The 72089-nt window shown below is 41.4% G+C and overlaps 1 protein-coding gene and 1 pseudogene across 1 annotated transcript; one reads left to right on the forward strand and one right to left on the reverse strand.

Annotated features, from left to right (window-relative positions):
* Positions 1 to 28802: 28802 nt before the first annotated feature.
* On the reverse strand, positions 28803 to 31090 carry LOC117694013 (polyadenylate-binding protein 1-like 2). Its single transcript, XM_034484737.2, is given in 2 exon segments — positions 28803 to 30129; positions 30132 to 31090. Coding segments are annotated over 2 exon segments (687 nt in total). The 5' UTR covers positions 30772 to 31090; the 3' UTR covers positions 28803 to 30082.
* A 3735-nt stretch (positions 31091 to 34825) lies between these two features.
* On the forward strand, positions 34826 to 35968 carry LOC143435541 (tubulin alpha-4A chain pseudogene; annotated as a pseudogene).
* The last annotated feature ends 36121 nt before the right edge of the window (positions 35969 to 72089 follow it).

The raw sequence follows: 72089 nt of genomic DNA on the forward strand, positions 1-72089 counted from the left end.
AGCTAATCCTTCCTGTTCAAACAAAACCACTACTTTTCCCTAGAAAGACAGCCCAATATTAACCACCTTAGTCCCCAAGCCCAGGGAATAGGGGCACGGATTCTTCATTAACTTCTTCAAGTTGATTATGCGCATTGAGATATTAGAAGAGGGTTGGGGGGAAGAGTAAATTGATAAGCCTGTGATGCTGTGTCTTCACTCTATCCAGCTGGAATTCCAGGACATCAGAGATTTGAGCAGGTCTGCTCAGTTTGCCTGATGAGTAGATACACCAAGGCTGTGTATTCTGCAATATACAATTCTCAAAACAAATTTTAGTATCAAGATAATTTTTTGTTTGCTCTGGCTGCCTGCCTCTGTCATGTCTAATCCATATAGTTCTGGGAGTTTTTATGAGGGCGTGTTCCCACCATCCTCCCATTCCAGCCTTCCTGCTCTCGAATTCCTCAACACTAGGGAATCCAAACTTCCAGGCACCAAGGCTGTCCAAGTCTACTGATGCCTAACCCCTTACCCCATCCCCCCTCCTCCAATTACTATGAGGGTCTGCTCCCACCATCCGCCCATTCCTGCTCCCCTGCTCTCAAAATTCCCCAACACTAGGGAATCCAAATTTTTAGGCACTAAGGCTGTCCACTTCCACTGATGCCTGGCAAGACCACCCTCAACTACCTATACAGGTGGAGCTATGAGCACCCCCTTTGTGTTCTCAGGCTGGAGATTTTAGAATGGCTACTTCAGCTTGTTTCTTAGGACCATTTGCTTGGAAAATTGTTTTCCAGCCTTTGACTGTAAGGTAAAGTCTGTCTTTGTCACTGAGGTGGGTTTCCTGTATGCAGCAAAATGCTGGGTCCCATTTATGTATCCAGTCTATTAGCCTATGTCTTTTAATTGGGGAACTGAGTCCATTGATGATAAGAGATATTAAGAAACAGTGATTGCTGTCTCCTGTTATTTTTGTTATTAGAGGTAGAGTTATCTTTGTGTGGGTATCTTCTTTTGGATTTGTTGGAAGAAGATTACTTTCTTGCTCTTTCTGGGGTACACTTTCTCTCCTTGTATTGGAGCTTTCCCGCTATTATTCTTTGTAATGCTGGGTTTGTGGAAAGATATTGTGTAAATTTGGTTTTGTCGTGGAATACCTTGGTTTTTCCATCTTTGGTAACAGAGTTTTGCTGGGTATAGTAGCTTGGTGTGGCATTTGTGTACTCTTAGGGTCTGTATGACATCTGTCCAGCGTCTTCTAGCATTTTTAGTATCTGGTGAGAAGTCTGGTATAATTCTGATAGGTCTGCCTTTATATGTTACTTGGCCTTTTTACCTTACTGTATTTAATATTCTTCATTTGTTTTGTGCACTTGGTGTTTTTATTATTATGTGACAGGAGGTATTTCTTTTCTGGTCTAGTCTATTTGGTGTTCTATAGGCATCTTGTATGTTTATGGGCATCTTGTTCTTTAGGGAAGTTTTCTTCTATAATTTTGTTGAAGATATTTATTGGCCCTTTAAGTTGGGAATCTTCACTCTCATCTATACCTATTACCCTTAGGTTTGATCTTCTCATTTTGTCCTGGATTTCCTGGATGTTTTGTGTTAAGAACTTTTTGCATTTTGCGTTTTCTTTGAGAGTTGTGTCAATATTTTCTATGGTATCTTCTGCACCTGAGATTCTCTCTTCTATCTCTTGTATTCTGTTGGTGATGCTTGTGTCTATGACTCCTGATTTCTTTCCTAGGTTTTCTATCTCCAGGGTAGTCTCTTTTTGTGATTTCTTTATTGTTTCTACTTCCATTTTTATGTCCTGGATGGTTTTGTTCAATTCCTTCACCTGTTTGGTTTTGTTCTCTTGTAATTCTTTAAAGGATTTTTGTGTTTCCTCTTTAAGGGCTTCTACCTGTGTTCTCCTCAGATTCTGTAAGGAGTTATTTATGTCCTTCCTAAAATCCTCTATCATCATTAGAAGTGATTTTAAATCTGAATCTTGATTTTCTAGTGATGTGGGGAATTCAGGACTTTCGTGTGTGGGAGAACTAGGTTCTAATGATGCCAAGTATCCTGGGTTGCTGATGCTTATGTTCTTGTGCTTGCCTTTCACCATCTGGATTGCCTTACTGCTACCTGCCCTGTCTCTGACTGGAGCCTGTCTTTCCTATTATCTTGGTTGCATCAGAACTGTATGGGGTGAGTGTTACTACTGGGGTTAGAGCTGGGGCCCAAGATCTGCTCAGGCACAAACAGGAAGAAATCAGTGCTCCAGGCCAGGGGTGACTTCCTGGGTCCTAGTGGGTCCCACTTACTCCCTGTTTTAGGCAGGTATTACTGTCTCCTTACCTAAGATACTACCCAGGTTAGATCTCCTGGAAGACTTGCTTCCTCTTGGTTCTGTGAGATTGGGTGCAGAGCTGCTGCCCGGGATCTCCTCAGTGCTCAGGCCCAGATTGGAAGGAACCAGTGCTCTGTGCCAGGAGTGACATTCTGGGCCCTAGTGGGTCCCACTTACTCCCTGTGTGGGGCCGGTGTTGCTTTCTCCTTACCTAAGATACTGCCTGAGTTAGAGCCCCTGAAAGTCCCATTTCCTCTGGGATCTGTGAGATTCAGGGCAGAGCTGCTGCCCAGGGTCTGCTCAGTGCTCAGGCCCAGACTGGAAGCTGAACATTTTTTTAGGCACTTTCTAGGCCATTGAGATTCTTCTGTTGTGAATTCTCTGTTTAGTTCTCTGCCCCATTTTTTTTTGATTGGGTTGTTTGGTTTGGGGGTGGTTAGCTTCTTGAGTTCTTTATATATTTTAGATATTAGCCCTCTATCGGATGTGGGGTTAGTGAAGATTTTTTTCCTAACCTATAGGTTGATGATTTGTACTATTGTATTCCGGGCCTCTTCCGTGTCCCCTGAGTGTTCAGCAGTGTTCCATATCTTTTGGGGCCCTGGGATCTTGGGCCCGCATATCCATTTTTTTTTGAAAAATTTTCTTCCTTAATGGCTGAGGGATTTGGAGGGAGGATCTGACCTCTTATATCTCTAACAGAGTGGCAATCCCGAGCCAGATGATAGCCCTTTCCACACCTAGTGCACAGTTTTGATGGTATTTGATTATTTGGGCACTTTTTCTTCATATGTCCCGCCTTCCCACAGGCAAAGCATTGGGCCATATGTTTTGAAGGGAATTTTCCATGATTCTGACCCTTAAGGAGGACTGCAGTCATTTCTAAGTTTGCCGCTGCAAGTCCGGCATTAGTAAGGGGACCTCCTAAGCCGCTACAGACTCTTAACCAGTCTTGTAGCCCCTTGGCTCTCCGAGGAGCAATGGCTGCACGGCATTCAGCTGTGGCATTTTCAAAGATCATCTGTTCAATTAATGGCATTTCCTGCTCTGGTTCCCCAAAGATTCTGCCAGCAGCCTCAGTCATGCGGGCCACAAAGTCAGAGAAAGACTCATTAGATGTCTGAATTATCTTGGACAAATAAAGGTTACTGCCTTCCTTCCTAGGGAGGGACTTCCATGCCTTTATTGCAGCTGATGCTATCTGTACGTAGACCTGGCAGGGATGAGCGGTCTGGTCATTCGCGTGTACGCCAACTCCAGCCAGCATGTCAAAAGTCCATAATTGTTGTCCCTCAGTGTTTGCATTAATCCTGGCTTGTGCTTGTAACTGCTCATGCCAGAGTGCTTTCCATTCCAAATATTGGCCCATATTGGTAAGTACCGCCTTCACTGTGTCCTGCCAGTCTCCTGGCGTCATAGCAGCTGTACTTAATCTCTCCACTTGGGATACGGTAAAATTAGCCCCAATTCCATATGCACGTACTGCCTCAGCTAATTCTTTGACCTGCCTATACTCTACTGGGGCATGAACACGTGCTCCTTCTGCCACTTCAAAGACCAGAAATGCAAGCTGTAGCTGTCTCCGATCTCCTGGGCTGAGAAATGAATTAGAGGCACTGCCCGGGGCATAGGTCAGAGGCAAAGGCAGGGCCAAGGGACTCAAAGTCTTTCTTAGTCTTATCTCAGAACAGTTATTTTTTGCATAGGCGGCTGCTTCCTCCTCTAGGCTTCCTTCTTTAGAGCTGCTAAGGTCTATGAAGGCAGGCTCCTTAATGGGGTACAGGGGGGTCCCCCCGAACTCCACTCTCTCTTCACCGACCGGTGAAGGGTCCTTAACCTTAACAGGCCCTGCAGTGGCCCCTGTTCCTTTTGAGTACTCTTTTCTGTGACCAGGCTCCTTGGCCTGTCTCTGCTGCCCAGGCTTTTTTGCCTGCTTCTCCTTTCCAGGCTCCTTGGCCTGATCTTTTTTCCCCAGGCTCCTTGGCCTGATGCCGGCTAACACACTCTGTTTCTGATAGCCTGGTTTGGACCTCTCTTGAAACCTCTTGACTTGCCCTAATAGCTGTGCTGCGAGCTGGATCCTCACAACACACATAAGCTAAAAGCGAAAGCAACGCAAACAAGAGGCCAACTAGTGCAGCGGTGGCAATGAGTGAAAATCTGCTCGCAACCAAGGCTTCCACCCCAAACATACCTCTCAGAGATGTACCTCGATCCTGTAGTCTTTTAACCCGCCCCGAATCTCAGGGGGTTTCCCGCAGTGCCTTGAAATTCCCAGGTTTCGGCACCAAATTGTTCCGCGCCCCTTTTCGAGTCCCCTTCGCCCTCGAAAGAGACACGTGAGGCAGTGTTCGGGTAGTTACTACAGCGAGGCTTTATTCTTGTATCAACAGAAGCGGAAAGACCCAAAGCCCGGGAAATGCACTGCTATATGTACCCTAGAGTGGCGTGTTCACTTCTGATTGGCTGTTCACTCATCACCCCATATTACGCCCTGGGGATGGGCAGTGACTTTGGCGCGCTTTTGCCTTTTGCACCTGTGCAGTTAGTTGTTTACTTGTGGGAGCACAGGATGCCTGCGCCATCTTGTAATGGCGAATGCTGTCACGCTCACTGCAGCTCCTAACACTATTGACTATGTCCTTTGCTTTACAGAAACTTTCCAGTTTCATGAGGTCCCATTTATCAATTCTTGATCTTAGAGCATGAGCCATTGGAGTTCTGTTCAGGAAACTCCCCCCCCCCCCCCGTGACAATGAGTTCAAGGCTCTTCCCACTTTCTCTTCTATTAGATTCAGTGTATCTGGTTTTAAGTTGAAGTCCTTGATCCACTTAGACTTGAACTTTGTACAAGGTGACAAATATGGATCTAGTTTCATTTTTTTTACATACTTACTGCCAGTTAGACCAGCACCATTTATTGAAGATTCTTTCTTTTTTTTCCATTGTACATGTTTGACTTCTTTGTCAAAGATCAAGTGTCCATAAGTGTGTGGTTTTATTTCTGGGTCTTCAATTCTAGTCCAATGATCAACGTGTCTGTCTCTGTACCAATACCATGAAAGTTTTATCACTGTTGTTCTGTAGTAGACCTTGAGGTCAGGGATGGTGGTTCCCCCAGAAGTTCTTTTATTGTTGATAATTCTTTTTGATATTCTGATTTTTTGTTGTTGGTTTTACATATGAAATTGAGAATTGCTCTTTCCATGTCTTTGAAGAATTGTGTTGGAATTTTGATTGCGATTGCATTGAGTCTGTAGATTGCTTTTGATAGGATGGCCATTTTTCTATGCTAATCTTACCAATCCACGAGCATGGGAGATCTCTCCATTTTCTGAAGTCTTCTTTGCTTTCTTTATTATTGAGAGACTTGAAGTTTTTGTCATACAGATTTTTCACTTGTTTGGTTACAGTTACCCCAAGATATTTTATATTGTTTATGACTATTATGAAGGGTGTTTTTTCCATATTTTCTTTCTCGGGTCATTTATTATTTGCATAAAGGAAGGCTACCATTTTGGTTGAGTTAATTTTATATCTAGCCACTTTGCTGAAGTTGTTTATTAGCTGTAGAAGTTCTCTGGTAGAATTTTTGGTTTGCTTATGTATGCTATCAAATCATCTGCAAATAGTGATACCTTGATTTCTTTGCCAATTTGTATCCTATTGATCTCATTTTGTGGTCTTATTGCTCTAGTTAGAACTTTAAGTACTATATGGGGAACAGATATGGGGAGAGTAGGCAGCCTTGTCTTGTACCTGATTTTAGTGGGACTGCTTGAAGTATCTCTCCATTTAATTTGATATTGGCTGTTGGTTTGCTGCATATTGTTTTTATTATGTTTAGATATGGGCCTTGAATTCCTGATCTCTCCAATACTTTTTACATGAGGGAATGTATATTGTCAAATGATTTTTCAGTGTCTAATGAGATGATCATGTGATTTTTTTAACTTTGAGTTTATTTATATAGTGGATAACAAACATAAAACTCAAACATAAAAAACTCCTAACCCAAAACATCCAGGAAATCCAGGACACAATGAAAAGACCAAACCTAAGAATAATAGGAATAGAAGAGAGCAAAGATTCCCAGCTCAAAGGACTAGAAAATATCTTCATCAAAATCATAGAAGAAAATTTCCCCATCCTAAAGAAAGAGATGACCATAAGTGTACAAGAAGCCTACAAACACCAAATAGAGTGGACCAAAAAAGAAAATATGAGCATCACATCATAATCAGAACATGAAATGCACAGGAAAAAGAAGATTAAAAGTGGTAAGGCGGGGAGGCCAAGTAACATATAAAGGCAGACCTATCAGAATTACACCAGACATCTCAACAGAGACCTTAAAAGACAGAAGAGCATAGGCAGGGGTCATGCAGAAAGGGAACACAAATGCCAGCCCAGGCTACCATGCCTTGTAAAACTCTATATCATCATAGATGGAGAAACCAAAACCTTCCATGACAAAACCAAATTTAAACCTATCTACCAATCCAGCCCTACAGAGGCTTCTAGAAGGAAAACTCCAAGGAGGGCACCTATACCAAAAAAAAAACAAACAAACAAAAAAAAAACCCAAGAAATTAGTCAACTAACAAGAAAACCGAAAGGAAAGAATCACATACACATAATGCAACCTACAACAATAAACATAACAGTAACTAACAATCATCTGTCTTTACTGTCGCTCAATATCAATGGACTTACTTCTCCAATTTAAAAACAGATTGGAAAAAGCTCTTTACCAATCCTACATCTGATAGAGGGCTAATATCCAGTATATACAAAGAACTCAAGAAATTAGACTATAGACAACCAAATAACCCTATTAAAATGGGGTACAGAGCTAAGCAAAGAATTTTCATCTGAGGAACATTGAATGGCCGAGAAGCACCTAAAGAAATGTTTAGTATCTTTAGTCATCAGGGAAATGCAAATCAAAACAACCCTGAGATTCCACCTCACACCAGTCAGAATGGCTAAGATTAAAAACTCAGGTGACAGCAAATAATGGCAAGAATGTGGAGAAAGAGGAACACTCCTTCATTGTTGGTGGGATTGTAAAATTGGACATAGTATTACATGAATATCCAGGGATACCATTCCTGGGCATATACCTAAAACATATAACAAGGACATATATGCTCCCCTTTGTTCCTAGCAGCCTTATTTATAATATCCAGAAGCTGGAAAGAACCCAGATGTCCTTCAACAGAGGAATGAATACAGAAAATGTGGTACATTTACACAGTGGAATACTACTCAGCTACTGAAAACAATGAATTCATGAAATTCTTAGGTAAATCGATGGAACTAGAAAATATCATCTGGAGTGAGGTAACCCAATTACAAAAGAACACACATGATATGTACTCACTGATAATTGGATATTAGCCCAAAGCTCACAATACCCAAGATATAACTCACAGACCACATGAAGCTCAAGAAGAAGAAAGACCAAAGTGTGGGCACTTCAGTCCTTCTTAGGAGTATCAAAATACTCACAGGAGTAAATATGAGACAAAGTGTGAAGCAGAGACTGGAAGAGGAACCTTCCAGAGATTTCCCCACCTGGGGATCCATTCCAGGTGCAATCACCATATGCAAACAGTGTTGTGGATGTCTGGAAGTGCATGCCAAAAGGAGCCTGATATACCTGTCTCTAAGAAGCTCTGCCAGAACCTGTCATATACAGAGGCTGATGCTAGCAGCTAACCATTGAACTGATCACAAGGTCTCCAATGGAGGAGTTATAAAGAAGACTGAAGGAATTGAAGGGTCTTACAGCCCCATGGGGAGAGCAGCTATACCAACCAACTAGAGCTCCCAGTGTCTAAACAGCTAGCCTGGGAACACACATGGAGGGACCCATGGCTCCAGCTCTATGTGTAGTGGAGGATGGACTTGTCGGGCATGAGGGAGAGAGGAGGGCCTTGGTCCCATGAAGGCTGGATGCCCCAATGAGGAGGAATGTGAGGGCAGGGAGATGGGAGTGGGTTGATGGGTGTGAGCACAGTCTCGTAGAAATAAGAGGAGGGATGATGGGATAAGGGGTTTCTTATGGGGCAAGGAGAATAACATCTGAAATGTAGATAAATAAAGTATCCAATAATTTAAAAAAAAAATAAAAAAGAAAAGCAACCAACAACAACAAAAAAACAGATAATGGAACTGGCTATTGCAGTCGAGCATTTGAGACTTTTGGCAGCAATTTAATATTACCCATATTACTGGGATTCTTTATAAATGTCAAGGACAAGGAACTGTGAAAGGGGCTCATGGAACTTTCAAGCAATATCTTCATAAAATAAAAAAGGGGAAGGTATATCCCCATACACCACAAATTTATTTAAATCATGTTCTTTTTGTTTTAAGTTTTTTTTAAAAAAAATTAGATGCCAAGGAACTTTCTGCTGAGTGTCTATGGCACTTTATAAGCAGAGAGAGAAAGAAAGAAAGAAAGAGAAAGAGCAAGAGAGAGAGAGAGAGAGAGAGAGAGAGAGAGAGAGAGAGAGCTGATATAGGCTTTCAAAATTTCAAAGCTCATCCTCAGTGACACACTTCTCCAACAAGCCCACACCTCCTAATTCATCTAATCATTTCAAAGAACTCTACTCCCTGGTAAGTAAGGATTCAAATATATGAGCCTATGGGGGCCATTATTACTCAAACTGCCATAAAGATCCAAAGTAAAGAAAGTAGACCAAACAAGAAAAGAATCTGAAAGAAACTTATACACAAGAAAAGAATACACAGGAAAAGAATACACAGGAAATGTGAGACAACATGAGCTACAGAAGTAAACAGAGAATTCTCAAAAGAGAAATCCAAGTGGCTGGACAATCCAAGAACCTTTAAAGAAATGTTTAACATCCTTAGAATTAGTATTTCAAACACGGGACTCTACCCAGCTGTGAAACCTATGAACCACAGCAATGGCAAACTCTGTATGATACTCCTAAAGGTGCAATACTGGTACTCAATTCTTGGTGATAGCCAACAGTTTTTTTTAAACTGGAATTAAGGCCTTCTCAATAGAAGAGAAGTCATGGCCAGAACTGGAAATCAGTCAAATATCTAGGGCTAGTGTGGTTATAGATCTTAAATGTATACCTACTACTGTAGTAGGCCAGCATAATTTCTAACTGCATTCAAAAGTCTTATCCTTTTATCCATGGATAAGTATCTCTCCCTCATTATCAAAGAATCTTTGTTTTCATGAGAGACTATTACAGAAAGCCACTACTAGTCAAAATATAGAGAAAAACTGATCACAGGGTGCTCAACATCAATAGATGCATCTATAACACAACTCCTGAACTTCAGGCCCAAGGAACAGTCAAGATATGGCAAAAGATTTTAAAAGCCAGAGGACCAGTAACTCTGCTGTGAGACTGTGTCTTCTATAAATGACAGGGAAACTATACCCATGGTACTGCAACAATATTGCTGCCTAAACAAGACCTGAATATTGATAACACCAATAGACATGCTAACATGCAGGAGGAAATATGGAGACACACCCCTAGATAAAGATCCATAGGCAACTAAGTATTGTAACTGCAGGCTTTTCCACCCACACTCCAGTTCCCAAAATAATGACTCTGAGATTTATTATTATTTATGATTTATGATTATTTATGATTAAATAAGCTTAAGCTTGTTTCTCGACTAGCTCATAACTAAATCAGCTCATTTATTATATTCTGTGAATGCCACATGGCTGGTTACCTCTCCTCAGTTTCATGTGTCTGTCTCCTCCAAGTATAGAGAGAATCTCTTCCCACATGTGACTCTATTCCAGAGTTCCTCTCTTTATACTGGAACTCCCACTTCCTATTTCCCACCTCAGCTAATAGACTATCAGCTTTTATGGACAGGTGATGCTTCCATACAATACACAAGAGATTCTCTCTACATTTCCCCTTTTTAGTCTAACAAAAGTTTATTTCTCTTATAATAATAAACTATAAACTATAATAACAGGTAAATTTACATTTACAATGTCCAGTCCATATGTATTTGGGGAACTTGGAGAAAGTATTCTACTATCTAGCCTATCTTGGTGAGTTCGGAGTTCTGTACCTAAATCAATTTCTATTATAACTTGCATGACCAACCTAAAAACATCTTTTTAAACATTAAAAAACACTTTTCCTAAATCCTAAACAATTTAAGTTTAATTGTGAGACTGTAATTATCTAGTCTTCAATCCCAACATATACCTGAGAAGGAATATAAATATTACCTGAATATGCAGGAAGTACAGAGCAAACATCTTCTCAAACTATAGAAATGACAGATAGTTGAATGCCTGGACAATCCCTCAAAATTTCCCTGAGTTGTTAAGAGCTTCATCTTCAGCCTTCTGGCCCAGAATATGTAACAGACCATTATATGAAGCAGGGATTATGAAAGACTTGCCTACCTTGTCCCCGAAAAGCTTGACGGTCAACTTCCCTGAATCTTGTTTGTCCAGTTTGAACAGCATTCTGTCAGCAGTTGAAGCAAGGGCAGGTTTTTTTTTTTTTTTTTTTTTTTTTTTTTTTTGTCTAATGGCTAGCTTGCTACATATGAAGCAAACCCCATAAGGAGATTCTTCAATGCTCATCATCTTCTTTGAAGTAGAATGGGGGTGCTGCCAGGAGTGGACCTGTCTCATTGCCAAAAAAAGGCTTTTATTAATAAAGCACCCTTAAGACTGTAGCTGACCAACATGATTCCACCTGAGGTACTTGTGGTCTGGACCATGATCTTGCTCCTGGTAAGAAGGCCTGGACTAGCCCTCGAGGGTAACCCTCATGTTCTCCAAGAGCTAACATGGGAGGTCCTTTTACAAACTGGAGACATCGTTTGGTCCATTTCAAAGACAGCGGCCCCATATACCTGGTGGCCCCTACATTTTTAATTGCCTGGTTAAATTTGTTAAAGATCATGTTAATACCATACAAGTGCTTATGCTTAGACAACAATATCATGCTGTACACCAAGATGACAGCTTGTGATTCCAAGATTGGAATCAGCCACAAAGAAAAGGAGGGAATGTAAGAATTCGGTTAAACTTAATTTTTAGTTAATTTTTAACTGCCCCAGGACACAGCATAGGTGGAGCACATTCTTTAGTCCAAGGACACCTGCTGGATTATCCTGCTGGATTAACATTCAGAGGAAAGGAGGATTAACATTTCTCAGACCACAGGGGAGGGAACTCACCTGCCCAGAGCACAGTAGACACATTCCAAAGGAGGGACCAATGCTTGCCACTTACAGACAAGGGAGGTCCTTGCCACCTCATTCCCCAAAGACCAATCAGTTTAAAAGTCACAATATTCCACCAATCATATTGTGCCTAGTCACTGTTTCCCTAGTCCACCCTTTAAACTGTATAAAAACTGCTCTTAACCTCAACTTGGGGTTCTTCTTGCCTGCATGTGAAAGAACCCCAGTGCATTGGATTATTATTATCATTAAACCTCATGTTATTGCAGCAAAAAAACCCTTAAATATCATATTCTGTGAATCTTTGAGTTTTTTGAAGATGATCTATATGTCTATAATATATCTGAGTAGGTAAATGTTGCTTATTTTTAGCTATTTGTTATGTGTTCAACCTAAGAAGCATATTTCTGTAATTAACTAGACTAGTATCTATAGGGGTGATATTTAGAAAACAGTGCCCAGTCCAGCTTATTCCTGGGCAGCTGCCATGTTCCCCCTGCTCCTTGGCTCTGACCGGGTCTCCAACTAGCTAGATGCGCAGGCCCTGGCACCCACAAGATGCCAATGTGGGGGATGGCTCTGCCTATCCTCCACACTGCATCCACAAAACTCAGCTGAACCCAAGACAATATCTGCCATCCTCGCAGTACCTGGTAAAAATGAGACTCTTAAAGTTTAATGATTATCTAAAGGATTTATATATTTAGAAATGCTCAATTAACAAGATGCCCACACAATTAGAGTTGTTACTCAATATCTAACCGCTTGATAGAAGTTGCTATCCAGCACAGCTTTTGACCCATCCGTGGTTCTCCATGGCTGCTCCCTCTCCCCTCCCATTCTTCTCTTTCTCCCCTCCCCTTCCTCTCTTTCTCTCCGCGTTCCACCTCCTCTTCTACTACCTAATCATTGAGATCCATTGTGAATACAATGTAGCATAATAAATATTCTGCTACAAGTATCTAACATGACTGTAAGTTTGATTAACTACTAACTTGCATTTTAAAATTATCCTAAACAGTTTATAACAGCAGCCTTCAAAAGTACTAGAAGTAACACTGCATTTTTAAGAATTATATAGGTACAATACCTTATACAAGAGTTGAAACATATATACATAGTACATTGTAGCATAATATAATCCTAATCTGTATCAATATACAAAGTCTATAACAAATGTAAAATTGTCTTGTTTATGCTCTTTGGTTTAAAGTAGATTCAATATTCTACCCTTTTGTACTATTATGTCTATATCCCCCCTTTTCTTTTCATTCTTTCTCCCTTCTTTCCTCTCCTAACACTAGATAGGAGAGAAAGAAGGATAGAGGAAATAAAAAGAAAAAATAACCTTGAATATAACATTCCTTATTTTGTTTCCTCCCTGACCAAGGTCATTAAAAACTTGTGACAACCCTCCCTGTGACTAAACACCATCCACTATACTTTTTGGGAATGGGGCATCATTATCTTAATTTTTCTGCTAAGGCCCTCATTTTCCTTTGGGGGGGGGGCTAAGAAAATTGGGATATTTTTCAGTCTTAAAAAGCAATTTGTATATTTGCTGTCCAGTTTCTGCAAGCCGACTAAGTTTAGAATTTAAATGAAGTCTTGGCTGACACAGTCTGTGATGGTGGATGATCTAGCTAGCCATTTAGAAATTGTACCAGATGCAGATTTTTGAGGAAACAGCATTGAAGCAGTTGGAGGTAGGATCAAGCAGGATGCTGGAATAAATATGTCTCAGTGTCTCAGTGTCTCAATATCCTTTTCAGTGTCCTTGAGGATGAATCTTGTCAGGACCATTTTAATTTCATTAGTGTCTGTAAACATATAAACTTTTACAACAACATACATTTTTCAATAATATATGTATGTGTGCACAGATTGGTCAAAGATGATTCTCTGCTCTCTGAGTAAGGCATCTGTCTTTCTTTATAAATTAGTTGGACTGTGTAACTATACCAATATAAATTTTTATCTATGCCAATTAAAAGGATGCCATGATAAGTTCTAAGGATTCTTTAGCCAACAAGATTTATTGACTATGCATAGCTAAAGTTCAGTTTCAGACTTATTCCCATGTAGAGGTATCAGTATATAATTTTAACTTTTTTAGTTGGTCTTCTTGACTTCTTTAATGTCTGCACTCAGGAACTTTGGGAGATCTCCCCATGTCAAATCTGGTTTTTATCAATTTGGAAGGAATCCAGAGTTTTTCTTTTTCTCTGGAAACAAATACAAAACCTCTTCCCTACTGTAACACTTTTCTTTTCCTGTATTCTAAAGTTAGGATATCTTTAATATAAACAGACTGATTAGCTCAGCAGTTTTTTGTCCATGAACCAATGTCTCCCAGCAGCTGTTTTGTTGTTGTTCATTAGCTTTCAAAAAATGTAAAGTTAATAAAGCACTATGTATACATCTCTGCAAAATCCCATATCCTGATTCTGTTCTTTTACAATTGCTTGACCTGTAAGATTGGAGGATATATGTGTAGTATGTTTTACGTCATAATTTCTAAAAAAAAGTTATATTCTAATGGATACATCACATGTTGAAGCATCATCAGCATCAGTCTTCAAAGGCATTTCCAAGATACCTATCACCTCTAATAAATGTGCAAACTCAGAATAAGTCTTTTCAAATCTTAAGACAGAAACCCATTGGAATTCTGAATATGTATCGTGTATCAATCTTATGGTGTATCAACATGTGTACATATCTTAATTCTCCAAACTCTACAAAAATAAAACTTATAATGTATTGTATGACATTGTTCTAAGGTAGCACTAAACATAATTTGTACTCTTAATTCAATATATTGCATCTCTATGGGTTTCCATTGTAATTCCTCAAGCCTTTGTGGATATTTCTCATTTGGAATTACGTTTTTTACTGTTATTTTAAATTCTAGATTAGATTCTTCTGGAGGTCTTTTATTTTGATTTAAAGAATCCTCTAAACCTCTGTTCTATGGTTTTTAATCTAGCATTCCATCTTTCAGCCTCTCCTTATCTAAGTATTTAATTCTGATTTCTCTTAAAAATATATAAAGTATCTTTTTAATATAAAAATAAAATATATTATATTAGATTATATATAATCTGTTATATCTAATATAATATAAAAATATATGAAATTATAATTTTATTGAAAAACAATTATCTGTATGCTGATAGGCAGAAGAAAATCATAATGGGATATGCATTGTGTTATTGCAGTTTGCATTTTAACAAAGAAAAATGTTTTTATTTATAATCTCTAACTCTCTACTCTCTCCTTAAGGATTTCATTTTTAATTTTCAAGGCAAACATTTCTTCCTATGACTTTTTAATACCCAGTTTCTTTTCTCTCTTATTATTTTCAAATTTAATACCTTACTAGTTCATAAGTTTGAGGCTTCTCACTCCCACCACAGCTTGGGAAAATATGCCTTTTATCCTTCTATACATCTGTAGGCTCTTCAAGCCAACAGGTGTGCCTATGGTGGCTAACTCTACCTCTCAGTTTGGTGGAGCAGGCTGCCTTTGTCAGTTCATTAAGGCTCTGGCTGGAGAGAGACCATGATGGAGCTCCAACAGCTGAGTTAATTTATGGGCTTCCACTAGCCTCAGCAGCTGGCCATGCAGCACCATGGTAGATAAGTGACCTGCACTTGTGAAGTAAGCCTCGCCACAGTTTCCTGCTCTAAACCTGGATTCTAGGTCCACATTCAGTGTGCCATTTGTAACTTCAGGCTTTTAAACCATTCATGCCTCAGTTCCCAAAATAACAACTCTGAGACTTGTTATTTATGAATAAATGCCTAGGCCATAAGATTTATTATTTATGAATAAATGCCTAGGCCATAAGATTGGGCTTATTTCCCGACTAGCTTGTAACTTAACTACCTCATTTATTCTATTCTATGATTATCACATGGCTGGTTACTTCTCCTGAGTTTCATGCATCTTTCTCCTCAGAGTTCGTGATGAATCTCTTACCTGCACCCGACTCTATCCCAGAGTTGTTTCTCTCTCCCTACCAGAACTCCCAACTTCTATTTCCTGCCTCAGCTAATAGGCCATCAGTTTTTACTGACAGGTGTTGCTTCCATATAGTACACAAGAGATTCTCTCTACAAAATATTGTTGAGAAGGGATGAGTCCTCTCAGCAATTAACCTATAATGAATTGTCATCCCTGAAATCATGTACATACAACCAACACTAAATGGACTCAGCAGGTTGTATTTATATATTTATTGTATATATGTATTATTTTTATATAATAGTTTATATATTATATTTATATTATATAATGAATAGTTATATATGTATTGTGTACATATTATATATTTTATAAAATATATAATAACAATAATAATCATTGAAAATGAAGGCCATGAATTTAAGAGTTATTAAAGAAGGTGTATGGAGTGGTTCTGATGCTTTGATCTGGAATCTGCTGAAGGTCCTGTTCTTGATCGATCAATAAAGATGGTAGTGGCCAATGACTGGGTGGAAGATGTGGGACTTCCAGGTTTTTGCAGGCAGGCTGGAAGATGCAGGAGGAGAAAATAAAATTTGCCATGCTTTGGAGAGAGAGAGAGAGAGAGAGAGAGAGAGAGAGAGAGAGAGAGAGAGAGAGAGAAAGAGAGAGCCACCAGTCATGTGAGATCTCGGGTAAAGTGGCCATTGGCCACTTCCTTAACAGGGTCTGGGGTAGCAGGTGGGAGACTAGAAACATAACTAAGCTGTGGGAAGATTTAGGGTGTTGAGCAAGGAGAAGGTAACTAGACAACTGAGGGCAGATTTAAAGGTGCTGATCCGGGAGTGATCTGGCACATTAGTTATGGGAGGTTCAGAAGTGTCCGGCCATTGAGCTAAAAAAATAAAATAAAACATATTAAAAATACGCTAATGTGTGTGTGTGTGTGTGTGTGTGTGTGTGTGTGTGTGTGTGTGTGTGTGTGTATTTCATCCATGGATCCAAGGGAACCAGGGCAGTGGCTGGTAGCACAGTCTGCCCAGAGCTTAAAGCCAGGTAGTAGAAACTACATGCTACAAGAAGGCATGGTAGGGGTTAGAGTAGAAGGACACAAGAAAAAAATGTTAGAGGGAGGAAAGGGAAGGTGAAGATGATACAAATATATTTTAACTAAAATATTTTTAATACTTGAAATTTTTAAAATAAACCAATGAACTTCTAGATGTATATGAGCTTTGAAAGTTAAATCAAGATGAAACAAATAATTTAAAACAGATTTGAACAAGCAACAAGATTGAAACAGTAATTTAAAATCTCATGAATAATTGTTATTAATTATTTAATTAATAACAATTAAATAATAATTAATATATTAATTGAAAAATAATTAATTATTTTTCTGTGCCTGTGTCCTAGTTGATGGCTCTTATAACCATGAGCATTTTGGTGTCACTAATTAGACTTGATGGCTTATTATTTTTAAAAATAAGAAGACATGAAGTTAGGAGATGCATGTGGAAGGACTTGTGAGGAGTTGGAGGAAGATATAGGATGAGTATTATCTAAATACATTGTATATATGTATGAAATTATCAAAGAAAAAATTAAAAATGAAACCCCTGAACCAAAAAACGGCACATGTACTGATTGATACAGCACAGAATTCTACCAGACCTTCAAAGAAGAACAAACACCAATACTTCTCAACTTTTTCTGCAAAATAGAAAAGGAAGAAATGCTTCCAAACTCTTTTAATAAATCTAGTATTACCCTGATATCAAAACTAGGTAAAGAAGCAACAATCAAGAAGATTATAAACCCAATCTTCCTGATGAACACAGACAAAACATTTATTGATAAAATATTTGTAAATCAGTACAAATGAGTTTGCTCAGAAGGCAAAGGCATGTGTCTTCAAGCCCAAAAACCTTATTTCAATCCCTTTGATCAACATGGTGGAAGGAGAGAACCAACTTTTGCAAATTGTCCTTTGAGCTCCAAAAGACATGTACCTCCCCCATGCATAGACACACATAACAAATAAAGTAATTCAAAATGAAATAAAATACTGGCAAATGAAATTCAAAAGTACTTGAGAATGATCAAGATGGCATTACTACAGACATGTAGGAATGGCTAAATATATGTAAATTAATAAATATAATTCATCAAATTAATGACCTCAAGCATTAAAATCATATGACACAAAAAAGGTCTTTGACAAAATCTACCATAGTTTTCTGATAGGGATGAAATATGTCTTAACATAGTAAAGGCTATTTAAAAAAGAAACCCATAGAAATTAATCTATTAAAGTATTTGGATATTCACTACATGGAGGAATTTTGACAATCATAAAGCATTTATGTCCTATTTTTATTACCCATGAGTATTACAAAATCAAATAATATTGGTAAACTCTTTCTTCCAGAATGTGTTTTGAAAGGAAGTGATTATCAAAGTCTATATAACCAATGTTAAATTTCATAGCTTAATGAAACTTTTACGACTCCCTTAATACTGTTTTACATAAACAAGTACCATTTTCAGGTTTTATAAAACATTTAATACGCCCCCAAATATGTTCTCCTCCACCATCTAGCTAACATCTCTTATTGGGTTACTAGTTGCATGTCTGCCAAGACTGGATACATGAATATATAAATAATAAAAGACATACTCTTAGAGAGAAATTGTAAGTGAATAAGAAAAGAAGGCAAAATGAACCTTATTTTAAAGAACTATAATTAGAAATTTTGCTTTGTTTTGAGATGTTTCAATAAGTGGAAGCACAAATAGTTTTTATGGATGGGCTAGTATGGGTATGAATGCAGAAACATTTTCTCTCTATGTCCACTGAGAGCTTAGTTGCAATGAACATACCTAATAATCATTTCTTAGTTTCTAAATTCTACCCTCCAGTAAGACTGCTGCATCAAGCACAGGGACAGTGAGGGAATGAAAAAAACGACAAACACATATGGACATGTGGATATACGTACAGAAAGAAAAGCTGAGATTGGGTGATTGGGTTCTTTAACAGCACCCCGCCCCACACCACCAAGCTCATATTGTTTATTACATGCTGTTGAGAGAGGTAAGGTTATTACTTACAGCTAAATCAAAGAGGCAGGGCATTCAGCTGAGTCAATGGAAGAATTAAATGTTAAGGACAAGAAATAATTTTTATAGAAAAAATTTGTTAGTGTCTGTAACACTTCTCTCTTCAGGTAATGATCAGTTCTTTCCTTGAGTTTGGGCTGTTCTTAGCAACCTTCTTTTGAATAATAGAGTATGGAGGACAAAACTTGTGACTTTATTTAATAGAGTAATCTGGTGGCTACTCTCTGACTGGATGATAATGAACAACCTCACCAGTGAGGTTACACTGTTATCATTTAACTGGTGATATGCTATAATGAAGAAGGCATGTAACCTCTGTGGCATTTTTTAAAGCGAAGAAACCAGTCACACTCTAGGAATAATCAGGAATAATTACAAATGCAGAGGATTATTCCACATGATATGAGGACTATATTCCTTCAGACTTTCAAGATCATAAGAAATGAGGCAAGACTTAGAAGTTGTGAGAGATAAAAGGAAGTGAGTAGATATAGCAATTAAACATAATGTGAAACTCTGGGCTGAATTCTGAAATCTAAAACAATCATTAAAATGAGAAATCTAAGATTGAGTTTATTTATTTAATAGTAATGCATTATTCATGTTGGATTTTCAATTTTGATAAATATAACATGATGTGATGGACAGTGTTATTTGTCAACTTGACAGAATCCAGAATCATGTGGGGGATGGAACTCTGGGTGTATCTATAAGGGTTATATTGATTACATTAACTAAAGTGGGAGTCTCTGCATATAGTGGGTTCTGGCCTATATATGTGGAGCTATGATTTTTCCTCTTAGTACTGCTTTCATGGTGTCCCACAAATTTTGATATGATGTGTCCTCATTTTCATTTAAATCTAAGAAGTCTTTACTTTCTTTCTTAATTTCTTCCTTGACCAAGTTATCATTGAGTAGAGCATTGTTCAGTTTCCAAGTGTATGTGAGCTTTCTGTTGTTTTTGTCCATGTCAGAGACGAGTCTTAATCCATGGTGGTCTGATAAGGTACTAGGGATTATTTCAATCTTTTTGTATCTGTTGAGGCCTGTTTTGTGACCAATTATATGGTCTATTTTCGAGAAGGTACCACGAGGTGCTGAGAAAAGGGTATATTCTTTTGTTTTAGGATGAAATGTTCTATAGATGTCAGTTAAGTCCAATTGGTTCATAACTTCTGTTAGTTTCATTGTGTCTCGGTTTAGTTTCTGTTTCCATGATCTGTCCATAGCTGAGAGTGGGGTGTTGAAATCTCCCACTATTATTGTGTGAGGTGCAATGTATGCTTTAAGTTTTAGTAAAGTTTCTTTTATGTATGTGGGTGCCCTTGCATTTGGGGCATAGATGTTCAGAATTGGGAGTTCCTCTTGGTACATTTTTTCTTTGATGTATATGAAGTGTCCTTCTTTATCTTTTTTGATTATTTCTGGTTGAAAAATGATTTTATTTGATATTAGAATCGCTACTCCCGCTTGTTTCTTGGGGCCATTTGCTTGGAAGATTGTTTTCCAACCTTTTACTCTGAGGTAGTGTCTGTCTTTTCCACAAAGGTGCGTTTCCTGAATGCAGCAAAATTTTGGGTCCTGTTTATGTATCCAGTCTGATAGTCTATGTCTTTTTATTGGAAAATTGAGTCCATTGATATTAAGAGATATTAAGGAAAAATGAGTGTTGTTTCCTGTTATTTTTGTTATTGGCAGTGGAGATATGTTTGTGTAGCTACCTTCTTTTACGGTTTTTGGAAGATTACTTTCTTGCTTTTTCTAGGTTGTAGTTTCCCTCCTTGTGTTGGAGTTTTCCACCAATTATCCTTTGAAGTGCTGGATTTGTGTTGAGATACTGTGTAAATTTGGATTTGTCATGGAATATTTTGGTTTCTCCATCAATAATGATTGAGAGTTTTGCTGGGTATAGTAGTCTGGGCTGGCATTTGTGTTCTCTTAGGGTCTGTATGATATTGGTCCAGGATCTTCTGGCTTTTATGGTCTCTGGAAAGAAGTCTGGTGTAATTCTTATAGGTCTGCCTTTATATGTTACTTTGCCTTTTTTCCCTTACTGCTTTTTAGTATTTTTTTCTTTGTTTTGTACATTTGATGTTTTGACTATTATGTGGCAGGAAGTATTTCTTTTCTGGTCTAAACTATTTGGAGTTCTGTAGGCTTCTTGTATATTTATGGACATCTCTTTCTTTAGGTTAGGGAAGTTTTCCTCTATAATTTTGTTGAGGATATTTACTGGTCCTTTAAGTTGGGTGTCTTCCCCCTCATCTATACCTATTATCCTTAGATTTGGCCTTCTCGTTGTGTCTTGGATTTCTTGTATATTTTGGGTTAGTAGCTTTTTGTATTTTGCATTTTCTTTGACAGTTGTGTCAATGTTTTCCATGGTATCTTCTGCACATGAGATTCTCTCTTCCATCTCTTGTATTCTGTTGGTGATACTTGTGTCTATGACTCCTGATCTTTTTTTTTTTTAGGTTTTCTATCTCCAGGGTGGTCTCCCTTTGTGATTTCTTTATTGTTTCTACTTCCATTTTTAGATCCTGCATGGTTTTGTTTAATTCCTTCTCCCGTTTGGTTGCATTTTCTTGCAATTCCTTAAGGGATTTTTGTGTTTCCTCTTTAAGGGTTTCTGTCTACCAGTGTTCTCCTTAAGTTCTTTGAGAGTGTTATTTATGTCTTTCTTAAAGTCCTCTATCATCATCATGAGAAGTGATTTTAATTCTGAATCCTGCTTTTCTGGTGTGATGGGGGTGTTCAGGGCTTGCTATGATGGGGGAACTGGGTTCTGATGATGCCATGTAACTTTGGTTTTTGTTGCTTACATTCTTGCACTTGTCTTTTGCCATCTGGTTAACTCTAGTGCTGCCTGTACTTGCTGTCTCTGACTGAAGCCTGCCTTTCCAGTTATCTCGCTTGTGTCTGATCTTCTAGGGGTCCAGATGTCTCTGTGATCTTTTCCAGCTGCATTGATTACAGTGGTACCTCTAGGATGCCTCAGAATATGGTGCCTCCAAGGTAGCAGTCCAGCTAGGTGTCTGCTGATCTGGGTGCAGTGTCTCCTAGTGTCTGCTGATCTGGGTGCAGTGTCTCCTCTAGGATATCTCCAGATATGTTGTCTGACGCTCTGAGTTCAGTTGTTCCTCTGTGGCTCTGGGTTGAGTGGACCTTCCAGTATGTCTCAGGCGGAATCTGGGGTCCACACAACAGCAGACCAGGCAGAGGTCTGGTCCAGGCCTCAGATCCGGGAGAGGGGCAGAAGGGGTGTGCTAGTCTGCAGGGGCGGGGAGGGCGGTATCTGCTGGAATCTGAGCGCTCACAGCACCCAGCTATGGGCTCAGGGCAGTATGTGGGTCTTCCTACCTAAAGCTGGCTGTGGGATCCATGGAGCCTCCAGAATGTCTCGGGCGGGATCGGGGTCCACACAACAGCAGACCAGGCAGAGCTCTAAGTCACACCCTTAAGTCTCCACTCTAAATCACACCTTTAAGTCTCACACACCCAAGGGAAGATCCTGGGTATCAGGAATCCAGAGGGTTGCTGCAGCTTCCTCGATCCTGTCTATCTATCTTAGTCATTTCTATCAGCCTTAAGTTTGTGTTTTCTTTGGGCATCTTTCAGGCCTTTAGTCTTATGTTCTTTGTTCTTCGTTTCACTCAGCTTTTTCTTTGTTTCTTTAATTCCATGAACTCTTTGATGAAATCTATGTTATTCTTTTAAAATTCTGTTTCCTGCAATTCATTTAGGTAATTTTTACTGACAAACATTTCTACAAGACTGATAGGTTTTGGAGGGGAGGTGAAAGTTGTATATTTCATATTTCATTTTTGTGGTGAGGTTTTTGGCATGTAGGCTTCTTTTATTTATTCTGTCTTATATGGACAGTAGATTAGGGCAACAGAGAAGATATGTGGGCAGTCCTGTGTTTTACTGTGTCCTGCCTTTGTGCTGGGGGTGTCTGGGTGCTGTGGGTTTGCCACTGGTAGGTGACAAGGTAAAGACCAAAACGGGAGTCTAGTCTCCACTCTGGGTATTCAGGTGCCACCGGTATAATGCCAGGATAGGGAGGTCCGGAGTGGAAGCCAGGAACAGCAGGAGAGGGTGTTCCAAGGTGTACCTTTTCCCTTGGAGCGTCTGCACTCCAAGAGGAGAGGGGAAGGTGAGTCCCAGGATGAAGGGGAGAAAGCCTTCTGGGGAAAGGAATACCCAGAAAGAGAAGCTCATTAGCTGAAGGCTTAGGTCTATCTAGACACTCCATTAGCATGGACAAGAATGTGACTGACTGCCTGTGGTCCTTTCAGTGGGGTTGTCCTAGTTACACCTTCCAGAGCAGGTACAGAGAAAGCTAGGAAGCAGTTCCATGCGGGACAGTCTCAGACATCTGAGATTCCTGGTGTCTGAGTTCACTCAACCTTGGCCACTCTTATGCCTGTCTGGTAGGTAGCATGGTCCCATATACCCTATAGTTTGGGCCTGGAGGTTAGAAATGGCTTAAGTGAAATAAATTCAGGTTAACAAAGACTGGAGTGGTGTATATGATGCACATCCTAGCTTGAACATGGGAGTATATCTGCCTGGTTAAAAGGGTTGGATTTGGTATGGGAGGATCTGGTGGGTGAGGGCCAGGTAGGGTGGGTTTTATTGGAAACCTAGAGATTGGTGGTAGTGCAGGCAGGAGTGGCCAGACTAGGCAATAGCACTGAATGTGGGGCCAGGGCTACATCTGGAGATTTAGGGAAGGTATATGGAGGCAGACACTCTGGAGAAGGATGTTCAGGAGATGGCTGAGTGGAGCAGTTGGATCAAGAGAATTTACCTTAAAGGAATCTTGATCTCTTTTCTATTTAAGATACTATACTCATTCATTACATTGATGGCATTATGTTGATGGCATCTAACAACTCCCTTTGACTTAATAATAAAACAACTGCTGGAGACTGAGAAATGAATCTAACTAAAAGGTAGGGTCCTTTCTTTTTCTTTTTCTTTTCTTTTCTTTTCTTTTCGTTTGTTTTTCGAGACAGGGTTTCTCTGTGTAGCCCTGGCTGTCTGTAGACCAGGCTGGCCTCGAACTCAGAAATATGCCTGCCTCTGTCTCCCAAGTGCTGGGATTAAAGGCGTGTGCCACTGCCGCCCGGTGGTAGGGTCCTTTCTATTTTCAAAAACATTCAATGGTTTCAGGGATAATGGGGTGTGTTGGGATAAATTGTTATATCTGGCTCCTCCGATAACTAAGAAAGAGGTACAATGGCCAGTAGGACAATTTAAATATTCAAGGCAAAACATTATTTGCTTGAATGTGTTACTCTTGCCAATTCATTAATTGATCTAAAACTGCTAGTTTTCAGTAGAGCCCAGAACAGGAATATGTTGTGGTACATATCCAGGATGCTGTGTATGCTACTTTGCCACTTGTGCCATATGATACAGTGGATCTAGTGGTGCTTGAAGAGTCAGTGTTAGTCATTCCTTTTGAAGTCTTTGAGAGGTCCCTATGTAGTACAATTTTAATATTTTGCAGCAAAGTCATGCCATCATCTAAACTAACTACATTCCTTAGGAGATAGTTCTCGACCAACTATTAAACCTTAAATAATCACAAATTACCAAGTATCATGAAGTGAGTTATATCTGACCCATTGATTCATAAAGTTAGACTTGATAGAAATGTTCCACTACCAAATATAGCAGGCCCCGAAGGCACAAAATATACACTAAAAAATGGCCTGAATGACCATGGTTCCCTCTCTTGTTAGGCTGCCTTTGCTCCAACATTCTTATTCTCCAATTTACAGGCAGCAGGTTGTTGAACTTACTGCCCTCCACAATAACAGGAGTCAACTCTCAATGTAACTCTCATAAGCCATGTGCCCCTGCTGGTTTCTCTGCAAAACACTAATATACAGGTTCCTTTCTTTTTAAATTGTATGCATTTTTACATATAAAAGTGTGAAAAACATACAATTATGTTGATTATGCATTTTCTCAGTGCTAAGATTATCTTTATGTTGTATGGTTTTCACTCTAACAATACACTATTAATTTTCTGAGATTTGTCTACCAAATAAAAGAAAAAGGATTATTCTAAGTAAATTTTCTTTTTTTGTTTTTTTATTAGATATTTTATTTACACTTCAGATTCCATCCCCTTCCCCATTCTCCCCCTTAGAAAACCCCTATCCCATGCCCCCTTTTCCTTTTTGCATTTATACATTTTTTAAAAAATGTTAATCATAGGCTTTATAAGTTTGGAATTGTTCAATCAGAGGTGTAACCCACTGACTGACCTAGATATAACAACTATCTTTGACTGGTGGAGATACATGAACATCTGTCTCCCTGTCTCCCCCCTCTTTCTCTCTCTCTCATCACCTAGCTTCTCCTCTCCTTCTTCTCCTCCTCTTCTTACTCCTTCTCTTCCTCTCAGTACTCCTCCCACCTTAGCTCCTCCTACACATCACCGTTCCTGTTAAAATGAAACTTTTCTCTCAAAATACAATTAGAGCATAATTATGCCAATTTGTACCCGTGAGGTACAAGATAGTCCTCATACCCAGTCCATCATTTTGTTGGCTAACCAGAACCTCTGTCATCTATCCTAACTAAAACATTTAGTTCTGAACCTGGCTTTAGGATGAATGTCAGCTGACGACCATCCACTCAAATCTTTTCTCTCAAGGTAAATAGCCAGGATTGTCTATGAGGCTATAAGTTTTCAACCCCGTCAGAAATCCAGAATGACCGAGTTAACTATAATTGTGGGAAGCACAAAGCATAGCTTCTAAAACTTAGCCAATTTATAGAGACCTCTGAACACCTGGACACTCCCTCTACTACAAACGTTGGAGCATCAAATCTTCAGCCTTCTGGCCCAGAATCATCTGACAGACCTTAGTGCTGCAGAATTATTAATGGCTGATTACCCTGTCTAGGCAGATATAATCAGTCGACTGTTCTGCAAGTGTGTCCTTTTCTGGACAGTATTTTGTCTGTAGATGGAAAGAAGTAATTCTTGCCTAGTGGCTGTCTCACCACAACTGGAGTAACTCCAAAGATGCTCAATTTCTTCTTAGAATTCAATACAGGAAGCTGTCAGGCACAGACAGGTCTCTAATCAAAATGAACATTAATATTGTAATGTTTTTGTTTGTTATACAAGCACCTGCTGTGTAAATGATTATGGAAACAACTATGTAATAAAACAAAAATTAAGCATTGACATTTAAAATTAAAGACAAATTAAGAATAATAAAATCTCTGAAACTGGAAATGAAACATGAGTCAATTTATATATACAACAAAATTTGAAAGACCATTTGAAGTGATGTGAAAAATATAGAAATGTCAGATATATATTACTGACATTTCAATATACTGACAATATCTTTGCTGAATCAAGATTGTGAATCAGATAGTTGGTGGTGGCGGCATACACCTTTAATCCCAGCCCTTGGGAGGCAGAGGCAGGCAGATTTCTGAGTTCAAGGCCAGCCTGATCTACAGAGTAAACTCCAGGACAGCCAGGGCTATACAGAGAAACCCTGTCTCAAAAAACAAACAAATAAAAAACAAACAAAAACAAAAGGTTGAGAATCAATGTAAAGATGTAAAGCATGGTTTGATATTTTACATACAAGAAATATACTTATTAGAATATGCAAAAATTATGTATATATATTTGGAAATACATTGCCTAGCACTAAGGATCAAGTTAAAAGAAATTGCTAATGTTTATCATCTATTAATAGAGCATATAAAATTATAATCACTATACAACAGCAAAGCAAAACTCTAAATTTGTCTATAAAAATATTTAAGTAATAACACTAAATGAGAGCAATAAATGTCTTAGCATGTTTGGTTTGAATAAGGAAAATAGAAACAATGGGCATACATTAAAATTCATCAAAAAATGAGGCCAGATGAAAAAAATCAAGTCCATCAAAATAGGTTCTTGGAAAAGATGAAGAGGTGAATCATTATACAGAGATATAATAATCATTGATTTTTACTTTTGGAACTTTTTTTATATTTTTAAAAGAGAATTTATTTTAACCATAGGGAAAAATTATTTTTTACAAAATGAAAGTAAACAAAATTTGAGGTATAGTTTTTATAGAATGATACTAGTAAGGGCAGTTTATAATAACTAGGGGAGAATTTGGGCAGAAAAGCAGACATTTATCTAATGCGTTGGTGTAAACTGATTCACAATCTTGATTCAGCAAACATATTGTCAGTATATTGAAATGTCAGTAATATATATGCTCATGTCCCCTGCACAGTCTCTTGGTCCACTGTAACACTCTTTCTCTCTCTCTCTCTCTCTCTCTCTCTCTCTCTCTCTCTCTCTATTTCTCTCTCTCTCTCCCTCTCCCCCTCCCTCCCTCTCTCTCCCTCTCTGGTGTTCGGGGAAATTTTAGAAACTATCATTAAGTCCAAGATAAAGAAACACTTTTAAAAATTATAAAATGCCTATAGAATTAGTAAGTTTTTAGAAAATTAAATGGTAAAATGTGTATTATTTATATAGAAGAAACTTTGTACTTGTTCAAAATAAATATAGAGAAAATACATGTATAGAATATATTAAGTATGATTTGGTGTTTTCTTTAAAATGTACTAAAAGGCAGTAACATAAATGCTTACTGTAAAGTAGTTAGTTGTATTTAATATTCATGGCATTTTTTGAAAAATCAATCTACTAGAAAATAAAACAAAAATATCCACAAGTCTAATCCCATTGCCATGACTTGAAAGTACATGAGAAGAGAAATATGAACTATTTTATATGCTCATATAAAGTATGTTCATATATGTTTATAGGCATGTATTTTATAGTAAAAGCATTTGACAAAAAGGCATTAGTGTATATAAGGCAATTAAATAGCCCTATAAGTACTACAAATACATACAAGTACTTGCTTTATAATATTGACCATACTGGGGCCCCCAAAACTAGAATCATTTAAAAATAAGACAAAAGTCAAATTACTGAAATTATACCTCATCAATAAAAAGGAAAACTAAAAATATATGTGTGTACTTGATATTTGGAAATATAAAATACTCAGGTAGTGAATATACCTTAAGATGAGACATATATTTCATCTTATGCTTTTGGAGGTAACAGCTTGTTTTATATACATGTTCCACATGTTTCAAATTTTAAGTTGTCAAGTAGTTGAGTGATTTTTGATGTTTTATGAGGATACTTTAGATACCCCTATTAACTTAATAAAGATACATAGTTTAAATGAATAAAACCAAAATCTCTGACTGACCTGAAAAATTCTAGGTGTGCACAAGTGAATCTCATACACACTCCAGAAAACATACAATATGTCTAAGGCTTCTGTTTCTCCTGTGATCATCCTGAGGGGGAAATGAAACTATCTTAATAAATGGGCCTTTACTACAAAAAATAGACCTCATTTACATTTGATTTTACCTTGGATGATATTTGATATGGAAAAATATAAGCATGAGGAAAGTCCTTTAAGGTTTCAATCTTAAGAGGACGAATGTAGATGAGGAGGGGGAAAAGACCACGCAAATCCAGAACATTGGATTCAGTAAAAACATAGTAAATATTACTGAATCTCTGTGCAATAGTGCCCCAGAAGCATGGATTCACCCAAAACCCCTGCACTTAGCTCACTCATACACTGGAACAGGAGACAATCACAATAAATATTTTAAAAGAATATTTAATGACAATGAAAGCAAGTTCAAGAATAGCTATACATCTATGTCTCTATAATCTATATTATATTTTATGCATGAAAAAGCAGAATATTGAAATTTTATATATATTAAATACACATATATATCACATGAAAAACACTGGGCACATAGAGATGAGTACAATTCCAGAAGGCATGGGAGTCATTAGGATTGATTGCTGATAGCATTGTAGCATTCCATTTCTTATGTTAAATCATCGGCTTAGGGATTTTGTTTTTTCCTGCAATATAGCTGAATTTATTTTTTTGCCAAGAGGGAAAAGGAAAAGAAGCAGGAACGCAGCAAAGGGGTGGTAAACAGCATTCAATTCCAGTGAAATAATCACAACAGTGAAGATGCCATTTGCAGCTCATGAGATTGACCACGCACGCGCACACACAGAGGCATACACACCACACAAGCGGGGGGGGGGGGGGGTGTGAATGGGGGAGGGAGGGGGAGAGAGAGAGAGAGAGAGAGAGAGAGAGAGAGAGAGAGAGAGAGAGAGTTACAGTGGACCAGGAAACTGTGCAGGGGACACGAGCATACCCATTTTTTTTTCCGTTTTACTAGCTGCACTGGCTGGCACAAATACAAACTGGTACAATGCTTATGAAAGGGAGCCTTTTGGCAACACACAGGGAAAGTCTTTGAAACGTCTATATGTGGATCCTGCAAGTCCACAGTTAAGGAGAGAGCATCCAGGATGCTAGCCTAGATTTGGCTTGACAAGGAAGGATTCACTCCTCAGGGCACACAGTGTTGGTTTTAAACACAGGGAAAGAACTAGGCACCACCTGAATGTCCAACAATGCAGGAATGATTACAGAAATGTTAAGGTCCATGGATACACAGGAGCACTCTGCAGGCACTGAAGATGATGGTCTTATCATAAGCCTGTTGAATAGCATGGAAAGAAGTTCAACGCGTTGATTTCTGTTTGGTTTTAGTCGCTGAAAAAAGCAGGTTAAGAAACACCACATACATGAACCACTCTACAAGAATGTTAAAAGGGAAGGTGGGTCTGGGGTGAGAGGGAGAGAGAGGGGAAGCAGAGAGCCTGGAAAAACAGCACACCAAAGAAGATAAAAGGGCTTCTCTCTGGGTATTAGGACGGTGGGAGGCAATTACACTCTTGCTTCTTTCTCCCACATCAGACAGACTTCCTTCTCCTTCCAGACATTTCTACCATGAATTGCATCACCTGTGCAGTAAACAAAGAGACAGAAAAAAACGCTTTTAAGAATCAGACCGACCACCACCTGGAGAAGAGGCAGCTTTTAACCTCTCCAATGGCACAGCTTAGTGGGATTATTCTCTACAAGGGGCCCTTGCTGGGGTTGGGGAGAGAGGGAGGGAAGGAGAGGACAGAAGAAGAGAGGGGCTGAGAGCAGAGAGGGGATGGGGAAGCTAGCTAGCTCTGAGGAGGGGGGCAGGGGAAGAGAGGAGAGGGGAGGAGAGAGAGAGAGGGAGAGAGGGCAAGAGAGGGAGGGAAGGGAAGAGGAAAAGAGGAGCAAGCGGGGAGGGAGGGATCATCGAGGGGGGAGAAGAAGGGGAAGGGGGAGAGGGAGAGAGGGAGGGGGAAGAGGAGAAGGAGGGGGAAGAGAGAAACCTGCACTCCCAATACAATACACTGCTGGTGGGTTGGGGGGTGGGGGTTGTAAACGGGGTGGGAGCCACGGTTTGGCTCTACTGGCTGGGTCCTGGGATGTCTTCATCGAAAGGTGGCCTCGTCATCGGAGTCGTCGTCGAAATCTTGAAGTCAGCGCTGGTGGACTGGCGGGCCCAGGCTCCCCTTTCAGCCTCTCTCTCCTTGTGAGACTTGAATCTCCCGACGAAAATCTTGCGGTAGTTGAGGAACATGCCATTCAGCGCATCTATGGCCCGCTCGGCCGACTCCTGCTTCTGGAAGTGCACGAACCCGTAGCCCTTGGGCCCCTTTTCGTCACAGGCCACCTTGCAGGACAGGATGTTGCCGAAGGCCGAGAAGATGTTGTACAGCGCCTTGTTGTCGATGGTCTTGCCCAGGTTCTTGATGAAGACGTTGCCCACCCCGCTCTTGCGGAGCGACGGGTCCCTCTGGGACCACATGATGCGCACTGGCCTGCCATTTATAACGTCAAAGTTCATGGTCTCCAGGGCCCGCTTGGCATCCACCGGTTGCTGGTAGTTGACATATGCGTAGCCCAGAGAGCGCCGGGGGACCTTGTCCCTGCAGATGCGGATGGACAGGATGGGCCCGGCAGGGCTGAACTTCTCATACAGCATGGACTCGGTTACCTCGGGGTGCAGGTCGCCCACGTACAGGGAGGCCGTGGGAAAGTCTGGGTTCCCATCGTCCGAGCCCCCGGCCGCCGCCTCTTCCTCTTCTGCAGCCAAGGCCGCCGCCAGCTCTTCGTCCATATCCACCCTCCCGTAGGAGGAAGGCGACGCGGCAGCCTCCGCCAGGCTGGCCTCCTCAAGGCTGGCCTCCGCCAGGCTGGCCTCGGTGGCTGCCACCGCCGCGGCCGTGGCCGCGGCCGCGCCGCCGGCCTCTGCCTTCTCCCCGGCCCTGGCCGCCGCCGCCGCCTCCCCCAGGCTGGCCTCGGCCTCCACCTCAGCCTCCACCTCTGCTTCCGCCTCCGCCACGGAGGCCTCCGCCACCGCCTCCGCCACGGTCGCCGCCGCCGCCTCTGCCGCCGCCGCCGCCGCCGCCGCCGCTGCGGCGACCTCCGCCGCCACTGTCGCCGCGGACGCCACGGTCACCGCTGCCGCCGGGCCGCTGCCGCGACCCATCCCTTCCCGGGAACTGAGGGGGCTCGCGCGGCGGCCGCGGACGGGGACCCCGCTCTGGCCGAGCGGGCGGGCGGGCGGGAGCGAGCGAGGCACCCGAGGTGGCGAGCCCGGCCGCTAGCGCGCACAGCCGCGTCTGTCTCCGCAGCCTGCAGCCTGCCGCCGCCGCTCGGTCGTGGGCTGGCTGGCGTGCGGGGCGCGGGCGGGCGGGAGGGCGGCGTGGGGTGGGGGGCGGGGGGTGTTGGCGTCTGTGGTCCGGGCAGCTGGGAAGGCTTCTGTCTCTTTGGTTCCCCCTGTGGCTGCTGCGGGGCTGCGGGGCTGCGGGCGGCGGGCGGGCGGGCAGCGCGGGGGCGGGCTGAGCCCGGGCTGGGGTACCAGTGCGCAGCCTCTGGGGCGCCCACGCGCTGGGGAGGGATGATGCTGGGGACAGCGCTGCGCGCTGGACCGAAGGGATTCGGGTTCCATGTCTTTGGCGGGCGGGCGGGAGGGGTGAGGGGTCTGCCCCTTCCCCCATAAGGGAAGATTGCGATGATTCAAGGGAGGACCTTGTGAGAGCCGGTGGGGTGGCCTTGAAGATAGGCTACCCTGCCTCAAGAAGCCTAGAAGCAATGTCCCAGCATCCAGAGGAGAGGGGCTTCCCCTCGAAGACGGACAGAGAGAGAGAGAGAGAGAGAGAGAGAGAGAGAGAGAGAGAGAGAGAGAGAGAGAGGCTAGAGCAGCATGTCCATGCTCTCTCTCTCCCTCCCTCCCTCCCCTGCCCCTCTGTCTCATTCTGTATGTGTCTGTGTGTCAATTGCTGTGTCTCTGTCTCTCAAACTGGCACAGAGGCACTAGAGCATTGCTGTCACTCTAATTCTTTATCTCTGTGCATCTCTGAGTCTCTCTCTCTCTCTCTCTCACACACACACACACACACACACACACACACACACACACACACACACAGAGTCACCACCATCACTGCTACCCAGGAAAGCATGAGTCTTCTCAGCTCCCCACGCAGCCTGCTGAGCCATTTTTCTGAGCCTGCTCTCCCTTCCTGCCCGCCCCCTCCCCCCTCCCTGTAACATTTCCAAAGGAGAGAAGAGAGAATGCTTGCTCATTCATAACGCCCTGCCACAAATACTGTACATGGAGCCTGTGCCAGGCCCTGGGAATGCACAGGTCTGGAAGACAGAGGAAGGTGGGCTGCCTTAGAGCTTCTCTGGGGAGCAGAGAACCTGGACTGCAAACCTCACCCCACTCCACCCTCAGCTTTTCCATGACTCTGCTGCAGCACAGGGACCTCTGTAAACCTGGGCTTCTATGCAGCTTCAACTCCCACTGCCAGGAAAACTCAAGAGCATCTGATCTCTAGGGCAGCCCCCAGTGCTAAGTTAAAGAAAGCCAAACCTGGGCTGAGCAGGTTGGGCAGGGGCTTAGAAAGGCCAGGTTCAGAGCCAGGTGCTTCTTGACTCTTGGCTGTGTGCCCTTCAGGTTCTGAGGACCCTGACCTGGACCAAGAAGTGCACATCCCTGCACAGAAGGCAAAAGGGAACAGGGCCTGAAATCTCACTTTAGGATGAAATGCAGAATCCCCAAGTCTCCAGCTAGTGCTTCTGGCACTGGGGTTATGGGGTGCCAAAATGCAGTGTGCACAGCAAACAGTGAATACCTACTCACTGCTGGTGTGGAGAGAGCAATGGGGGGGGGGGGGCACACAGAACTAAATGCTTAGGGCACAGTCAAGCTGATGTCCTTCAGGATATAGACCTTGTTTCAGAGACTAGAGTCCCTTGTCCATCAGAAAAGACAACCAGATGTGGAGCTTTGTCCTAGGATTCAAGGGCAGCTGTGCTGAGGAGGAAATGCCTAAGAACCCAGTGGTGTGGACAAAGTCCCCAGGACCTTAGGTTGGAAAGCAGCTAGGGATCTATAGCAATGGCCTTGTCACAATTCAGCATCTGTGAGGAAAGGGGCCATGTGATCAAAATAGCAGAAAGTGATTTGAACATCAGCGTGCGTACAAGTGTGGCAGCCCACACACACAGATCTGTGGCAGAACATAAAGAAAACTGTCAGACTGAACTAGCTACAAAGGAGTCAGACCAAACTTTCCCTCTGTCTGCACTGCCATTTCAGAAACAGGGCTTCATGTTTACTGTAAACCAGTGGCACGGGATGTTTTGAGCAGCCAAACAAAGACATGCAAACCCTGGTGCCTTACCTCAAGACTTCTTGACTCCACTATAGTAGCCCAAGCTGCATATGTACATAACAAATCGCCCCGCCCCCAAAAGACTGAGTTGGGTTTTTTTTCCTTTCTTCTAGTGAAATTTAATGAAAAGTATAGGTTTCATCTTGAGTTCTTTGTACAGGTGTCATTATAATGTGTTCTTTCATCATGGACCCTGCCATCTGCCACGCCCAGTTCTACTCAGCTTATCCCCTCTATTCTCCAGGTTACCCCTACATCCTTTGAAAGTCCATCATGGGTGTGCATCCTGTTTTTTTTTTTTTTTTTTTTTTTTTTTTCAGGTGCTCATCTCCAAAGGCTCCCCTCGGCTCTTTCCCTTTCCCGGCTATTGCTCATAGCACAGCCAACCCATGGATGCACAAATATCTCTGTGCTCTGTGGATTAGACTCCTTATGACCAACGGTGGTGATGCTGGGCTGTAGGGTAGTTCTATTTTTAGCTGGGGAGGAATCACTATACTCATTCTCATCACTATTTCACACTAGTTCACACTAAGCCCAGAAGTGTTCCACTGTCCCTGTGATGTCCTCAAGATGTGCTGTGCTCTGCTTCCTTCACAGTGGCAACTCTGACTTGGGTGAGATGGACTGCAGCAGGTTGTGTATGTGATTTCCTCATGGCTGAGAGGTTGAGCACTGTTTCAAGTATTTCTTGGCCATTTGAACACAGTATCTCATCAGGTCTGTGTGATCAGACTATGGAGTCCATGGAATTTCACAAGCCAGCACTCGGCACCCCAGTACATCCTGATTATATAAATAACACTGCTTTCTCAAATGGCAGAAGCCACACAGGATAGAAAAACATGAACTCAAGAAAGTGACCCTGTGGGCTATGAGGACGCAGGAATTTCCATCTCTCCTTGAGCTGGTGGTGGACAGATATCTGAGATAGTATTGAACCCGGGGCAGTTGTGTTCCACTGTGGGTCGTGAAAAACACCATGTTTTTCTGCTCAGACCAAACACAAGCTGTCACCACAAAGCCCACAGCTAGTTAATGATTTGCAGTCCCCACAGATACCTAGGTTACAGAGGACATGAGAATCTGTGGTTTTGTATGATTTTCCAATTCCATCCAAGTTCCCAGTTGGCCCTCTCTCTCTATGCCTTAAGCTTAAGGATCAAGAGGCTATTGCACCAGCACTATGCCTGCACACTTGCTGCCATGCTCCCCACCAGGATAGTCATCCACTAATCCTCTGAAAGTACAAGCAAACTCTAGTGAACTCTTCCCTAATTTTCTTTAGCCAAGGTGTTTTAACCCAGCAATAGAAAAGTAGTTGTGCATCTTCTCTGACTGAAGCCAGACTCAGAGGGTGAACTGGGAGGGGAATAAAATCTGGAGTTTAAAATAAACAAACAAAAAAATAAAAAGAAAAGTAGTTGTGGGGTCTCACTTGAGACCTGTGACCCCAGCTCTAGGTATGATGTTCCGACAAGGCTCCTCATGTGTGAGTGAATCACAGTCCATGTGAGGCAGGCTGGTGTTCAGATGGGCAATGCCTGCAGGGAGCTCTGCTGTCTGGAACATGGGATGCATCCTCACGTGCAGATGAACCACCTGTTGAGGGAAGGACTCCTTCACCACCTTCTTCTGTATAATTGCAGCTGGAAATCCTTGCTTTAGACAGGCTTTGTAGATCTGGGTGCTATGAGATCAGAAATCACCCAAGATCTGGCTCTTCAACCCAGAGCAGCTTATCACTTGGGAGGAAGACGCAGCCCTCAACCATGCCCTTGGCCACTCCGTCATTGGCAATGATATCATCGACCCAGGGCAGGACCAGACCTATAAGCTGCCTGGTCAGTGCACAGGACTTCAGGGATTCCTATTATTCCACAGCTTTGGAGGGGGCACCCTGTCTTACTTCACCTCTCAGCTGATGGGGGTGGTTTTCTGTTGAGTACTGCAAGATGTCCAAGCAACAGTGCTCCCTTTATCCTACCCTACAACTGTCCACAGCTGTAGTAGAACCCTACAACTCCATCCTGACCACACATACCACCCTGGAATGCTCAGCCTGTGCCTTCATAGTGGGACCATGAGGCCATCTAGAACATTTGCCACCACAACAGAGATATTGAAGGCCCACCCAACCTATATCAACCTCAACCACCTCATCAGCTAAATCAACTCCTGCATCACAGCTTCCTTGTGCTCTGATGCGGCCTTCCATGCAGATGTGACAGTGTTCCAGAGCAACCTGGTGCCTTACCCTCTCATCCGCGTCCCCTTGTCCTCCTATGCTCCATCATCTCCAAAGAGAAGGCCTACCATGAGCAGCTGTCAGTGGCAGAGTTTACCAATGCTCGCTTTGAGCCTGCCAAGCAGATGGTGAAGTATGTCCCTTAGCATGGTGGGTACATAACCTGCTGCCTGCTGTGCCATGGAGATGTGGTGCCCAAGGATGTGAATGCTGCCATTGCTGCCATCAAGATGAAGCGCTGCATGCAGTGTCTCACAGGCTTCAAGGTTGGTGTCAAGTACCAGCCACCCACTATGGTGCCTGTGGGTGACCTGGCCAAGGCACAGCATGGAGTGTGCATGCTGAGTAACACAATCACCATGGCTGAAGCCTGTCTCTGCCCAGACCACAAGCTTGACTTGATGTATGCCAAGAGGGCTTTGTACATGGGTATGTGGGTGAGGGCATGCAGAAGGGGGTTTCTCTGAGGCTCGAGAGGATATGGCTGTCCTGGAGAAGGATTATGTAGAAAGAAGTAGGCATGGGTTCTGTGGTGGTTTGTATATACTGGCCCAGGGAGTGGCACTATTAGGAGGTATGGCCTTGTTGGAGTAAGTGTGTCATTGTGGGTGTGGGCTTTGAGACCCTCCTCCTAGCTCCCTGGAAGCCAGTCTTCTCCTAGCAGCCTTCAAATTAGGATGTAGAACTTTCAGCTCCTCCTGGACCATACCTTCCTGGATGCTACCATGCCTCGATGATACTGGACTGAACCTCTGAACTTGTAAGCCAGTCCCAATTAAATGTTGTCCTTGGTCATGGTGGCTATTCACAGCAGTAAGACCCTACTTAAGACAGACTCCTATGAGGACAGAGATGAGGGAAAAGAATATACAGCTACTAGGAGCCCCTCCACTGTGTTTATTGCAAAATTCTTTCAAAATAAACAGTGTCCTTGCCAAAGAATAAGAGGAGGAGGAAGAGGAGGAAAAAGAAGAGGAGGAGGAGGAGGAAAAAGAAAGTGAAGAAGGAAGGAAGGAAGGAGGAGGAGGAGGAAGAAGGAGAGGAGGAGGAGGAAGAGAAAGAAAGTGAAGAAGAAGGAAGGAAGGAAGGAAGGAAGGAAGGAAGGAAGGAAGGAAGGAAGGAAGGAAGGAAAGAAGGAAGGTAAGAAAAATAATAAAAGCAATCGAGAACCCCCTTTTAGTAGTCTCTCTGTATTTCTCATTTGAAAGCCATGTTCTCCCTGTGAGCCTTTCCTTGGATTTGCTTGGTGTTCATTTAGTTCCCAGAGCTGTGCTTTTCTCATTTTGCCTCAGCTTTGGCACCTTTCTAACATTGATTCTTCTGCTGGTGGTGTTGTGGCTGAGTCCACAATGGCAAACAAATCTGGTGACTCCCCATTTCCCCATAGCTTAATGAGTTTCTTCATGATTTCTCTTTCCTTGACCTTTTGAGGCTGCATTAAGATATTTGTGACTCAGGGAAAATTGCTCATATTTCAAGTATGCAATCGGCAGGTTTGACACGTGACACACAGAATATTCACCACAGCTGAAAACATGTTCTCCAGCCCTTAGCAACGCTTCCGTCTCCCTCACTCTGACATTCTCCTCTCTGTCTCTAGGCAAACACAGATATGCTTTCTGGAAATGAGGGCTTCTTTGTATTTCCTGGAATCGTGCACAAACGGAGATTGTCACACACACACACGCTGGCACACACACACACACACACACACAGAGAGAGAGAGAGAGAGAGAGAGAGAGAGAGAGAGAGAGAGAGAGAGAGAGAGGACCTTTTGAAGGCTCTGGCTTCTTTCAATCCTAATAGTAATTATTTTTTGAGATTCTCTTATTTTGTTTTCTCAGTCAAGGTTCTGTCTACATTCATTGCTGGCAGGTGTTTTTCTACATGGTTACACAGCATTTTGTTTATGTGCTCAGCTTGTGATTGGCATTTGGATGTGGCTATGCTATATTTGTTGTAAATCTAGCTTGATGGACATCGCACATCTATCTACACACAAGGTTTCTGCATGTGTATTCTTACTTGGCTTTGGAAGACGTGCATATAATCATTGAATTGTTTGATGGTTATGTAATCAAGCCCTGAATAGAATGCCAAGCTATTTTCCCAGGTGGTTTGGAAAGTGAGCATTGATGAATGATCTTCTACCCAAATCTTCATTTAACCTCACCTGACCTGCCTCAGCTACATGAATCAGGTGAATATATTTGCTTTTTTCCCTATAGATTTGATGATTAGCAAGCAGAGTTCAGAGCAACTATCTCCTTAGCCCTGTGAGTCTCAACCTTTCGTGTTGAAAGACTCTTTCACGTGGGGTTGCTTAAGAGCATTGGAAAGCACAGATATCTACATTACGATTCATTAACAGTAACAATAATTGCCATTATGAAGTATCAATGAAAATAGTTTTATGGTTGGGGTTCACTACAACATGAGGAACTGTATTTAAGTGTTACAGCATTAGGAAGGTTGAGGACCACTGTTTTAGCGTATTATTTTTGTAATATGACACAACTAGCAAGTATGTACACTAGTCAGTTTCAAGAGTAAACCTGCTGGACAGTAGTGGTGCATGCCTTTAATCCCAGCACTTGGGAGGCAGAGGCAGGTGAATTTTTGAGTTCAAGGCCAGCCTGGTCTACAGAGTGAGTTCCAGGACAGCCAAGGCTATACAGAGAAACCCTGTCTTGAAAAACAAACAAACAAAAAAAAAAGAAAAACAAACAAACAAACAAACAAACAGCTTTTAAGGGACTGGTAAGATGGCTCAGAGATTAGGAGCACTGACTGCTCTTCCAGAGGTCATAAATTCAAATCCCAGTAACCACATAGTGACTCACAACCATCCATACTGATATGATGTCATCATATGGGTATCTGAAGACAGCTACAGTGTACTTACATACAATAAATAAATAACAAAAAGAAAAATAAACCCAGGAAGTAATGATCTTTGTTCTTGAAATTTTCTGAACTCAAAAACAGTGTGTGCTCAAGAAGTCATGTTATTTTTCCAAAAATCTCTCACTTGTCTGTGGTGGATGGTTCATGTTGTAAACTCTCCTGAATCAGCCTAAAAGGTTGAATGAATATGGTTGCTTTCTTCAAGCAGAGCTAGCTCATACTAATGATGTCTTTCCTTTATCATCACTTTGCCTCTGGGCCAGTTTGTTTCTGTCGTGCACTGGCATGTCTGGTGGAGTATGTGATTCCAAATTGGATAGCCAGTCAGGAACTTAAAGCACTTCCTGGGGTTAGCTACCAAAAATTGACCATCTTGTTAGTAAACGAGTTGGCATCTCCGAAGGCTAGCTGCCAAAGGTAGCCATAATGGGAGGCGTATAGGAAGTGGTAATGGAGGGGAGTGCTGAAGATGTGAAGGGATTAGGCCCAATGTGGAATACCATTAGTATATGACCGCAAGCTTTAATTTTAGGCAGTAAAATTTCTAACCATGGGCTTGTCCTTCCTAATCGAGGCACATAGTAGCAGGCTGTGATTCAGTTTGCATGTCTACAGTGGTCACACTGAATAATCTGAATACAGAAATGAATTTCATTCTTTTCATTGTAAGATAAATGCTAAAAACAGAAGGGGAGAGCATTGGGAGCCTTCTGTATTAATTAGGAAGCTATGTACTGTTACTTTTGTAGTCAGCTAATGATTATTCAGATTGTATGGTGTGGGGGGGGGATAATTGGGGATATTTGAACCCAGGGCCTTACATATACTAGATTAGCAGTTGCCTTAGTTATTATTAATTTCTGTGATGAGATAGTATAACCAGGGTAACTTATAAAATAAAGCATTTAATTAGGACCTTCCTTATAGTTTCAAAAGGTGAGTCCATGACCATCATGGGAGACAGCATGGCAGGAGGCAGACAAGCATGGCAGTTTAGCAGTAGCTAAGAGCTTTCATATGATTCACAAGTACATGGAAGGGAGAAGACCAGCATTGGCATTGGCCTTTGAAACTTCACTCGTAACACACCTCCAACACAGTCATACCTCCTAATCCTTCTGTATCAGTTGAGGCTCTCTAGAGGAACAAAATGAATCAAATATATGTGTAGCCATCCATCCATATATATGGAGGAGAGAATGAGATTATTAGAGTGTTAGAGTTGTTTACAGGCTGTGGTCCAGCTAGCCCAACTATGGCTGTCTACTAACCAAAGGTCCAAGAATTCAGTAGTTGTTCAGTCCACAAGGTTGAATGCCTTAGTTCGTCTTCAGTATATGCCAGAATCCCAAAGAAGGAGGGTTTAATGCCAGTGAAGGAATAAACTTGCTAGTGAGAATGAGAGAAAGAAGCGGGCAAAAAGAGAGCAAGTTTTCTTCTGTGTCCTTTATATAGGATACCAGCAGAAAGTATGGTCCAGATTAAAGGTGATCGTCATACTCCAAAACATCCGGACTAAAGATCTATCTTTCCACCTCAAAGATCTAGAGTAGAAGTGGGTCTTTCCACTTCAAATGATTTAATTAAGAGGAAAAAATCCTTCACAAGTGTTCCCATACATTTGGCTTTTAGTTAATTCCTGATGTAGCCAAGTTAATAACCAAACCACCACACTTTCTTAATGGTTCTACCAACTGAGAGCCATTCAAATATATGAGCCTATGAGGCCATTCTCAATCAAACCACCTCAGCATCCTACCACTGAGTTATGCTTCCAGACCTGAAACACTGATTTCCTTGTACCCATGGAACCAAAGAAAACCTCTCAGAGCTTGCAAAAAGTCTCATGTTCAGCACTGCTTCACAAGCTTACCCAGTCCTCAAAGGTTATGGGTCAGTCCCTGAGAAAGCGTGGGTCTTTCGCAGCTCTCCTCGAACTTCTAGATTCCATGTTTTCATTCTCTAGAAATTTTTCATTTGGTTTCTCATTAACATCAGCTGCAATTTATGTCCCAGGCACTGATGATTAATAATAATGTCTTTATCCTTAAGTGAGATGAAGATCAACCCCATCAGCAGGCATCAAACCAGCTGCAGTGTGTGTGTGTGTGTGTATGTGTGTGTGTGTATGTGTGTATGTGTGTGTGTGTGAAAAAGCTGCAGTGGACCGTCGCCTGGGTCACAGGGAAGTCTTCCGTGATGGTCGCACAACAGGCCCCAATAGACATGAGAAAGTCCAGGATTCCAAAACGGTTTTACTGATATGATGGATGATGGTTGAATCTGGATGTACACCTTCTGTGAAACTCAGGGCCGACCTGAGTTAAATAGGGAGGGAGAAATGGGGGAGGAGCTGGGGAAGAATGTTTAATTGGCTAGCCCTCTGGCCTTCAGGTATCTCATTAGTATGTAAATCTCTCTAGGGCCTGAGGCCTATAGTCTACCTGTAGTCTACCTGTGCTCTTTGGGTGGGGCTGCATTGCCCTGAACCTGACTGAACAGTGTAGGTCAATGGAGTTCCACGCCACGTGTTAGGAGCCTTGATTCTGGGAGCACGGCAGGATAGATGCCCATCCCTCACAGGCATGAACACCTGTTGGGTCTCCTTTGACCAAAACCAAGACCCCTTTCATGGCCCTACGTGTGTGTGTGTGTGTGTGTGTGTGTGTGTGTGTGTGTGTGTGTGTGTAAAGGCTCTCACCTCTGACTCTATAGCTGTTTTGGGTATTTGGACTTTTGTCTGCCTGCCACCACTAATTCAATGTCTTTTTTCTGAGCTTTTAATGAGTTTCTGAAACTCCAGAACAGTTGAGTGACATTTTGGTTATGTTTTCTTCTCTGCCTTTGGAGCTCCTTCCTCTGCCATGTTTCTGCTATCCATCAATGTCTTTTGCTGAATTTTAAATTGACATAACTAGAAAACATGAACCTTCATAAGTTTCCAGAGATGGGAAATGATCTTGAAAGAAAATAGATGCAAAACTGACATTCAGTGCCCACCCAATTGAACAGTTGTCTGCCTTGAGTATACAATGTTGATGATGAAGCATTCAGGGCTGCAAACTCAATCTATGACTTTCATTCTGTTGTTAAAGAACTGGGAAGGGAATACGGGAAACATTGTCATGTTGTTATAGTTTTTGTGTGTAGTTTGGGTGAACCCTACTCCCTTACAAGGCACAGCAGGAGGGACTGGGACCAAAGGGAGATTTTCAAGATCATAGAAGCTAAGTGATCTCTAATGGAAATTTAGGACTGCCAGCTTAGCAAGGCTTTAACCCTGCAGTCCCCTCTATTCCTAAGTGTTGTATTTAGGACACCCCTCCTGAGGATCTACTACATGATGCTGTTTACAGAAAGTTACTCCACTGTATGCTAATTCTCTGAGCTGATCTCTTAGCTTCAGAGCTGCTATCTTTGTACCCCAAGATCAGGTGTTAGTGGCACCTAAAAAGTTACCCATTTGTCCATTCTAGCTGTATACTTGGTCATGGCAACTCAGCTGAAAGTGGTTGTGGCTTGTGTTGGTTAGATTTTTGTCAACTTGAAGCAAGCTAGAGTCACCTGAAAAAGAAGAACAACAATTGAAGATTCACCTCCATCAGATTGGTGTATGGCAATGTCTGTAGGGTATTTTCCTCATTAGTGATTGATACAAGAGAGCCCAGACCACTTTGAGTGATGTAATGCCTGTAAATGTGGGCCTGGGCTATATAAGAAAGTAAGCAGAAAAAGCCAAGGGAAGCAAGCCAGTAAGAAAGGTTTTTTTTCCAGTCTTTAATTCCATTCCAGTCTCCTGATTCTTGTCTTGGATTCCCCTGATGCTGGATTGTAACCTATAAACCAAACAAATCTTTTCTCTCCCAAGGGCTTTGTTGTTTGTTTGTTGGTTGGTTGGTTGTGGTATTTATCACTGCAACAGAGAGTAAGCAAGAACAGAAATTGATACCAGGATGATGGAGTTGTTTCTGTGATGGACCTGACCATGTGGCTTTTATGCCCTAGGCTCTTGTGGGAGGAAAGTGGAGAATCTGAAGCTTTGTGCTGGAAAACCCTTTGAATGTTCAGCTTAATTGGTTCCTCTGTGGAAACTTGGAAGATAATTTGAAAGAAATGAGATGAAGAAAGCCTAACTTATGAAATGTCAGGTGGAAGTTTGCTAGTCCCTCAAAGACTCTATTTATGAACAACTTGTGTGATATATTTGAATTAAGAACCTGTTGTTTCTGGTCATCAGCTGTAGCCAAGGAATCAGCTGTGATAAACAAGAGTCCAGCACCATTTAAGTGAAACCTTTGCTTTACTATGATTCTTGATGCTTGTTAGGTGGGACTAAAAAATCTGTTGTGATTAATAAGAGACTAACATCACTGGGGGGCAGTCTTCTGAGAAGTGTTTCCCCAGGGTCAGCACAGAGAGCTGTGGTCCAGAGGGGGCCAAAACTCCATCTCAAACTAGAATTCAAGCCTGCAAATGTGTTAGAGTCTCCCATGTGGTACTGGTTTTGAAGACACAAAAGAGCCATGATGAACAACAGCTAAGATTTGGCATTGTAAAAGGCCACCGGTGATAGTTTAGCTTCAGTTGCAGTGAATACTCTGGGATACTGGAGATTCCAGGACCATAGGACAACCACCAAGAAGTTATATGTGTGAAATGGAGATAGCATGAGCCTACCAGATAAGGTGTCTCTGCAGATGGTAGAACTAGAGAAGCAGAACCACCCAAATCCTAACTTTAGAGTCCAAAAAATCATGAGTTAGTTCCGGATGTCAGACATAGGACTACTAGAATTTGTAGCTATACTGCTGGATTTGATTTCACTTACGTGTGATTACTATTAGTACTTGGTTCTTCCGATTTGGGGTAGAAAATACATACCTTAGTTTTTGTTTTACAGGAAACCACAGTTAAGAGACTTCAGGGGTTTTTGGTTTGGTTTGGTTTGGTTTGGTTTGGTTTGGTTTGGTTTGGTTTGGTTTTTCGAGATAGGGTTTCTCTGTATAGCCCTGGCTGTCCTGGAATTCACTCTGTAGACCAGGCTGGCCTCAAACTCAGAAATCCACCTGCCTCTGCCTCCCAAGTGCTGGGATTAAAGGCATGTGCGACCACTGCCTGGCGAGACATCAGATTTTTAAAAGAGAACTTGGACTTTTAAAATGTTTGAGTTTTTAAAGACTGTGGAGCTTTTAAAGTGGCCTTGTGTTTTAGATTGTGATATTAACATGAGAGTTGTGGAATAAACAAGAAATGAAAGATTATGGTTTAATAGTGATGTATTTGTGTGTTAAAGTGACAAGATGTCAAGTGTGCTAATCAATTTTTGTCAGTTTGACAGAAATTAGTGTTACCTTGGAAGGGGACAATTCAACTTCAATTGAGAAATTGCCTCCACCACATCTGTGGGCCATTTTCTATATTGCTGAATGATGTGGGAGGGTCCATTCCACTTTGAGTGGTGCCAGAATTGGGTCCTGAGTTGTGTAAGAAAGGAAGCTGAGCAAGCTGGGGAAGCAAGCCCATACACAACATTCTTTCATGGTTTCTGCTTCAGTACTTGCCTCCTAGTTTCTGCCTTGAGTTCTTGCCTTGGCTTCTCTTGATGATAGACTGTAACCTGTAAACCAAATAAACCCCTTCCTCACATGTTGCTTTTGGTCATGGTGTTTATCACAGCAACAGAAAACAAACTAGAATACAACTGATTAAGTCCATTATTCAGCTATTCCTAGTGGCCTTTCATATGTGCTTTAGTCGTATACCAATCAACAATACCACTGGAGTAACACCATTGTTGGTCTCTTAAAAGGACCACTAGTATATGGCCATTGTAAGCTACTGAATCCATAACTACCCTGTCCAGAAAGCTCTGCAGCACCCCTGACCACCCTAACCCCAATGCTTCCAAGATCCTAATCCTATCCATGTTCCTCTTTCTCTGAGAACCCATTCCTCTAATCCTAAATTTCAATTTCTTCAATGTTCACCTGAAGACAGACACAGAAAGAGGACAGAAACATGGACAGGAATGGAGCAGGATCAAATTATTACCTAGCTGAGAGACTGGCCCAACCAAAAAAAAAAAAAAGGCTAACAGTCTTAAACTATACAGATGTTTCCACGTTATTATTATTATTATTATTATTATTATTATTATTCTACAAGAGAGACAGATGTCACACAGACCCTGATGAAAAAGTAAAAGCTGCACAAATCCAGTCTGTAACTAGTGATACTGGCAAGGTATCGAGCTATCTATTTGGAGATCCCATTTCCTTCTCTTATAGCCAGGAATTATCAGACAGCAAATCTGTGAGCCAACCAACACATAGGCCACATATATGGCTCCTGGCCTCTAGTCAGAATGTGTAGTTTATGGATGGTCCCCAGGTCCCCACCAATCACAGTGGTAATCAGCACCCTGCCCTTCTTTCTGCAGAGGAATCTAGGGGTTCCTGATCATTCCCAAACTGTTAGATGGGCCCTGCCCTCATAGTTCCTTGATTATCACCTTATTTTCTAAGATTAGGAAAAGTCCTGAGAGATCAGATGGACGATGCCTCTACAGAATACGATGTTTAGGTGAATTTCTGTTTAGTAGGACACTTGCTTGCAGAGTGTTTTGGAAGCTTCTTCTCTCTGGTTGAGGGTAATTCCTCACAGAAATTGTTTCACATCAAAGTTCACCATACCCTCCCTTTTCTCCTGTCATAGTGTTTAGGACTAGTATCAGAAGAATCAACACATGGAAGTGTTATTGCCAAGAGGGTCCTGAAGATAATGTCATGAAAATATGGACCCTGTAGTTGTCCAGTTGACTACTAAATAGATGCCTCAGGAGGATGTAGGCACCTAGGCTGAGGATTCAGATGTGAGGCAGAGCACTGCTAACTGCAGCATATAGCAGGGCAACGCTTGGAGCCTGTGATCTGTGAAATACTACATTTAGTATTTGTGCCTGGAACCAGACTCCTTCCCAGACCTGTTCGTTCTCCCCTGCAACCCTACAGATTCCTCTAGTTTTTTTCTGTGGCCTCAGAGACCCCTTATCATATGATGATACATAAAAAAAAAAAAAAAAAAAAAAAAAAAAAAAAAAAAAAAAAAAAAAAAAAAACCTTCCATTTTGGAAATACCATGTATAACCATCCTAGGATTCGGGAGCACTAAAGAAGGCTCCCAATCTGTCTGTCCATTCTGTATGTTCCCTGTGAGATTTACTAAGGTAGCTTTCCTGACCTGAGCCCTTCATGTTATGACAAATTTCCTCTGCCCACACAGATCAGAGTATATATGTTGGGCTACTGGAGCTCATCTTGCATTTAATCAAATAACTCTTTGTGATAGCTGATTTAATTTTAAGGTTCTGCCAATGTTTTCATTGCACCTAGTCACTAAAAACCCCTTGAAATGTGCTCACGAAGCCTTAGAAGGATAATGCAGCATTTGGGGCCAGAGACCTATCCTCAGAGCCTTGTACTGAAGAGATCACCATGGCAACCGTGTCCAGCCTTTGGGCAGTGTGGCAGATGAGAAAGAGGATGACTCAGACACTGCAGAACAACACTTAAGCATGCTTAAGACCAGGAATATGGCTTTTTGCAATGCGTCATGAATGCTCCTGGTGAGGAAAGTCATAGTGGAACACTCCCAGAGTCATGGATCTGTGTATCCTAGGATCTGTGTATGCAGCAAAAGAGAAAAAAGGGGTCCATACTGCATATGAGGAGGCTGGGTCTGGGCTCATAGTTTTGTCTGTGTGGAGGGGGAAGGTTTCCAGTAGACATGTGCCCACCTCACTTGGAATATGGTACATATGGTCAGGTTTTTCTCACCAATGCCTCCCTGTCCTCCATGGAGTGGTGGTCTTGATGGCCAGAGTATAAATTAAATTATCAGAATACTTCAACACTATCATCAGAGATATTCAAACTGCTAGCCAGGAAATCTGTGAGGTTGTAACTGTCATACTTAAGCCTAATATTAAGAAATGTCACCTGACTTCCTTCTATACTCAGAAACTGGGTTTCTCAGTGCAACAATATTTGTTTTCTCTACATTCATAGACATTTCTTTTTACAGAATGTTTGATTATGGACATCACCCAGCAGAGATCTTCGACTACCAAGCCTTAAAACATGATTCATCCAGTTTCTAATTAAAGGTGATCAAATGAGAATGCTGACTTACATTGTTCAAAGGAGAAGAGAATATATCTTTATTAATTTTTAAAAATTTTTCAGTGCTTGGAATCATCAAACTAAAGGACCATCCATAGGCTAGGTAACCAACTCTATAACTGATCCATGAATCCAGTCTTCTTTTAATTCTTTTGGTGGGGATCAGAGTCTCACTAAATTGCTCAGCTGGCTTTAAACTGGGTTTATATCAAAAACAAGCTTTCAACTTGTGATCTTCCTCCTTCAACTTCCCAAATAGCTGAGAGTGCAGGCCTGTCAGCAAAATCTCTTCACTTCTTAAACAAGAGGAGAAACAAAGATTCTCTCCTTAGCCAAACTTTATCTATTCTCTTGAACCTTTCTTAGACTAATTTATGCACTCCTTTAGAAAATCCAGGGTTAAAAAAGAACCCTTGCTAACTCAATTTATCAACTCCTTTCCACTCTAAAATATCTAATCAACCTCGATTTCAGATTAGTTCTTCCTCTACCATAACTTAGGTGACATCTGAGAATCCTAACCTTTTTTTTTTTAAAAAAAAAAAAATAAGAATCCTGTTAGAGAGGCTTAGACATAATCACCTGTATTACCCATGTTTCTTCTTAGTCATTTTCCATTTATTGTCATGCCTCAGCATGCTCCTTAACTATGAATTCTCTTTTATCCAAGCTGTTTGAGGTTGAGCCCAATATCCCTTTCCAACTTTAAGAATCTCTTGCAAAGCAATCTGGCTGTGCCTTAATAAACAGAGTTGAATAATTATTTCACTAAAACTACTCCATGGGGCACTAAAGGTTGTTACAAAATAAAAACAAGTAGCATTTATGGCTAGACTTGGCTTAGTAGTCTCTCTTGCTCCACATCCTTGCCAGCATGAGCTGTTACTTATGCTTTTGATCTTAGCTAGTTTTCAATCCCATCAGCAATGGACTGTGGGGCGGTGGGTTGTGAGAGGCAGCTGGGTACCTGGTTGAGCACAGGCCTCAAACCCTGGAGACCCTAAAGGGATGGTAGGTGTTCAGCCTTGCTCCTGAGCCCTGATTCCTTTCATTTAGCTTCAGCCCTCCACAGCCCCTCCCAAAGAGAGGTTTGTGGCCATTGGTCATGTAGCATAGGTAGAGAGCATGACTACAAGCCAAAGAGCCTCAAGACATCTTCATAGTCAGGAGATACCTAAACGCCAGAGGGTGTAGCCAATTAACCATTCCTGAGGAGCTAAGGTGGGAGGAGTATGGAGAGGAAGAGGAGGAGTAAGTAGAGGAAGAGAGGAGGAGCTAGGTGATGAGAGAGAGAAAGAGAGGGTATACATGGAGGCTAATGTTTACACGTCTCTGCCAGCCAAAGATAGTTAAAATATCTAGGTTGGGTACTGGGTTACATTTCTGATTGATATTGAGCTTACAAAACCTTTGATTAACATGTTTTTTAAAATGTATAAAAGCAAAAAGGAGACGGGGGCATGGGATAGGGGTTTTCTAGGGAGGAGAAATGGGGAAAAGGGATGGCATCTGAAATGTAAATAAAATATCCAATAAAAAAATAAGTGTTCAAAAAGCAAAAAAAAAAAAGTTTTCTTGGTCATAATGTCTGTTCACAGCAGTAAAACCCTAACTAAGACAGTTCCTAAAAGTTTCCAACAAATATTTTGCCAGTATTTTCTTCTGATGTCTAGAATTTGTGACCACTATGATGAAAACAAGGACTGAACAAGAATAGCCTCAAATCAGTGTATAAGCAGATAGCACTCTGGGGCCGTGTTTTCTACTATGAAGAAGTTTCTGTGGGGATGTCAGATGCCCCCTCAGGAACAGCCTTTCCTTTGATGGGACATGACCAGTGTAGTTCTCATTAAGCTCTGAGCAACCAATGACTTTCCCAGACCAATGTACAAATACTACCATAAATCTTCCCCAAAACATATGGCCAACTCTGTTCCAGAAAACACCTATGAACATGGGACCAATTTCTGTCCTATTGTGTTGAAGCAAAAAGATCCTTGCACTCACAGATAGCACTAAGGAAACCAGAAATGTTAAACGTGCAGGGTTGTCTTCTTAAAGAAAAATATGTATAACTTGTTTTCCACCCAGAAATTTGGGAATGGAGGTGGCTAATAGCCTAGGTGATTGGTATAGCTAAGTTATACTAAGCTATCACAAGCAGGACTGGAAGTGGCTAATAGTCTGAGTGACATCAATGATATCTATATGACTGGAGGTGGCTAATAGCCCAGATGACCTCTACAGAGACCACATCAGATCCTCTCCTAGCACTTAAGATAACACATGTAACCTATCTCTAAAACCCATCTTCATGGAAGAAGTGACGTGCACTCTGAGAAGAATTTCAAAATAATTATGCTTCCTTGTACATGGGATTGTGTTACTCTGGGAAACTTTTTTCCAAAGTTGTATTGTACTTAAATATTCCTAAAATAAACTCTTCAGGGTCGGACTTTAAAAATTTGAACCAATACCATCTAACTGAGCTCTGTTGAACCAGATTTCCTTCTTGTCTCATGTGGATCGTTATTCTGCTTGCCCTGCTGGTCAGAGACCACTTCATTATTGCTGTGAGAAAACACCATGGCCAAAAGAAACTTGAGGAGTGGGTCTATTTGAAGTGTATAGTTCCACATCAATGAAGTCAGAGCAGAAACTCAAGGCAAGCACATGAAGGCAGGAAATGAAGCAGAAGACATAGAGAAATGCTGGTTATTAGCTTTCTCTCCATAGCTTACTCAGCCTGGAATCTTTTTTAATATTTATTTATTTGTTTGTTTGTTTGTTTACTTATTTATTTAATGTGTTTGAGTACACTGTTCCTATCTTTAGACACACCAGAAGAGGGCATTGGCTCCCATTACAGATGGTTTTGAGCCACCATGTGGTTTCTAGGAATTGAACTCAGAACCTCTGGAAGAGTGGTCAGTGCTCTTAACCACTGAGGCATCTCTCCAGCCCCTCATCCTGTTTTTTAATACACTCTAGGACCACTGGCCCAGAGGTTTCACTGTGCACAGTGGGCTGGGCCTACTCACACCATTACTAATTAATTATGAATTGATAAAATGCTTCATAATCTTCCCTCTAGGCAATCTGGTGAGGACATTTTCTCAAATGAGACTCTTCCTCCCCAAGTGACCCTAACTTGTGTGAAGTTGACATAAAAAATTAGCCAGCACACCTGGGCAGGCTAAAGTCAAGCAACTTGACTAGACTGGGCTGGAACACAAGAATTGCCACTTGGACCAAGCTTCCAGACTGAGAATAGCACAGGCAGAACTATCCAGACTCTGTTGGCAACAGCACAGATGGGATTAACCAGATTCGTATTTTAAAATGTATCAGTACATTTTAAAAGTGTAATTAGCAATCATCTAGCAGTCTACCATATGGGAGCACAATTTAAACATTATTTTAACAAGGTTATTACTTTTTCATTTACATAATTATATTTGTAGTGGTTTGAATAACTGTGGCTCTCATATGTTCATAAGTTTGGATACTTGGTCCCCAGTTGGTGGAACTGTTTGGGAAGGATTAAGATGTACACCTTCATGGACAAGATGTGTCACTGGGAGTGGACTTTGAGGTTTCACAAGTCTCAATGCATTTCCACTGTGTCTCTTTATCTCTGCCTCCTAATTGTGGATCAAAATACAAAAACATAAACCCAATTAAATACTCTCATTTATAAGTTGCTTTGAGTTTATGTTTTCAGAGTGTTAGAGTCCATAGTGTTGGAACAAAGGCATGGTGGCAGGAACAACAGAGAGCTCACAATATCATTCTCTCTACCTGCTTCATGGTTGTTATTGCAACACGTAATAGCTCAGCTACTTCTGTAAGCAAGCCTCCCATTGTATGCTTTCAAAAACTAAATTGCTTTGGTCACTGTCTTAGTTAGGGTTTGATCGCGGTGAAGAAAAACCATGAATAAAGCAACTCATATAAAGAAAAGCATTTAATTGGGGCTAGCTTATATTTTCAGAGGTTTAATCCATTATCATCATGGTAGGAAGCATGGCAGCATGCAGGCATGGTTCTGAACAAGCTGAGAGCTCTACATCTTAATCTGAAGGCAGCAAGGAGGAAACTGTCTTCCACACTGGGTGGAGCTTGAGCATATATGAGATCTCAAAGCCCACCTCCATAGTGACACACTTTCTCCAATGAGGGCACACCTATTTCAACAAGGACACACCTCCTAATAGTACCACTGCCTATGAGCCAAGTATTCACACTCAGGAGTCTATCAGGGCCATACCTATACAAACCACCACAGTCATGTTATCTCTTCCAAGCAACAGAAAAGCAACTAGGATACCCTCCAAGTCTTCATCCTCGAACCATACATCTAAGCTTCTCCACTATAGTTACAATTTAAAACTTTGCACCTCATATTCTTTTGTGGGTTCATGTAAGAAACTAATATCTGGCATCTTTTCTCCAATAAGAGGCTGTATCCTGGCAAATTTCCTTTTGATAAAATAAAATTCCCTGACCTCTAGGTCAGAGGATTTGGCTTGAAGTCTTTTGACAGCATACTTAACCACCAGGGTTGGGCCCTCATTCAGTTCTAAGTGTAAAGAATACATCTTTCAAAGCATTCAGGAAAACTGAGATTGCGATAGCATTCAGTAACTTCATCACTTGCTAAGCTTGCTGTATCTTCCAATCCCTTGCACTTTTAGCTTTGGGGACAAGGAAGGATTCACTGAAATGATAGATACAGTTTGAACGGGGTAGGCTTTAGGCACAGGCGTGGGAGGGGCTAAGAAAAGCAGAAGGGCTGAGGAAACAGTTTTTGGAAAAGCTGGCCCAAGATGGAGACATCAGCAGAGGACCTGACCTGTATTATCATGAAGAAGGCTTAAAGCACAGAAGATGATCTGTAAATTCCCCTTCCTTCATACATTGCTTTATTTCCTAAGTAGCTTTGATATAGAATAAGGTAGAAACGACTAATTATTAATTCTGATTTATTGATTTATTTAGTGATTTTCTTAAAGCACTGCTTGTACTGCCTATTTACCAAGCATGATGTCACTGGCTACCTGAAACAGAATGACTCAGAGAAATAGCTGGAGAAGTAGCTAGAAAAAGAGATGAAACAATAGGTTGTTGCCCTTAACAACCTGCTGACTGCTGCCACGTAAGCATCTGCAAAATTTTGCTGGTTTGTTTGCCCCACCTTGTGGTTGTAGAGTATAAGTGAGAATACAAACTGGACTTGGGATTGGAGGCTTTCAGGAGCTACTCTGGCTTTGATCCAGTGGTGACATCTCCTCTCTTCCACTCTCAATAGTGTCAGAGTGCTGATTCCAGGAAGATTCTCACAACAGCTGTAAGCAGCAAAACTTCATGCAACAAGTGACGTTCCTGGGAATGGCAACTCCCCAAATTCCTTTAATCTTCATTCTTGTGTTGTTGTTGATGTGTGTGTATGTATGTATGTATGTATGTATGTATGTATGTATGTATGTATATAGTTTTGTTTTTATTGGATATTTTATTCATTAACATTTCAGATGTTATCCTCATTCCCAATCCCTCCCAGAAACCCCTTATCTTGTCCTCCCTCCTGCTGCTTCTATGAGGCTGTGCCCCCACCCATCCAACCACTCTTTGCTCCCCACCCTTGAATTCCTTCACACTGGCACATGCAGCCTTCACAGGACCAAAGACCTCTTCTCCCACCAATGCCTGACCAAGCCATCCTCCCCTACATATAGAGCTGGAGCCATGGGTCCCTCCCTATGTGCTTCCAGCCTGGTGGTTTAGACCCTGGGAGCTCTGGTTGGTTGGTATTGTTGCTATTCCCATGGGACCACAAGCCCCTTCAGCTCCTTCAGTCTTCTCTCTACCTCCTCCATTGGGGACCCCATGATCATTTCAATGGTTAGCTGTGAGAATTCATCTCTGTATATGTCAGATTCCAGCAGAGCCTCTCAGGAGACAGCTGTATCAGGCTCCTGTCAGCATGTACTTTCTGGCATCCACAACAGTGTCTACCTTTGGTGACTTCACATGGGATAGATAGATCTTCAGGTAAGGCAGTCTCCAGATGTCCCCTCCTCCAGTCTCTGCTCCACACTTTGTCTCTGTATTTTCTTCCTTGAGTATTTTGTTACTCCTAAGAAGGAACAAAGCACCCACACTTTGGTCTTCCTTCTTCATGAGCTTAATGTGGTCTGTGAGTTGTACCTTGGCTATTCAGAGCTTTTGGGTTAATATCCACTTATCAGTGATTACATACCATGTGTGTTCTTTTGTGATTGGGTTACCTCACTCAGGATGATATTTTCTAGTTACATCCATTTACCTAAGAACTTCATAAATACATTGTTTTTAATAGCTGAGTAATATTCCGTTGTGTAAATATACCACATTTTCTGTATCCATTCCTCTGTTGAAGGACATCTGGGTTCTTTCCAGCTTCTGGCTATTATAAATCAGGCTGCTATGAACATAGTGGAGCATGTGTCCTTGTTATATGTTGGAGCATCTTCTGGGTATATGCCCAGGAGTGGTATAGCTGGGTCCTCAGGTAATCCTATGTCCAGTTTTCTGAGGAACCACCAGACTGATTTCCAGAGTGGTTGTACCAGCTTGCAAGCCCACCAGCAATGGAGGAGTGTTCCTCTTTCTCCACATCCTCGCCAGCATCTGCTATCACCTGACTTTTTGATCTTGGCCATTCTGATTAGTGTGAGGTGGAATCTCAAGGTTGTTTTGATTTACATTTATTTCCCTGGTGATTAAGGATGTTAAACATTTCTTTAGGTGCTTTTCAATCATTCAAGTTTCCTCAGTTGAGAATTCTTTGTTTAGCTCTGTACCCCATTTTTAATAGGGGTATTTGATTGTCTGGAGTCTAATTTCTTCAGTTTTTGTATATATTGGATATTAGCCCTCTATCAGATGTAGGATTGGGAAAGATCTTTTCCCAATCTGTTGGTTGCCATTTTGTTCTATTGACAGTGTCCCTTGCCTTACAGAAGCTTTGCAATGTTATGAGGTCCCATTTGTCAATTCTTGATCTTAGAGCATAAGCCATTGTTGTCCTGTTCACAAACTTTCCCCCTATGCCCATGTGTTCCAGGCTCTTCCCCACTTTCTCTTCTATTAGTTTCAGTGTATCTGGTTTTATGTGGAGATCCTTTATCCCCTTGGACTTGAGCTTTGTACAAGGAGATAAGAATGGATTAATTTACATTCTTCTACATGTTGTCCTCCAGCTGAACCAGAACCATTTGTTGAAAATGCTGTCCTTTTTTCCACTGGATGGTTTTAGCTCCTTTGTCAAAGATCAAGTGGCCATAGGTGTGTGGGTTCATTTCTGGATCTTCAGTTCTATTCCATTGATCTTCCTGCCTGTCTCTGTACCAATACCATGCAGTTTTTAATCAGTTTTTAAACTCCCATACATAACAGATATTGTCGGGCCTTGGACGAGGTAACTTCATTTAACCTGCAGCATCATCAATCAAGTAGGACACAGGTAGAGGTCTCCACCTCCAGAGATTTAAATATTAATGAGTTATCTAAAGGTGGAGGACGTGGCTAATTAACTTATTTCCTCCCCCTTTTCCCTCTCCCTATAAAAGCCAGGGGAGCCTGGCTTTTGGTGGGGAGCGCACACCATCTACACCCACTCACCACGCCATGAACAATAAAAGCTTTGGAAAACCAGAGTCCTTGAGTCGCCTGGGCCTTCCTGCACCTGCCACCAGATTCCCAGCCTTTGGAACCCTGAACCTTGCTGATGCAGCTGCTGGCCTGCCTGCAACAGCTACGTGAATGTGGGACCCTCCGCCATTGGTGTGGGAAGCCTGCCCGGGACCCCACTGCCAGACCACCATGGGACCCCGCCGCCGGACACCCCCCCACGAGGTTTTTTTTTCCCCACAAGATATAACAATTATGATCCTGTAAGCAGTGTACAATGGTTCATAGTCTCTGTTCTCCACAACCTCAATTATTTGTTATCTGTTATTTTTAAAAAAAAAAAAAATAGTCATCTTAATGAGTATGAGTTCATTGCTGCTTTTATTTGAATTTCCATGGTGATTTAGTGATTTTGAGAAATTTTTCATATAGATGTTGGCCATTACATTATTTCTTTTTAAACAATATCTATTCAGATCTTATACTCATATTTTAAATTTAAAATAGTTTTGCTACTATGTTTCATGAGAACTCCTCACAGAGTTATAATAATTATTACTCATTAGATATATAATTTGTAAATAATTTCTCACAATTCATAGGCTCCTTTATCACATTGTTGGTTGTTTTTACTGCAGAAGTGACTTTTGATCTAACGTTATCCTATTTATTTTAATTTTGGCTGTCTAAGCTTGTACATGCAAAACGTCGTTGCCAATGCTAACTTAAATCAAGGATATTTTCTCTTTCTTTTCTTTAAGAGTTCAGTTATCTTAACTTCCTAGAAACCCACAGGCCACTCTGGTCAGAGAAACAGGTAGGCTAAGTGCAGACTTCACCTCTGTCTCACCTCTTCACAATCCAGTCCCCAGCTGTACGGCCAGCTCTGGAGCAGAAACCTGCTGCAGCCTCCCCAACTCCGATCTCCAATGGATCACACAGATCTTTCCCTAACATCCCTCTCAACATTCATTGCTTTACCACAGCCTCCAAATGTTAGCAGACACTCCCTGGAAACCCACAAGCCATTCCAGCAAGGGAAGCAGGTAGGGCAGATGAAGACCTTTCCTTCTGCTCCTCCAAACCAAATGCCCCAGTCTCATCCCCAGCTGTGCAGCGGAACAGCAGTGGCAGCTTCCCAGCCCCAACCTTATCTCCAGAGGATCTCAGAGATCCTCTTAACCTTCCTCCCCAACTCATCACTTAGTCCCCCCAACACACACGACGTTCTTATTGGATATTTTATTTACATTTCAGATGCCATCCCCTTTCCCCATTTCCCCTCCCTAGAAAACCCCCATCCCATGCCCCCTTCTCCTTTTTGCTTGCATACAATATTTTTTTAATATTAATCAATGGCTTTATAAGTTTGGTAATGCTCAATATCAATCAGAAATGTAACCCAATACCCAACCTAGATATGCCAACTATCTTTGACTGGCAGAGATGTGTGAACATCTGCCTCCATGTTCCACTCCCCCTTTCTCTCTCTCATCACCTAGCTCCTCCTCTCCCTACCCCTCTTCTTCCTCTCCTTACTCCTCCCACTTTAGATCCTCCTACATATCACCCTTGCTGTTAAAATAAAAATTTCTCTCAAAATACAATTATAGCATAAACTATACCAATTTGTGTCAGTAAGGTACAAGATAGACCTAATATCCAATCCATCATTTTGTTGACTAAACAGAACCTCTGTCATCTCTCCTAACTGGAAGAGTTAGTTCTGAAACTCCTTGTCTATTCTGGCTATCTTGAAGCCAAAGGACCCATGGCTCCAGCTGCATATGTAGCAGAGGATGGCCTTATCTGGCATCACTGGAAGGGAAGGATCTTGGTCTTGTGGAGGCTCAATGCCCCAGTGTAGGGGGATGCTAGTGCAGTGAGGTGGGAGTGTTTGAGCGGGTGAGGGATCACTCTCATAGAGGCCGGGGGGGTGGGATAAGGGGTTGCAGAGGGGAAACTGGGATGGAGGATAACATTTGAAATGTAAATAAATAAAATAACCAATAAAAATTAAAGAAAGACATTTACCTTCAAATTCAGAACAAGTTGTAAATATTTAATGGCCTAGTACTAGGGTTAAGACAGATAATGTATTTGGAAGATGGTATTTCACATTGCATTACAAACTTTTTAAGATAAGGAAAACAGGATAGGTTTCGATGGTAGTTCAGTATAGATGATTTTAAAAAAAGTAAAGGCTGTTCATTTTACGAGAAGGTTTAGGATATTTCAGCTCTAACAGTTTGTGGTTCAGTTTTAAAATAACAGAAAGTCATAGTTAAGATGTTAATGCATTCTTTGCAGCTTTTTAGATATGCACAAGTATAATTTTAGTTTAAGAAAATGATAAATATAGATTTGGTTCAGGGATTCTCCTCGCTTTGCCTCACAGCCTCCCTTTTAGATGACAGGTTTCTAGAAACTGGTTGGTATTATCTTTGATATGGTGCCAGTGCCACCTTTTTTTTTTTTTTTTAAAGAAAGTGTGCTACTTTTAGCTAATGTAGATTTCCATTAAATAAACTGTTAGGCGATGAGAAAGAAGGGAGGGCAGAGGATAAGAAATGAGAGCTGAGGGAAAAAAAGACAAAGTCTTCTCATACTGACTGAATTAAGAGGCTCATATTAGGTAATCACAAAGTGGTTAGGTTCCCCGGGCCATCTCATGAAGTAGTTAAAACGTTAAATGGCTGCAAAAATGATGTTTTCCTTACTGAATATCATCTCCATGGCTAATTACTGCTATTGTGCTGTGTAGATCTGATTAAATCACATCTCATTTAAAATTGATTGGAAGCAAAAGGCTCAAACAATATGTGAATAACCAGTCAGGGTTCAAGTTCAAGTCTTAGTATAATATTTTCTCACTTGAGCCCTCCATTGCTTCAGTGTGCATTTATGGGTACATGGGGTGCACATGCAAGAGGAGGTCAGGCATTCATGGTGGATATCTTTCTCTATCACTCTCAAAATTTTGAGTCAAGTTCTCTCACTAAAGCTAGAGCTCACCAATGTTGCTAGACAGGCTGGCTAGAAAGTTCTGAGGACCTTCCTGTCTCTGTCTCACCAGCACTGGTATTACAGGCATATAGCATCATGCCTGTAAAAAGGACTGCACTGACTAAGCAAACTCCACAGTCCCAATTTGCTTTGTTTTAAAAGCAATTTACACGATCATAAAATCTATTTTTCATTTCTGGCAATATATATATATTACAGAAGGGGGAACTCTCACAGGGTCCTACCCCTGAAAGCAGGAGAAAAAGTATTCCCAGGAATAAGCTCCCTAACTGATTGTTCAATATGGATTGATGATCTGTGAAACAGCATACATACAACTAACAATAAACAAACTAAAAAATTGTAGATGTATATTTATGCATTTATATATGTAAATTATATATGTGTAACAATAACAGAGAAAAAGAGGCCGTGAATTTGATAGAAGGAAGATATGAGAGGGATTTTAAGGAGGAAAGGGAAGGGGAAATGATACAATTACATTTTAACTTAAAAGCCAAAAGTGTATAATCCTATTTTAGCATGCCTGAAAGTGAAGGAGCTTATAGTAAATAGCAGGAACCACTAGTAATCTAACCATTCTGAGAAAATTAACAAGAATTGTGGAGATCACGCCAATGACCAGAAATCCAGGCCACACAGACCAGATGAGCAAAAAGGAAAGAGAAACCAAGGAACAAAATACCCATTCAACAAAGACAAACCCAGAAATCAGCACCTACATCTAAAAGCTAGAAGGGCCTAGAGAGGTGTCTTGCAGGCTCTAAGAGAGCATGGTTCCCATTCCCAACTATTATACCCACAAAACTCTCACTCACCATACCAGTACTTGCAAGCTTTTTTCAGAATACCAAGGTCCTATAATACTCAGGGCAATAAAACAAAAGCTAGCTTAAAAACCCCAGTAACAGACATGCCAGGTTTTAACACACTAGCACAATTAGAAAGTGTACAATCAATACAACTTACATTAAATACTGTAGAAGAAACAAAAGTAATTTTAACTTGACAATTAAAAGAGCCTTAACACATGCACTAACACTTGTTTGAAATCCAAATCCTGTCCCAACTTTATTTCTTTCTAACACAATATCATAGAGAACTGCAGCGAACTTCCAAATATGTCTCTGAAAATGTCCAGACCCAGCCTTCCAAATGAAGACTGTTATTTCCAATATTGGGTTGATTTCTAGACCAGTCCATGATTGAGTCTGAATAACTGGTCACATTTAAGAACAATACAAGAGTCATTATAACTTCTTTTTTTTATTCTCTGTCCCACAAGGTCTAAAAACTTGAGACAAGGCAGCTTGTCCCATTAGAAGTATAGGTAAACAATGGTGGGTCGGGAACAGCTTCCCAGTCACCATTGTCAGGGCACTCAGCAAGCTCACCAGTCAGTATCATTCTTTGTCTCAGCACTCAGCATGTCTCACCACTCACTCGGACAGCCACCATGCTCCTTCAGCATCCTGCAGAAAAAACACAAACATGTCATCTTCCCCATATTAAATACCTGATTGAGATCATGCCATATGTCATTAAGTGGATCCTTCCTTTTACCTAGGCATAAGTATGCCTAGTTGTAGGGTGCTATAGACACTCAGCAGAAAGTTCCATGGCATCCAAATTTTTAAAAAATTTAAAATAAAAAGAATATGATTTAAATAAATTTGTGGTGTATGAGGATATACCTCTCCCTTTTTAATTTTATGATGATATTGTTTTAAAGTTCCATGGGCCCCTTCCACAATAGCTTGTCCATGAAGATTATAAGGAATCCCAGTAATATGGGTAATATTAAATTGTTGACAAAAAGTCTAAAATTCTCAACTGCAATAGCCAGTTCTATTATCTATTGTTATTGTTATTATTATTATTATTATTATTATTATTATTAGGTATTTTATTTATTTACATTTCAGATGTTATCCCCTTTCCCCATTCTGCCCCCAGAAACCCCTTATCCCACCCCCTCCTCCTACTTCTATGAGGGTGTGCCCCCACCCATCTACCCACTCCACCCTCCCCACCCTTGAATTCCACCCCACTGGGGCATCCAGCCTTCACGGGACCAAGGCCCTCCTCTCCCACTGATGCCCAACAAGACCATCCTTCACTACATATACAGCTAGAGCCATGGGTCCCTCCCCATGTGCTCCCAGGCTGGTGGTTTAGACCCTGGGAGCTCTGGTTGGTTGGTATTGTTGCTCTCCCTGTGGGGCCACAAACCCCTTCAGCTCCTTCAGTCTTCTAACTAATGGTAATCCCATGATCAGTTTAATTGTTAGCTGTGAGTATCTGCCTCTGTATATATCAGATTCTGACAGACCTCTAAGGAGACAGCTATATCAGGCTCTTATCAGCATGTACTTCCTGGCATCCACAACAGTGTCTGCATTTAGTGACTACACATGGAATGGATACCCATGTAGAACAGTCTTTTGATGACCCCTCCTTCAGTTTCTGTCCCACACTTTGTCTCTGTATTTGCTCCCATGAGTATTTTGTTACTCCTTCTAAGAAGGACCGAAGCACCCTCACTTTAGTCTTCCTTCTTCTTGACCTTCATATGGTCTGTGTGTTGTATCTTAGGTATTTTGAGCATTTGGGCTAATATCCACTTATCAGTGAGTGTATACTGGGTTACCACACTCAGGATGATATTTTCTAGTTCTATCCATTTGCCTAAGAATTTCACAAATTCATTGTTTTTAATAGCTAAGTAATACTTCATTGTGTAAATGTACTACATTTTCTGTATCCATTCCTCTGTTGAAGGACATCTGGGTTCTTTCCAGCTTCTGGCTGTTATAAATAAGGCTGCTATGAATATAGTGGAGCATGTGTCCTTGTTATATGTTGGAGCATCTTTTGGGTATATGCTCAGGAGTGGTATAGCTGGGTCCTCAGATAATACTATGTCCAATTTTCTGAGGAGCCACCAGACTGATTTCCAGAATGGTTGTACCAGCTTACAATCCCACCAACAATCTTTCTCCACATCCTTGCCAGCATCTGCTATCCCCTGAGTTTTTGATCTTAGCCATTCTGACTGGTGTGAGGTGGAATCTCAGGGTTGTTTTGATTTGAATTTCCCTGATGACTAAGTATGCTGAACATTTCTTTAGGTGTTTTTTGACTGAGTTTCCTCAGTTGAGAATTCTTTGTTTAGCTCTGTACCCCATTTTAATAGGGTTATTTGATTATCTGGAGAAGAGTTTTTTATTTTATTCATTTTTATGGGTCTATGGTGGAACCTGGGATGAGGGAGGTTCCAGGGAGCTATTGGGGAGAGGGGGATTCTAGCTGATACTCCTAGCAGTGGAGAATATGGATCCTGAAGTGTCCACTTCCTGTAGGCAGGCAGGACTCCCAGAGGAGGAATAAGAACAGTAACCCACACACAAAACCTTTGATCCAAAATATGTCCTGCCTACAAGATGTGAGAGACAAAGATGAAACAGAGACAGAGGGAATGGACAACTAATGACTAGCCAAAATTACCCATCTCATGGGCAGGCAAGAATCAGTCCGTGACACTATAAATGATACTCTGTTATGCTTGCAGACAGGAGTCTAGCATAGCTGTCCTCTGAGAGGCTCCACCCAGCAGCCAATGGAAATAGATACAGAGACCCACAGGCAAACATTAGATAGAGCTCAAGGAGTCCTGTGGAAGAGTTGGAGTAAGGACTGAGGGATCTGAAGAGGAAAGGGACTCCACAAGAAGACCAACAGTGGCAACTAATCTGGACCCTTGAGGGCTCTCAGATACTGAACTACCAAACAATGAGCATGCAGGGGCTGAACCTAGGCCCCCCACACATATGTAGTAGAAGTGCAGCATGGTCTCCATGCAAGTCCCCCAACACCTGGATTGGGGGCTGTCCCTAAAGCTGTTGCCTGCCTGTGGATCCTGTTCTCCTAACTGGGATGCCTTGTCTTGCCTCAGTGGGGATGGGGGCACTCAACTCAGGAGGATTGGCTGCCCTTCTCAGAGGAGAAGGGGAGGGGAAAGTGGGTGGGGAGAATCTGTGTGAGGGGGTACTGGGTAGAAAGGGGGCACTGATATTAGGATGTAAAGTGAATTAATTAATTAATTAACAAATAGTGGAAGACTTCAATACCCAGCTATCACCAGATCATCTAGTCAAAAACTAAAGAAAGAAATAATGTAGCTAAGAGACATTGTTTTAAAAATGTACCTAACAGATGTCTACAGAACATTTCGCTCAAACACATACACCCAAGGAGAAATACAAAGAAGTATAACTTCCTAGCACCTCACAGAATATTTTTAAAAATTGACCATATATTCAGTCAGTTCCCCTAGCAGACTGAAATACTAAGTCAAAAGGAAACTCCCTGTCATGGGGGACAAAATGGATACCTATAGTGCCAATTAGCATACCTGAAAGTGGGCCCATGTAAATGTTTCCTTTATTTCCACTGATGATGGGATGTGATGAAAGCCATGCCCAAGCTGTGCAAACACATGGCTTGGGCTGAGCACAGAGCATTTCTCTGTTCTAACCATCCCTAGGCCTAGGCCTGGAAGCTTCTAGCCTCTGTACAATGTAATCTTCCAAGCTGACTGATTCAAGGTGGCTTCTCTCAGCTTCTAGCTACATTGTGCTGCTTGGAAAATCCTCCGTTACCAGTTGCACTTGCCCCACCTTTAATCTCAAACTATGGCATCCAATTAAGGAACAGACATAGTGATGAATCAAAGAAAGATCTTATAGAATGAATCAGAGATAGGATACACCCAACTCTCATGAGCACAGACAGTAAAGAGAGGCTACTTAAACCAGTAAAGGGAGAGAATTGAGTTCAATTCAGATGGAACAGTTCAGTTTGGTGAAATTCAGTTGAGTGCATTTGAGTTTGTGCAATTCTGTTCACTTCTGTTTGTTTGTGCAGTCAGTGAGGCCATTGTGGTTCATTTCATGAAATTCACAGCCAATGTCCTGTTTGTCCACAGTTTGGGCAGGGTCTTGGCAGCAAGTGAGGCACTGGGGCACTCTTACCCAGTGATTAGCACTACCAAAATACAGGTGGAGTAATTGTTGCTATGCTCCATCATCTTCTTGGAGATCTTGCAGGGTCACTGTTGGGAGCTAGGGTCTCTGTCATAGCAGGTTTAAATAACTTAAATACCATATTCAGCAGATCTCTAACAAGTTTGAGGACCATTATCTATTAAGTATATATGAGCTGAACAACCCTTGCTTGGCTTTTACTTGATTTAGGCTATATCTTGAAAAGATACAGGAGGCTAAATAAAGCTCTTTTTTCTGTAATTAATTACATTAGTACTTAGCATGACTACAAGTATAATTCTGAACATATTAAGAAATTTGATCCTTTATGAGATGACTATTAATGTGTATGTCTTAATTATTTTTTTCAATTTTATTTTATTTTATTTTATATTTTATTTACATTTAAGATGCCATCCCCTTTCCCCATTTCCCCTCCCTAGAACACCCCTGTCCCATGTCCTCCCTTTCCTTTTTGCTTTTATACGATTTTTTTAAAAATGTTAATCAAAGGATTTATAAGTTTGGTAATGCTCAATCAGAAGCATAACCCAATACCCAACCTAGATATAAAAACTATCTTTGACTGGTGGAGACGAGACATGTGAACATCTGCCTCCATGCCCCCTCTCTCTTTCTCTCTCTCATCACCTAGCTTCTCCTCTTCTTCATCTTCTCTCCTTGTTCCATCTTTTCCTCTCAGTACTCCTTCCCACTTAGCTCCTCCTACATATCACTCTTCCTGTTAAAGTAGAACTTTTCTCTCAAAATACAATTAAAGCATACTTATTCCTAATTGTAACAGTGAGGTACAAGATAGTCCTAATACCCAGTCTATCATTCTGTTGACTAACCAGAACCTCTGTCATCTCTTCTAACTAAAACACTTACTTTTGATCCTGGCTTTTTGGCTTTAGAATGAATGTCAGCTGAAAACCATCTACTCAGATCTTTTCTCTCAAAGTAAATAGCCAGGATTGGTTATGAGACTATAGGTCTTCAACCCCATCAGAAATCCAGAATGACTGAGTTAACTGAAGTTATGGGAAGCACGAAGCATAGCTTCTAAAACTTAGCCAATTTATAGAGACCGCTGAACACCTGAAAAGCCCCTATACTATCGAACATTGGAGCATCAAATCTTCAGCCTTCTGGCCCAGAATCATCTGACAGACCTTAGTGATGCAGGATTATCAAGGGCTGATTACTCTGTCTAGGCAGATATAATCAGTCGACTATTCTGCAAGTGTGTCCTTTTCTGGACAGTAATTTGTCTGTAGATGTAGAGAGGCAATTCTTGCCTAGTGGCTGTCACCGCACAACTGGAGTATCTCCAAGGATGCTCAATTTCTTCTTAGAATCCAAGACAGGAAGCTGTCAGGAGCAGACAGGTCTCTAATCAAAATGAACATTAATATATAAATATTTGTAGCGTCAGTTCTATGGACTTCTGATGTTTTGAAAACCAACTATCCATGTAAGGTAACCTGGACTGTTGTCTGTTCTCTCCTCTCAGCTATTTCTAAATAAAATATGGAAAACACCCTAACAATAAACTCAAAACCATGAATTTGCTATAGTCCCTTAACTCATAGGTTAACCGTCCCAAATCAGTTAAAAAAGTTAAAAAAGGGCTGGGTCTAGGCCTTGTATTCCTAAATGTGTTATACAGGCACAATGCCCATGAGCGTATCAATATTCATCTCATTTTTATATTAATAAGAGGCTCGTACCAATGAAAACCTTAAGTTTGAAATCAAAGTAAATTTTGTACCATTTAAGAAATTATAACTTCATCTTAATAACAATTATACATATATCTACAGATAGGTTGTGGCTATGCAATAAGTCCTAGCTAATCCCCCCTGTTCCAACAAAACCACTACTTGTCCCTAGAAAGACAGACCATTATTAACAACATTAGTCCCCAGGCTCAGGGAATAGGGGTGCTGACTCTTCTTTAACTTCTTCAAGCTGATTAAGGGCGTTGAGATTTTAGAAGAGGGGTGGGGGGAAGAGTAAGCTGATAAGCCTCTGATGCTGTGTCTTCACTGAATCCAGATGGAATTCCAGGACATCAGAGGTTTGGGCAGGTCTGCTCAGTATGCTTGCTGAGTAGATACACCAAGGCTGTGTATTCTGCAATATACAATTCTCAGAACAAGTTTTAGTATCAAGAAAAAAAAAATTCCCACCCCCAGGGGGCTGACATTTTTTTTAAAGATGTTGGTTCTGAAGACTTTTTTTTTTCGCTTGTTAAAATTGGTTGTAATATTTACGCTTCAGATTTTATCCCCTTACCCTACTTCCTCCCACCACCCAGAAACCTCCTATCCCATCCCCCTCCTCATGCTTCTATGAGGCAGTGACCGCACCTACCCACTGTCACTATCCCCTCCCCGACCTCACATTCCCCCCCCCCACGGTGTGGTCATTTTTTTTTATGGGACCAAGAAACTCCTCTCCCACCTATGTCCAACAAGGCCATCCTCCCCTACATATACCTCTGGAGTCTTGGGTTCCTCCCTATGTGTTCCCAGGCTGGTGGTTTAGACCCTGGGGGGGCTCTGGTTGTTTGGTATTGTTGCTTTCCACCTGGGGTCACTAACCCTTTCTGCTCCTTCAGTCCTCTCATTAGTGATCATATCAGTGGTTAACTGTGAGCATTGTCCTCTGAGTGTGTTAGTCTTTGGCAGACCTCTAAGGAGACAGCTATATCATGTTCCTCACTAATATTATGCACTTCCAGCCATCCACAACAGTGTTTAGCTTAGGTGGCTGTACATGGGGTGGATACCCAGGTGGAATGGTCTCCTGATGGCCCCTCCTTCAGTTTCTGTTCCATGTTTTGTTTCCCTATTTGCTCCCTTGAGCATTTTTGTTTCTCGTTCTAAGTAGAAACTGAGGCATCCCCTCTTGGTCTTCCTTCTTCATGAGCTTCATGTGGTCTGTGGGTTGAGTCTTTGCTAATCCAAGCTTTTGGGCTAACATCCGTGGAGATATGTTTGTGTAACTATCTTCTTTTGGGGGTTTTGGAAGATTACTTTCTTGCTTTTTCTAGGTTGTAGTTTCCCTCCTTGTGTTGGAGTTTTCCACCAATTATTCTTTGAAGTGTTGGATTTGTGTTGAGATACTGTGTAAATTTGGGTATGTCATGGAATATTTTGGGTTCTCCAGCAATAATGATTGAGAGTTTTGCTGGGTATAGTAGTCTGGGCTGGCATTTGTGTTCTCTTAGGGTCTGTACGATATCGGTCCAGGATCTTCTGGCTTTTATGGTCTCTGGTGAGAAGTCTGGTGTAATTCTTATAGGTCTGCCTTTATATGTTACTTGGCCTTTTTCTCTTACTGCATTTAATATTCTTTCTTTGTTTTGTACATTTGATGTTTTGACTATTATATGGCGGGAAGTATTTCTTTTCTGGCCTAAACTATTTGGAGTTCTGTAGGCTTCTTGTATATGTATGGACATCTCTTTCTTTAGGTTAGGGAAGTTTTCCTCTATAATTTTGTTGAGGATATTTACTGGTCCTTTAAGTTGGGTGTCTTCCCCCTCATCTATACCTATTATCCTTAGGTTTGGCCTTCTCATTGTGTCTTGGATTTCTTGTATATTTTGGGTTAGTAGCTTTTTGTATTTTGCATTTTCTTTGACAGTTGTGTCAATGTTTTCCATGGTATCTTCTGCACATGAGATTCTCTCTTCCATCTCTTGTATTCTGTTGGTGATACTCGTGTCTATGACTCCTGATCTTTTTTTTAGGTTTTCTATCTCCAGGGTGGTCTCCCTTTGTGATTTCTTTATTGTTTCTACTTCCATTTTTAGATCCTGCATGGTTCTGTTTAATTCCTTTTCCCGTTTGGTTGCATTTTCTTGCAATTCCTTAAGGGATTTTTGTGTTTCCTCTATAAGGGTTTCTATCTGTCTACCAGTGCTCTCCTTAAGTTCTTTGAGAGTGTTATTTATGTCTTTCTTAAAGCCCTCTATCATCATCATGGGAAGTGATTTTAATTCTGATTCCTGCTTTTTTGGTGTGATGGGGTGTTCAGGGCTTGCTCTGATGGGGGAGCTGGGTTCTGATGATGCCATGTAACTTTGGTTTCTGTTGCTTATGTTCTTGCTCTTGCCTTTTGCCATCTGATTAACTCTAGTGCTGCCTGTACTTGCTGTCTCTGACTGAAGCCTATCTTTCCAGTTATCTAGCTTGTGTCTGATCTCCTAGGGGTCCAGATGTCTCTGTGATCTTTTCCAGCTGCACTGATTACAGTGGTACCGCTAGGATGCCTCAGGATATGGTGCCTCCAAGGTAGTAGTCCAGCTAGGCTGTTCTGGGTGCAGTGTCTCCTCTAGAATATCTCAGGATATGTTGTCTGACACTCTGAGTTCAGTTGTTCCTCTGTGGCTCTGGGTTGAGTGGACTTTCAAGTATGTCTCAGGTGGAATCTGGGGTCCACACAACAGCAGACCTGGCAGAGGTCTGATCTAGGCCTCAGATCTGAGAACTAGTTTCTAAGACACTGTCCAAGTTAGAGCGCCTGGGATCCCTGCTTCCTCTGGGTTCTTGGAGGTTGGGGACAGAGCTGCCACCCAAGATCTGCTCAGTGCTCTGGCCCAGACCAGAAGGAACCAGTGTTCCGGGCCAGGAGTGACTTCCTGGGTCCTTTTGGTTCCCAGTTACTCCCTATTTAGGGCGGGCCCTGCTGTCTGCTTACCTAAGATACTGCCTGAGTTAGAGCGCCTGGGATCCCTGCTTCCTCTGGGTTCTTGGAGGTTGGGGGCAGAGCTGCCACCCAAGATCTGCTCAGTGCTCTGGCCCAGACCGGAAGGGACCAGTGTTCTGGCGAGAACTAGTTTCTAAAACACTGTCCAAGTTAGAGCACCTGGGATCCCTGCTTCCTCTGGGTTCTTGGAGGTTGGGGGCAGAGCTGCCACCCAAGATCTGCTCAGTGCTCTGGCTCAGACCCATCTTAATTATTTTTATCAGTTTATAGTAAGTTAATAGTTTTCATAAGGTTATAATTTTATAGCTTTTTTCCTGTTAAGTTTAGCCTTAAAAATAACAATTTCTGAAATGACTCTCTTTTAGAGTCAAGATAAGATTTTTTAACTGATAAACAGTCCACAAAGGAACTGGGGGCTTTTCTGGACCTTTTATGGTACACCATTACAGAATATAACAGTTTCATATGTGACTCAGTTTATCAAAATAGCTAAAGCTTAACAAAGCACTCAAAGGCAAGGAGGCTAGATACACATTTTAAGCCTGAATAGACCTTAGTAAACAAAGACATTCTTTAAGCTAAAGGTTCTCAATATTCCCAATGCTGTGACACTCAACACAATTCCCTGTGTTGTGGTGACCCATAACTATAAACTCATTCTCATTGCTATTTCATAACTACAATTTTGCCACAGCTTCTAATGCAAACATCCAACATGCAGGTCGATCGATCTAGGCTACCCTTGTAAAAGGGTCTTTTGACCTCCAAAGGATCTCAACCCATAGGTTTAGAACCACTGCTCCAAACCTTTTGCCAGAATATTTAAATAATTGTCTTGCTGTATCATAATATAGGAATACTTCACTCTCTGCTGTTTAATATTTGGTGCTCAAAGCTGTGATCCAAATTTTTAGCCTTTTATTTATTTATCAAGATCACATACTAAAAAACATTATAATAAAATGTCTTATAAACTTTAAATGCCCCATAGATTCATAAATTTAAATATTTTTAAAATCTCTTCCTTTAATGTATCCAGGTTTTTTATTTACATTTTTTGTAAAACTCCAAAATTGTTTTTAAAGAAATTTAAAATCCCTCAACTGTGTGTTTTAGTAATATCAAAATAAAGTATATCTTTTACTTTAGGAGTAAAAACACAGGGCACAACCATAATCTGTATGAGGCAAACCCAAGCTCCAACAGTGCAAACAATACAATGTCTCTAAAACCAATACCACCTGGGTGACTCTTATGTTACAAAGTTTGGCTTCCTGCAAGGAATGTTCTTGCATATGAACATACGAAGATACAACTTTAATACATTACTAAAGAAGCACTGGTTTTAAATCCTGTCTTTTATAAACCTTTTCAGAACAGGACAAGAAATATACAAAAATTCACAAACCAAAATATCTTGAGGACCTCTTGTCCCCCTGGTTGTCCCACAAGATGTGGTTGCCCTTAACAAGATGGTGGTGAAGCCATAGGACATCCTTTCCAACCCTATCAAAGATGGCTGCCAGCCACGTGTGACTGCCTAAGGATGGTAGCAGGCCACATGTTGCTTATAGATACCATATGGTTCCTTTAAGATTACCTATGCACAGACTTTTGATTATCAACCCTATGTTGTGAGTTTTACATTAACTTTCTAGTTACAAATATTCTAGATTTTTTGTCCATACCCAATTGATGTTTGAATCTCTATTTGATCTAGTGACTAGAAAGACCAGAAATAAATTCTGAGGTAGTGGGTGGGTACTCAAAGCAGGAGAAACAATAAGCTTATAACTTTCAAGGAGAACCATTCATAGAAAACAAACTCAAGGAAGACCAGTCAGAACACACCATATATCTGCAACGTGGTGTAAAGTATCTTTTTTTGTAGTAATTGTGATAGCTATTCTGGTTGTCTACTTAACTACATCTGAAATTAACTAAAACCCAAATGGCTGGCCACACCTTGAAGTATTATTTTCTTTCTTTCTTTTTAATTACATTTATTTCTTCACTTTACATCCCAATATCAGCACCCCCTCTTGTTCCAGTACCTCTCACAAAGATCCTTCCCACCATTCCATCCTTCCTTCTCCTTAGCAAAGGGGGGCCCTTCTCTTGATGTTAGCTCCCCACAATAACACTCCCCACCCCTGTACATCAAGTTACTGCAGGACTAGGCACATCCTTTCCCACTGAGGCCAAATAAGGCAGTCCATTTAGGGGAACAGTATCCACAGGCAGACAAGCAACAGATTCACCAACTGCCCATGCTTCAGCTGTTGAGGGACCCACATGAAGATCGAGATGCTCATATCTTCTATATGTGCAGAGGGCTTAGGTCCAGCCCATGCTCAATCTATGGTTGATAATTCAGGCTCCGAGAGCCCTCAGGTTAGTTGATGCTGTCCTTCTCCCAAATCTTTCATTAGACTCCTCAAGGTCCATCTAATGTTTGGCTGTGGGTCTCTGCATCTCTTTTGATTGGCTACTGGATGAAGCCTCTCAGAAGGCAACTATGCTAGGTTCCAGTCTGCAAGTATAACAAAGTATAATTAATAGTGTCCTTGCCCATAGGATGGGTCTAAATTTTAGCTAGTCGTTGGCTGACCATTCCCTCCTTCTCTGCTCTCTTTGTCCCTCTTATCTTGTAGACAGGACATATTTTGGGTTGAAGGTTTTGTGGGTGGGTTACTATTGTAGTCCTTTCTGACTAGAGGAAGTGGCCCATTTCAGGATCCATATCCCTCCCACTGCTAGGAGACTCAGCTAGAGTCACCCCCATATACTGTAAGGCCCCCACGAATGGAGGACCTCACCCAAGCCTCGGGAATTCGTGGCCACCCATTAACTGCAAGACACCAAACTTGATGTAATCAGCAAGAGGCATATTTTAATCAGTATACTGAGGTCAAGACCTGTAGCCCAAGCAGGGGCAATGTGATCTGACCCCAGGGCTTTGGAGACAGAGAGAATTTAAAGCCCAAAACCACAACCAAGGGGGGAATCACAACCCAGGGGGAGTAAGGGAGGGCTATTGGAGATCGCCTGTGGAAAGTCCCAGCCCATTATTCAGTTTGTGACAGGGTACAAGGAACAGGCTATTCTCTAAGAGCCTATACGTAATCAGCCATATATCTTGTGGTCAGCCAAGTTCCTGGTATCCAGGGTGCACAGGCACACTAACTTGAACTCCCAGCTCAAACCCTATTCAATCTATATTATGGTCAGTTTTTAGTTCCTGGTACCCATAATGCTTGGTCACGCTGTCCTGAACTCCCAGCTCTGAACTCTTATCTTACTTATTTTGTCTTGTGGATAGCTAGTTTCCTAGGACCCAGAGCGCAGAACAAGCTGATCTGCACTCTTGACTCCATCTGTGGAAGGTTTAAAATTTTTTAATTCTTTCAATACCTCCTAAAGCTTCCATCTGCCCTAGGTCTCTGGCATGTCCTAGAGATTGCTCCCACCCACTGAGAATTTTCTTTCTTTCTTCCCTGCTCTATCTGCAACTGATTCACCGCTGCTCTTCTTCCCATCTCTTCTCCCACACAGTTTCTTCCTTCTCTTCTGAGAAAGATTCAGCCATCCTCCATTTGGTCTTAACTTGTTATCTGGCATCTTTATCTCTGTTAATTATAGTATGGCCATCCTGTACTTCATGGCTAATATCCACTTATAAGAGAGTACATACCATGCATGTCCTTTGGGGGTCTGTGTTACCTCACTCAGGATATTTTCTACTTCCATTTATTTGCCTGAAAAACTCATGATGTGGTATTCCATTATGTGAATGAAACACACAGATCTTTCACTTGCTTGGTTAGAGTTACATCAAGATATTTTATTTTATTTGTGGCTATTGTGAAGAGAGTTGTTTTTCTGATTTCTTTCTCAGCCTATTTATCATTATTTATATAAAGGAGGGCTACTGAATTTTTTACTTAATTTTATATCTAGACACATTGCTGAAGATGTTTATTAGCTGTACTTCTCTGGTAGAATTTTTGGGGTCACCTATGTATGCTATCATATCATCTATGTATAGGGATACTTTGACTTCGTCCTTTCTAGTTTATATCCCCTCAATTTCCTTTAGTTGCCTTATCACTCTAGCTAGAACTTCAAATACTATATTGAAGAGACAGGGAGAGAGTGGACAGCCTTGTCTTGTCACTGACTTTAGTGGAATTGCTTTAAGTTTCTCTCCATTTAATTTGATGTTGTCTTCTGGCTTAGTGTGCATTGCTTTTATTATATTTCGGTATGAATGTTGTATCCCTGCTTTCTCCAAGACTTTTATCATGAAGGGGTATTGTATTTTGTCAAATGCTTTTTTGGCATTTAGTGAGATGATTTTTTTTTCTTTCAGTTTGTTTATATGGTGGATTACAATGGAAGACTTTTGTATATTGAACCACCCCTGCATCCCTGGAATGAAGCATACTTGATCATGGTAGATGATGTCTTTGATATATTCTTGGAATCAGTTTGCTAGTATTTTATTAAGTATTTTTGGGTCAATGTTCATTAGGCAAATTGGTCCGAAATTCTCTTTCTATGTTAAGTCTTTGTGTGGTTTAGGTATCAGCATGTCTTAGCTAGAATGTCCAATGCTATGAAGAGACATAATAACTAAGGCAACTCTTAATAAGGGACAACAATTTAATTGGGGCTGGCTTGCAGGCTCAGAAGTTCAGTCAATTATCATAGCAGGAAGCATGGCAGCATCCAGGCAGACATGGTGGTGGAGAAGGAGCAGAGAGTTCTGGCATTTTGATCAGAAGTCAACCAGAAGACTAACTCTTCCATACTGGGCACAGCTTCAAAGCCCACCCCAACATGGACATATTTTCTCCAATAAAGGCCACATCTCCTAACAGTGCCACATCCTATGGACCAGGAATATTCAAACCACCACACAGGGTGACTATGGCCTCATAGAATGA

This window comes from Arvicanthis niloticus, chromosome X, assembly GCF_011762505.2.
Source record: "Arvicanthis niloticus isolate mArvNil1 chromosome X, mArvNil1.pat.X, whole genome shotgun sequence".
NCBI classification, from domain to species: domain Eukaryota; kingdom Metazoa; phylum Chordata; class Mammalia; order Rodentia; family Muridae; genus Arvicanthis; species Arvicanthis niloticus.